Consider the following 72,089-nt stretch of genomic DNA (forward strand, 5'->3'; position numbering starts at 1 on the left):
TCTGGTGCGACAATTTGGGTGTGGTACAAGCAGCAGAGTTCTTCCTCTCTTTCCCGTGGTGCGCTTACTTGCGAGGCTTGTGTTACGGTGCCTGCAGCTAAATTTACAATTTGTGGCGAGGCACATTCCCGGAGTGGAGAATTCCCTGGCGGATACACTGTCCAGAGCAGATTGGGTGAAGTTCCGATCTTTAGCGCCTGAGGCCTCTCTAACTGGCGAGCGTTGTTCTCCTTATATTTGGCAGGTGATCTGGCTGGAATGGAGGGGCTAGCCATGCGGGCCGTCGCCCCCAGGACGCTCTGCTGCTATCAGGAGGGATGGCATGAGTGGGAACAGTTTCGGCTGTCTGCCCCTCAAACAGTTAAGACACCTGCTGAGGCCATGGTGGCTTTTGTATGGAGTTTGTACTCCTTGGGACGTTCGGTCGCCTCAGCGCGCAGGATTTTGTCAGGGGTGTCCTTTTTCTCCTCCCTGCATGGCAGGGTGGACCCGTCCCAGTCTTTTCTGGTGTCCAGGGCCTTGCGCAGTTGGCGACAAGCATCTCCGGCCCTCCCAGACTGCAGGCGTCCTATTGATTTGTCGTTGCTGCTAGCTTTGCTGGGTGCCCTGTGGGACATTTGCTGGCCTTATTATAAGGTGCTGCTGTTCCATACGGCGTATGCCATAGCTTATCATGGGGCCTTCAGGATAGGAGAGCTGGTAGCCCCTCACCGTTAGATGTGGATGACCTGGCAGTCCAGCCAGATGCGGTGCTTTGTCACCTGCGACGCTCCAAAACGGACCAGACAGGCAGTGGGCCGTGGCTGTCTTTGCTCCCATGCGTGGTAGGCGGGGTGTGCCCGGTGGAGTTGGCTACGGCCTTTGCACGGGTACACCCTGATCTACCAGGTGCGTGGTTGATGCATGAGGATGGGTCACCTCTCTCCAAATACCAGTTTTGTCACGTCTTGGGGCGGGAGCTGGAGGCCATAGGTCTCGATCCAAAGGAATTTGGGTCGCATTCCTTTAGGATTGGGGCTGCTACCTCGGCGGCTGCGGAGGGCAGCTCCGACACAGAGATATAGTCTATGGGTCGATGGCGCTCGGCAGCATTCCGCAGGTACATTCGGCCGTCTCTATCTTTCTCCTTTCACCATGATCGACTGGACGCATAAGCGCTCGCCAACTTCCAGTGGGGGCCTTGAGGTGTTTTTTCACATCCGGCTGGGGGCACAATTTGGCTTACAATTTAATTTGTGCCTCAAGAGCTGGTCGGCCAAGGTTTTTCCTTCTCCTTCTACTCCTAACCGTGCAGTGTGAAAGGGGGCGTGCAACGTGTCGACAAAAGTTATTAACCTCTCTGTAAATATTGCAGGTCGACAGGATGAAAAATCGGTGTGGTTGCTCGGGAACTCCTTTGTGTTTTGGGCCTCGCGAGCTAATATCGCACATGATGTATGCATGTTCCCTAGCGCTGGGGCGCTTAGGTGGTTAGGTGTGCGAGGCATGGGATGGATTGCAGGCCCAGATGTTTAGGGCCTTGCGTGATTACGGGGTCCCTGAAATGATCATTTTCCACCTGGGTGGCAACGATTTGGGCCAAGGGTCCGCTTTGGAGCTGCGCTCCGTGATAATCAGGAACCTCCACATTATCTCCCAAGCATTGCCTCGCTGCGGACTGGTTTGGTCCTCCATGATCTCAGAGTCTGGAGAGCGGCCAGGTCTTGCCCCCGCCTTGAGCATTCGTGTAAGAAGGTGAACGCAGCAGTAGAGAAGTACTTGCTGGCAAATGGCGGGGGTGTGGTTCACCATGACGCCATCACTTTTCAGCGTGAGGAGCTGTACAGGAGTGATGGCGTTCATTTGAGCCCAGAAGGTATGGCTCTGTTTTTGGGCGACATATTTGGATGGTTGAGTTCTCAGTGCTGAGCGTTTTAGCAGATTGGTGGCGGTGGCTGCGCCTTGGAGCCTGGCCTTTGGCGGTAAAGAACGGTCATCTCTAATAGATCTGTGTGTATGTAGATAGTGGGGTGCGCTCTCCCTTGGCAACGATTGTCATGGGCCATGCTTCTGCACGGGGGATGGCCGTTACCATCTGCCTGGGTGGTTGTGTAGGGAGAGTAATCCCAGCGATGGTATGCGTGAACATCTTTAAACCCCACTTTCCTATAATGACCGTTCTTTGGTGCCGCCACCATTTTATAGTTATACGTAGTTGCTTGTCAAAATAAATTTTGACAGTCTGTTTGAAACGCCAGCACTTGTGTCCGTGTATTCATTTTAGATAAGGTATAGATAAGTTAAGCTAAGTTATGGTTTTATGTGATGGTCTTGGGGTGTGGCCTGTGGGGATACCCGATAGTGAGTTTATGACCTAGTGCGGACCCTGGAGGGAACTTACCAACAGACTTGATAGCTGTATGTGACCCGGGATCCATACATGCAACACCTACGCCTGTTTGAACTGTTTTTTCCTGACAGTTCATTACCATCTGGTACTTACCCTTCTTGAGCTGCTGCACATTGTCACTTTATTGTGTGCCATTTGTAATCATTGTGTTGTTTTTAACTACATGATTGTTTTATCTAGTTTGGAAAATTAAATGCATTTTATGCGATGATATTTTATATGCTTATCTTGCATGTTTGGCTAAATCAATGTTGAGGAAAAGGATCTGAGAATTTGTGATCCTGTTAAGGAATCAGAAACCCTTTGGAGATCTTATTAAGGGAAGTAATCATTTCCTACACTACAAGTGCTGGTTGAAGGATCCATTACACATTTTAGCAAACTCCGTAATACCCATTACACATAAAGCCACACTGTCACACTAGCAGTGGCACCAGCTGGAGTGTAACGGAGGCTAGGTGCCTTGATGTAAGGTTTTTGCATAAACGACAGAAGGGAGTGATGCAATTGGATAAAAGAAAACCAGTTTTAATAAAGATACTGTTATACAGGAGATGAATAGTGGCACAAAGGTAATACTGAAGATATGCGATAACCAAAGTCAATGATATATAAAAGTTATTGTAAAGTTCGTAGTAGGTGGAGCACAAGGTTGATATCTGAAGATGGCTTGAAGTGTAGATTGGATAATAAATGTAAACTTGAATAATCAAACTGAAGAATATACTTGGAAAGATGATTGGATTGATGATTGAAGAATTGAATGAAAGATTGGACGATTGGATGGTTGGACGATTGGATGATTGGACGGTTGGATGATTGGACGATTGGACGGTTGGACGATTGGACGGTTGGATGATTGGAATCCGGAAGGAATAATAGCAGGCCTGAATGGCTGTGACCAGGAGGGTTGCAGGTGAAGTGACCGTCAGGTGAGGAAAAGGGTGATCCCCTTTGGGGGGCTAACCTTGTCTGGACCGTAGAGGCGGCAGCAGGGTCCTGCAGGTGGATGGTCGAGTACAGCAGGAAAGCAGAAGGATTCCTCTTGGAGATACCTGGCAGGCAGCAGCGCTGTCAGCAGGAGGGAGTCAGATGTCTAGGGAAGGACATCATTGTACTGACTGACTCCTAGACCTAGTCAGTCAGTATTTATCAGAAGGGGTTCCCTGCAATTGGTTAGAGCTGATTGGCAGTGCAGTCCCATTGGAGAAACCAGATGGCCGCCGCCTAGGGGCGGCGACAGTTCCCAGCCTGCAGGAAGCATGTGCAGCAAACTCCAGGCTGTGTGTCCAGCAAGGCCCAAACAGGTACAGAGCATCATGGGACCTCAGAGGTAACCATAGTATGGGAGGCATGGGTAGCAGCCATGGTGGTCGTGACAGCACCCCCTCCTTTACGAGTGGCCCCAAGACACTCCTTAGGCTTAGCTGGATATTTCCTGTGGAAATTTTTTACAAGTTTGGGTGCGTGTACCTCTGTGGCGTTGGTCCATGATCTCTCCTCCGGGCCATAGCCTTTCCAATCGATCAGGTACTGGAGTCTCTTGTACCTTATACGAGAGTCTAGGATGCGAGCCACTTCATATTCCACACCCCTGTGAGTAAAGACTTTAGGAGATTTGGGGAGACTTGCATGGTATTTGTTTAGAATCAATGGTTTGAGTAAAGAGACATGAAAAGAGTTGGGAACCCTTAAATAATGCGGTAATTTCAATTTGTAGGCAACCGGGTTGATGATCTGCAGAACTGGGAAAGGACAGATGACCCGCGGTGCAAACTTCATTGAAGGAACCCGAAGGCGAAGATTCCGTGTGGACAGCCATACTTTGGGCCTTATTCTGGTTCGTGCGGCTGGGCCGTACGCGTACGTTCCGGGGGTTTTATTGATCTGCGCATGCGTACCATCTCTAATGCGCAGGCGCGACCACTCCACAACGCTTACGTACGGGTCTCTCCATGCGAAAAAACCTGTACGCGAGAGTACGGACATTGGGGGCGGCATAGGGGCGTGTTGAGGGGAGCGGACGAAATAATGAGGGAAAATGGGCGTAAACATGGGCGTACACGGGGGTGTGCACAAAAAATGAACGGTGCTACTACCGCTCGATCGGCTAAAGCGTTCATTTCGGACACAAAACAGGCGGCCGCCAACCGCCACCTCAGACCACCCCTACAGATACCGCATGACAGCGAACGCCTGGGTTTGCTAATTTATGCTGATTACTACTCAAACACATACACCTGAATGTAATAAGCAATGCTGCAGCCTATTAAGTCCAAACCATTATTTCACTACCTGCAAGCCACACACAGCACTGAAACACCTTGGAAGCTTATCTTTCTATACTTCTCGACATTTAAAGATTTGTTTAATTTAAGGTAAGAATCTTTTTAAGACCTGCTTATATATGCTAAGGTAGGTATTTGTTAAACAGTTATACACATTCACTACGTGCTTTCATAGACTTTACACAGTAGCACACTCAATCTACACAAGTCGACATGTGTCAACGTGTTCACTCTAATACTAACATAGGTTTTGTATTTAGGATACAATAACATAAACCACATCTAACACCTACAAAGGATGTTTCAGCAATGTTTTAAGCCCATGACCACTATTTTGCACACAATCTTTGTATAGTACCCAAAATAATGACCTGTACCACTATCTCATCTGCTATGATTTGGATTTGACTACACTCTGGATGTAAGATGCCACCAATCACATTATTGCACTCTCATCTCTCTAACTAAGGATTCCTACATCTGCTTATGACACTGTAAAATCATATATATTTAAAAAGTTATGCATGTTTGTTCACAAGCTAATTTATCATGTTTGGCCCATTCACACATCTTTTTTTAGGGAGGACACATATGCATTCCTACACAAATGTACCTTTTCACCCTTGTTTGTCTGCCTCACCCACTCCATGAGGAAAGCATTGTTCTGGACCTGCTTTTACCTACTACTGTAGGAGCTACCTCACCTGCACTCAAACTGCTTTCTCACCTATTAAGTTGCTCTGCACATGTGCTGACACAAACTAATTAGCAGGGAAAAGTTGGATAGGAACATGGGAATGGCCATGGAGAGGGTTACACATGGGAAACTTCGACCACACTTCCACAAATGTTCAAAAATACCCTGGTCAGTAAGTACACATAAATCTAGTATTTGTTTCACACAAGAAATGACACATACCACAATTTTGATTTAATTTGTAAAATAAATTTATTTGCTGTTCAGCATCACAGCTTATTTGCCACTTTAATGTCATAAATAAAAATAAAATATAAAATATACACAAAAATAAAAATCAGCCAGAACAAGAGGTTGCATATCTCCAAACATGTGTTACCCTGCAAATGCAATGGTGAAAGAAATGTGGACACCAGAATACGTACTGCAACAACCAGGGTGAATACTAAGCATGATACACACCACCAAAAATTTATCCTGCATTTCTAGAGGTCAAAATAAGAACTTTAATGCCCATGGCACGAAAATGGATCGATGGCCAACTCAGGAAGTGGATGTCCAGTGCAATTTAAACATTTGGGGTCCAACCACAGAGGAAGTGAACCAGGTGTCATTATTTTGGCCCTTTTTCCCCCTTTTTAGATGGGGCATTGGGGACAGGGGCCTTTGGCTCTGATGGCTTGCGCGGCCTTCCCCTACTGGACACAGGAGGGTCAGCAGAGGTGGAAGGTTGGGGAGCAGCTTGGGGTGGGCCAGCAGATGGGGGATTGTCCCTTAGGGACCTGGCGGTGGTGAGCAGCTCCACCAGAATGTAATTCTGGCGGCTGAATTGCTGGACAATGCTTTGCATGCCAGCCGCCAGAGTGTCATTGATGCGGTTTAAGGCCTCACACTGCTGCCTCTTTGTGGGCTTCCAATCTGCCAGAAATTCCATAACCTTCTGCTGACAGACCGCAGACTCCTCCCCTCGCTGCTCCATCCTCTCCAGTATCACCATCCACCTGGCATCCCATGTGTCCTGTGGCTGGGGGTGTCGTGTTGGTGGAGGCTGGACCACTTGCTCCACCTGTGGCTCTGCAGAGGAAGATGCTGCCGGTTCATCCTGTGTTTTTGCTTCTTCTAGGATAATAATTGAAAAAAATGTCACCATCACATACGCACTAAAAAATATCTTTCCAAATACAATGCATTACTGTGACTTACCATCAAAAGCAGCAGCAAAGACCTCCAGCAGGAGCTCACTATCCATATTGGATATCCCCCTGACCTCGGCCACATCAATAACATCCAAGGCGTCCTGCTCCAGGGGGGTATATTCCAAATGATCTGGCATAGGCCCCCTCCCGGTGGACATGCTGTGGTTGTACCGGTCAGTCATCTTCCTCTTCAGTGTAGTTTTGAAGTCTGACCACCTACAAGTTAAAAAATACAAATATCACCATGAGATATGTGCACCACTGTGCTAGTGAACATCATGACTACGTTACATTTCCTAGTGTGGGTGGGATTCAGTATTTAATCCCGGCGGTCGGGATCCCGGCGTTCAGAATCCCGACGCCGGAATCCCGACAGCCGAAATGCCGACAAGGGGGGGACGTGGATCGCCCCCCCTTGCGGGCTCGCTGCGCTCGCCACGCAGCGGGCCCGGTGCCTCGCTACGCTCGGCACACTAATTTATTCTCCCTCCAGTGGTGTCTTGGACACCCCAGGAGGGAGAATGTGTCGGCATTTCGGCGGTCGGGATTCCGGCGTTGGGATTCTGAACGTCGGGATCCCGACCGCCGGGATTTTAACTGCATCCCCGTGGGTGATCTTATGTTTTTTAGCCATATGTTTCCCACACACACATTAATGTCTCCATTATGAGGCATTTCAGTGTCTCATCTCATTCATTAGGCCACTAAATGCACATACATAGATCACTATGCAGAAATGACATCATCCATGGCCAAATTATGCACCTCCACCTGGTGTGAAACTACACATTCCACCATAGCTTGACAGTGTTGTTATTATGGAGTAATTTAACTATGGGAAGGCATACTGGGATGTGTAGTTTCTCACCAGCTACATGTGCACAGTTTGGTCATTCTTGTTTCAGTAGCATCATATGGAACATGTTACAACAACTCTTTTTCAACAACACACTTTCTGTTGTCCCATCACATACTTCACATGAGCAGAACTGTGCCCATAACCTCACATCACACCAATGGTGCATGTTTCATATATAAATGTGGGTTATTAGACATGGTTGTGTTCACATGTGACATTGAAGTGTAGCACTATCTACAAACACACCTTTGTATTATTCTCAAAACATACATGTAACATATGTACACACATATGACATTATCAGGGGGAGAAACACACTTGCCTTTTCTTCACTGCTAGCCAATCTCTGACCACTGGTGACACCTGGTTCACTTCCTCTGTGATCTTGTCCCAAAGGTTTCTCTTTGCACTGGCACCCGGCTTCCTGGTTGGCAATTCGATCCATTCTTGTGCCCTGGGCACTAAAATTCTCAATTCTGCCTCTAGAAATGCAGGGTTTCTCTTTTTGGTGGTGGTATCCTGCTCAGTCCTCGCCCTAGATGTTGCAGCTCGTTTTCTGGTGGCCCCAGTTCTCTCACCATGCACCTGCTGGGTCACACCTGTTTGGAGAGATGCAACCTCTTGTTCTGGCTGGTTGCTTGGCCCTTGTGTAGCTGGTGGCATTGCAGTAGTGGCTGTTAGTGAGGGGCCACCCTTGCTCTTGGGTCCTCCTTGTCCTCTCCTGCTCCCTGTGCCTCAACCTTTCAAGCAAGGATTCTGCTCTTGCTCTCTGTAGAGCGTCCTCAGCTGCGGAATCATCTGAGCTAGACATGTTTGCAGCAATTCTGGCCTGCATCTGACTGAATATTTATATGGTAATCTCCCGCCATGAACAAGGGGGCGTATATTTTTCCCGCAATGTAGTAGCTAATTTACGCCGATATTTCCCGGCGATAATTCCCGCTTAAATTACGCAGGTCTCAACGCACCTGAACATTCACCTGTACATGCACATACACAGGTTGTGGACCATTGTGTGCTACATGGTGAAATGTGTGCACCTGTCATTCCAATGATGAGTGTTGTCAGGTGGTATCTGTTGGAGTTCGTGTATGCTTTCTGAATCACATTTAAAAACATCACGTTATAATGCTTTCCTTACATATGTAATGAGTATGAAATTGTCATACACCAACATGTTGTATTGTGCCTTTTTATCAGCGTATTTATTAGTAGACGGTTGCGTGTATTATTTTCAGCACACTGTATATACAGTACGTCTCTCCATGGAAATCGTTGTATTGTGCTTTTTTTATCAGCGTATTTATTAGTAGACGGTTGCGTGTATTATTTTCAGCACACTGTATATACAGTACGTCTCTCTATAAATTGAAAGCATACTGTTGGTTATGGTGTGTGTATATCAGAACGGTCCGCGTAAGTTTCTATTCGCATCCAGTTTGTTAATGTAAGAAGGATTAATAAAGTTAATACTAAACAAACAAGTTTTTAGACCAATCAGCAAGCACCAAAAGTTATATATGTACCTGCAATTAATAACTGCGCCATTGCCAATATGACTTCAACCAGGGCTAACGCCTTTTCTAACCAGGAGCTGGTGGCCTTGGTTGAGGTCATGGACCGGCGCCTAGGGCCCAGGGGCCCATATGTGTCCAACATGGACAAGCGGCGGGCATATAATGCTGCCCGCCGGCTAATATACGCCCGGACCGGCGTCCGCAGAAGCCTGGCCTAAGTGGAGCGGCGCTGGTCTGACCTGCGCCGGCGGCAGCCAGTGATGCTCTCTTCAATTCGCCGCCATATTGCCCGATGTAAGTTTTTATTTACTAGTATGTCTGCGTTTTTTTGCAATGATTTCTGTACTTTTTATAAATATGTTCATGAGTATGTGGGTGTATATGGGGTGTATATAGGGTGTATATGGGGTGTATATGGGGTGTATAAGGGGTGTATAGGGGGTGTATATGGGGTGTATAGGGGGGTATATGGGGTGTATAAGGGTGTATAAGGGGTGTATAGGGGTGTATAGGGGGGTATATGGGGTGTATATGGGGTGTATATGGGGTGTATAGGGGTGTATAAGGGGTGTATAGGGGTGTATAAGGGGTGTATAAGGGGTGTATAAGGGGTGTATAGGGGGTGTATAGGGGGTGTATAAGGGGTGTATAGGGGGTGTATAGGGGTGTATAAGGGGTGTATAGGGGTGTATAGGGGGGGTATGTGTAGTCGCTCTGTTTTTGGGTGTAGCATATCAATTAGTTAGCATGATAAATGTATGAAATATAACAGAAATGATAATTTGTAAGGTTATGAGCATGACTAATGTGAATTTTTCATTCCCCCATTTTTATGAAACCCAACCTTCGATTTCTATGCCATCAACATGAACATTTCAGCACGCGCAAGGGCACGCATGGAAGCCCGGGAGGAGGCAGCCCGGGAGGAGGCAGCCCGGGAGGAGGAAGCCCGGGAGGAGGAAGAGGAGGAGGAAGAGGAGGAGGAGGAAGAGGAGGAGATATTGGGACCTGCTGGTGACCACCCCATTTCTACATCCCCTTCCACCAGCCACTCCCCTACCCCCACCCACACCCCTACCCCCACCCACACCCCTACACCCACCCACACCCCTACCCCCACCCACACCCCTACACCCACCAACACCCCCTCCCCACCCAATTTCCAACCCCCCTACACCTCCCCACCACCCACCCCCAAACCTCTCCAATCCCCACTCCAACCCACTACCTGTATCCCAAGTCCAATCCCATCCCCCTTGCTCCTGACCCCCCCAACCACTGGACACCCAACCAGCGGCGAGCAGGATGGCTCAACTAGCCGTAAGTAAATAATGTGTCTAATGTTTACCTACACATTTCTACACATAAACAATCACAATAACCACATATTTGTATCCAACATCAACATTAGTTGCAACATATCACTGCTTGGCGACCATGAGGTGTGGCCTGTCCTTCTCCAGGAACAAGGGTCCCCTTGGTGGTTTTTTTGAGTGTGGCCATGCCTCACCCCTTGAATAATTGACATAACAGTACATCCAATGACATATCCGACATTAGTGGTGTTGTAGTTATGTGGGTCCAGGTGTTGTGTAACTCCACTTCACAGCATGATGTGCAACATTAATTTATAGATTGTTTTGTTAATAGTGTGTGAGGCCATGCGGATGCATGCTTTACAAACATAGCTTTAGGCCTATAATTTGTACAGCAATGTCCTAAATTTAAAATAGTAAGGAGTGCTTAAGCCGCAACAATGTCATAACCCTTAAATAGCACAGCCTAATTGTGAGGTTAGAGGTGAGTCCCCCAAAACAAAACTACCAATTGGGATACAGCATACATTCATCCAAGAAGGAGTAATTTAATTAATGTTATTTACTATGTACAGTATGTGTGTGTTAACATATTATTTTTTAGTACTGTGTTTACAGCAGACCCATCTTCAATGTAGTTTAAAAATGTATGTGGCCTTCACACATAACTCACAACTTTTTATTATGTACAAATACAACAAACATTTGTGTTTATTATGTATTAATGTTTTTTTTTCCCCTTCACTACAGACACTGAACAGCACCAGGAGGAGGTGGCAGTCATCATACAGGAGATATTCCTGACTCTCCTGTACCTCCACATCCTGTTTTGCCAACTCGAGGCCCGCTTATAATTTTATTTTAAAAGTTTTTCCGTTTATATTTAAATAATAAATATTTCTGTTCAGAGAGAAGTTGCCTGTGTTGTGATTCAAAAATATGTGTGCAGGTTTGTAAGGGCAGGTACATACAGATGTGTCATGTAAGTTATATTTGTATTTTGAGGTGAGGGGTAACGATTGCTGTGTGAATGTGTGTGTGTTTTTGAGTTAAATAACACATAGTGAAAATGCATGAATGTTTAATGTTGTTAGATTAAAACATCACACATAACATCAGGGTAGGTATACATAGTACAAATTCGGATCACACTAATTATGAACATAATTTAGTACATACACACAAACACCAACATAACTTTATTTAAAAGTAAATTGCAATGTGGGGACACATAGATAGTGTTAAAAATGCAACATTAGAACATAAAATATTTACATGTAAGGGGGTTAAAATGTATTATTTTTAGCCTGTTCATTAAGGTAGACAATTGAGGTAATAGAAAACAATAATTGATTAACAAATAGAATAATTCTTTTAATTGTCTTAATCATAGTTGAACGGGTAGATTATGAGGGTCATATATGTGAAGGGTATGCCAGCGTGCACGGACGTACGCTCACTCTCATGAGCGGTGACATACGCTGAGTTTTCCATTGAAAACAATAGAGACCCATCTGTGCACGGTGGCGTACGCTCAGATAGCCGCAAGAAGTCGGTGGTAAGACGGACGAGAGACGTCCGTAAACGGTGGCGTACGCTCTGTTGTACGCCAGTTGTCGGAGTCTAAGGGGTGATCCGTCCGTGTACGTTGGCGTACGCTCAATTGTACGCCACTCCCCTTCGACGTTGTTTCTGGCCGTACGTATGCGGCTGATTTGTGGGTGGACTTAACCTCAACGGCCGCATACGGAGAGCGTACGCTAATATGGAACGTACGCACGTTTGGCCGCACCAACCAGAATAACCCCCTTTATCACCTACTTTTAAATCTGGTACTGCACTTCTTCTTCTGTCTGCAAATTTTTTATACCTTTGAGAGGCGCTGACCAAGGATTTCCTGACCTTTCTCCAATGATGACGCAGTTGTTGGAGGGTCAAAGTTACCACTGGCACAGATGTTGCAGGGAGCCGCTGGAAATCAGGAACCTGGGGATGGAAGCCATAGTTAATAAAGAAGGGGGTAGAAGATGCAGACGAGTGATACTGATTATTGTGGCCAAACTCGGCCCAAGGCAACACCTCAACCCAATCATCTTGAGAAGAGGACACATGTAAACGCAGGAATGTTTCTACATCCTGATTGACTCTTTCCGTTTGGCCATTAGATTGTGGATGATAGGCTCTACTAAAGTTAAGTCGAATCTTGAGGACTTTACACAATGCTCTCCAGAATTTAGCCACAAACTGAACCCCTCGATCTGACACAATCTCTTCGGGTAGTCCATGGACTCTGAAGATCTCTTTAATAAACAAATCAGCAAGTTTGGGAGCTGAAGGTAACCCCTTCAGAGGTATGAAATGCGCCATTTTTGAGAAACGATCGATAACCACCCATATGGTACTATAACCATCTGAGGATGTCAGATCTGTAATAAAGTCCATCGACAAATGAGTTCACGGTCCCCGTGGGATCGAGAGTGGTCTCAATGAACCTATTGGCGCTAGATTAGACGACTTATGTTGGGCACAATGAGGACAGGATGCAATATACTCTTGCACATCCTTTTTTAGAGCAGGCCACCAATATTTTCGGGACAATAATTCATAAGTCTTTTGAACCCCTGGGTGCCCGGAGAGATTTTGAATCATGGGCCCACCGCAAGACTTGACTCCTTGAATTAGGTCTGACAAACGTTTTACCTGGAGGCACCGATCCTTGCACTGTGGTAGCAGCAAAGGCACTTGGATCCAGAATTGGACTCCCTTCAAAGGATCTGGACTCCTCCTCTGTTTCCCATGACCTAGAAAGCGCATCTGCTTTGCGGTTCTTTACTCCTGGAGAAAAAGACAACTTATAATTAAATCTGCCCAATGCCCATCTGGACTGCCGTGGATTAAGACATTGTGCATTTTTCAAATAAAGCAAATTTTTATGATCAGTGACAACTGTCACAATCCTGCCAGAACTCTGTGCATTTGTCCTGTCATGCCAGCCTGCTGCAGCAAGACTATCCTATAATCTGAACCTGTGCTAGTAATGAGCACCTGGGTGAGCCTGAATCAACCATTAACTCTATAATTACCTGCTAAATGGAATCATGCAAGTTCACTGTTTAGCTTCACCCAGAGACTGTTTCAGGTGTTGTCAATCTTACTCACCCGGCTGTCCAATCAGGGCTGCTCTGGGGGGATATCCTCTCAGCTCTGCATGAGCCCATTGCTTGTGCATCGTCGCTTCAAGCTCCATGCTAAAGGAGCTCTCCCTGAATGGGTTCCCTGGTTCTAACCACTCTGGCTGCAGCTCCTGTGACTCCTAGCGTCAGCTTCCAGCTATCCTGTACTGCTGGCATCCCCAGCTTTCAGCTATCCGGCACTGCTGGCCAGGGGCGGATCCAGGATAAAATGACAGGGGGGGCACCATGATAAAAAAGGGTTTGGGTGGGGGAGGGGCTGTGTTAGTGGTGCCAGTGTACATGCTAAGAGAGTGGCAGGAGAGAGTGGGAATGGACCTAAAAATAGGCCCTGGCATTTAAAGTACGCAGGCCCACCATGGCGACAAAAGTGAAGGATGTAGTTGTGCACACGCCATAGGCGCGCTCCGGAAAAGGGTGTGTGGCCACTCAACAGGGGGCGTGTCCTGGAGTGTAGTGTACAACACCATATACAACTTCTACACATTATGCAACAAAATACTAGACCCCATTATACTTGCCCCTTACACATGATGCCAAATGGAATGAGCCAAAATTGACATAATGCCACATGGATTGAGCCAAAATTCAAATAATGCCACATGGATTGTGTCAAAATTCACATAATGCCACATGGATTGAGCCAAAATTTACATAATAACACACACGGATTGAGCCAAAATTCACATAATGCCAAATGGATTGTGTCAAAATTCACATAATGCCACACGGATTGAGCCAAATGCATAAAATGCCATACGGATTGAGCCAAAATTCACATAATGCCACATGGATTGAGCCAAAATTCACATAATGCCACACGGATTGAGCCAAAATTCAGATAATGCCACATGGATTGAGCCAAAATTCACATAATGCCACACGAATTGAGCCAAAATTCAGATAATGCCACACGGATTGGGAAAAAATTCACATAATGCCACACGGATTGAGCCAAAATTCCCATAATGCCACATGGATTGAGCCAACATTCACATAATGCCACACGGATTGAGACAAAATTCACATAATGCCACATGGATTGAGCCAGAATTCACATAATGCCACACAGATTAAGCCAAAATTCACAATACACTTCATAAACAGGGACATTGTCCACCAAAGGCTCGCATTAAACATTTACACCATAATGTCCATTACACGTTAAGTTACATGCCATTATGTCCATTATGTGTTATGCCAAACACCATAATGCCTATTAAAAATTATGCTACATAAGTGCTGCTTCTCTATATGCTCATTGCCACGGGTTCCATGCTCTTTGCCAGAGGTTCCATGCTCGTTGCCATGTGGGATTACATGCTCATTGCCAAGGGGGAATACATGCTCTTGGTAAATGGGGGACAGCCGCTGGCAGGCAGAAGTGATAGCCACTGACAGTGGCAGAGCCTGGCTGTATTCAGAGCACTGCAGGTCCCGGCTATTTGAAATAATACCCCTTTCACACCAGAAAATGCATTCCCAGGTTGGCCCCTTTTACACCAGCCTAGTCCCTGCATTTTCTGGTGTGAGGGGGAGAGAAAACCACCCCTCCCCCTTTAACCAGTTATCTCATTTAACCGGCTATATCTTCGGAACCAACTGACCCATTTACATGAGACAAGTATTATATTGAAGAACTTTTGAGTGGGCTTTGAATGATTTTGGTCCAGTGAAACTGGAACGTTTGATTCCAGAGTAATCTGCCCTCAAAGAACATGAACAGCCATGAAATTACATTTCAAAAATAAAAAAATCGGTTTACACGCAATATCTCTGGAACCGATTGACCGATTTGGACCAGCCTGGTATCATATTGAAGGCCCAGCGATTTGGAATTGAATGAAATCAACCACAAGCTTTTGTGATGCCAGGGCGGGAACTGGCAGCCGTCGGAACCGGGTAGGGGTAGGAATTGACGGGTCCCATATTATCCTATGGGGAAAAAACGTTACAGGTTTGCCAGGCAAAATCTCCGGTTCCCGGGGGGCTAGAGACACGGGGCTGGGCTCGTTGGAAAGCCCTGGTCCTCAGCTACAAAATAAATGACAGGGGGGCACGTGCCCGGGTGCCACCCCCCCCTGAATCCGCCACTGCTGCTGGCATCCCCAGCTTTCAGCTATCCTGTACTGCTGGCATCCCCAGCTTCCAGCTATCCTGCACTGCTGGTATCCCCAGCTTCCAGCTATCCTGCACTGCTGGTATCCCCAGCTTCCAGCTATCCGGCACTGCTGGTATCCCCAGCTTCCAGCTATCCTGTACTGCTGGTATCCCCAGCTTCCAGCTATCCTGTACTGCTGGCATCCCCAGCTTCCAGCTATCCTGCACTGCTGGCATCCCCAGCTTCCAGCTATCCTGTATTCATTATCTTCTAATCAGCACCTGTTACCTGGATCCCTGCATTTGCATTCTGCCTCCAGTCCTTACAGTTCAACACCTGTTTCCTGGACATCGCATTTGCATCCTGCTTCCAGCTCTCTCAGGTTTGCTCCAGTCGTCTCCAGTTCTGCTGTCGACCAGCTGCACCTGCTGCCAGCCCTCTGTGCCTGTTGACACTTCTCCACTCCTGCTGTCGACCAGCTGCACCTGCTGTCAGCCCTCCATGCCTGTTGACACTTCTCCACTCCTGTTGTCGACCAGCTGCACCTGCTGCCAGCCCTCCGTGCCTGTTGACAATTCTCCACTCCTGCTGTCGACCAGCTGCACCTGCTACCAGCCCTCCGTGCCTGTTGACACTTCTCCACTCCTGCTGCCGACCAGCTGCACCTGCTGCCAGCCCTCCGTGCCTGTTGACACTTCTCCACTCCTGCTGTCAACCAGCTGCAGCCTGCACCTGTGATCCATCTGCAGCCTGCACCTGTAGTCCGTCTGCAGCCTGCACCTGTACTCCGTCTGCATCCTGCACTTGTACTCCGTCTGCAGCCTGCACCTGTGCTCCGCTTGCATCCAGCACCTGTGCTCCGCTTGCATCCAGCACCTGTGCTCCGTCTGCCTCCAGCACCTGTGCTCCGTCTGCCTCCAGCACCTGTGCTCCGTCTGCCTCCAGCACCTGTGCTCCATCTGCCTCCAGCACCTGTTCCCCGTCTGCCTCCAGCACCTGTTCCCCGTCTGCCTCCAGCACCTGTGCCCCGTCTGCCTCCAGCACCTGTGCCCCGTCTGCCTCCAGCACCTGTGCCCCGCCTGCCTCCGGCACCTGTGCCCCGTCTGCCTCCGAAACCTGTGATCCGCCTGCATCCGGCACCTGTGATCCGCCTGCATCCGGCACCTGTGATCCGCCTGCATCCGGCACCTGTGATCCGCCTGCATCCGGCACCTGTGATCCTTCTGCAGCCTGCACCTGTGCTCCGCTTGCATCCAGCACCTGTGCTCCGCTTGCATCCAGCACCTGTGCTCCGTCTGCCTCCAGCACCTGTGCTCCGTCTGCCTCCAGCACCTGTGCTCCGTCTGTCTCCAGCACCTGTGCTCCATCTGCCTCCAGCACCTGTTCCCCGTCTGCCTCCAGCACCTGTTCCCCGTCTGCCTCCAGCACCTGTGCCCCGTCTGCCTCCAGCACCTGTGCCCCGTCTGCCTCCAGCACCTGTGCCCCGCCTGCCTCCGGCACCTGTGCCCCGTCTGCCTCCGAAACCTGTGATCCGCCTGCATCCGGCACCTGTGATCCGCCTGCATCCGGCACCTGTGATCCGCCTGCATCCGGCACCTGTGATCCGCCTGCATCCGGCACCTGTGATCCGCCTGCATCCGGCACCTGTGATCCGCCTGCATCCTGCACCTGTGATCCTTCTGCAGCCTGCACCTGTGCCCCGTCTGCAGCCTGCACCTGTGCCCCGTCTGCAGCCTGCACCTGTGCCCCGTCTGCAGCCTGCACCTGTGCCCCGTCTGCATCCTGCTACTCTGTTGTTGTTTTGCTCAGCCGATGAGAATCTTTTACAGAAAAACCCACAAGGATGTAACTGTCCGTCACTTTTTGCCTGAGAGAGCACAGCTCCTAAACCGATGGAAAAGGCGTCAACCTCCAATGTAAAAGGTAATGTGACATCTGGTTGGACCAGCACTGGTGCTGTGATGAATTTTCTTTTGAGAGGGATAAAGGCTTTGGAAGCTTCAGGATTCCAGTTAGAGCGTTTGGCACCTTTACGAGTGAGCGCAGTGATGGGTGCAACAATTGTAGAAAATCCCTTAATAAATTTTCTGTAGTAGGATCCGAGAAACCTTTGGACCCCTTGGAGAGTATGAGGTTGAGGCCATGACTGGATTGCTTGTACTTTGGCTGGGTCCATTTCTAGACCAGAACCTGACACGATATATCCCAGGAAGGGTATGGAAGGCACCTCGAAAATACATTTCTCCAATTTGCAGAAGAGAAGATTTTTTTCTAAGGCTTGACAGTACCTCTCTGACGAGTTCTTGATGCTCTTGACGACTGCTGGAAAATATAAGAATATCGTCAAGATAAACCACAACATGTTTGTACAGAAGATCTCTGAATAACTCATTCATATAGGATTGAAAAACTGCGGGAGCATTACTCAACCCAAAAGGCATGACGAGATACTCATAATGTCCATCTCTAGTATTAAAGGCAGTTTTCCATTCATCTCCATCTCGGATGCAAATAAGATTATAAGCTCCGCGTAGATCTAGCTTGGTAAATATACTGGCTCACTTAATACGATCGAACAACTCTGTGATAAGTGGCAGTGGGTAACGATTTTTGATGGTGATTTCATTCAGGTCACGATAATCGATACAAGGCCGTAACCCTCCATCCTTTTTCTTAACGAAGAAAAACCCAGCCCCAGCAGGAGAGGATGAAGGACGAATGAACCCTTTGGCAAGATTTTCTTTTATGTACTCTGACATTGCCTGAGTCTCTGGCAAGGACAAGGGGTACATACGGCCCCGTGGAGGATTTTTACCTGGTAGTAGGTCGATGGGACAATCCCATGAACGATGAGGAGGTAATTGGTCCGTAGCCTTTTTGCAGATTATGTCAGCGAAGTCTCTATATGAGGTAGGTAACCCTTCTGGGATTTGGAGGGTAACTTGTCGTGATGGTGTCACTGTTTTGAGGCAAGACTTGGTGCAGGCAGCACCCCACGCCAAGATCTGGGATGAGGCCCAGTCGATACGAGGGTTATGGGCACGTAACCAGGGGAGGCCCATAACAATTGGGTATGTTGACTTGGGAATGACGAGAAACTGTATTTTTTCTACATGCAACAGACCGATCTGTAGAATCAAAGGCCGGGTTTGTAAAGTGACAGTCTCACCTAATATACGACTCCCATCCACAGCTGTTAGGTATACTGGACGCTGAAGGGGAACAGTTTGTAATTGCCAACGTTTGACGACATCAGCTGTGATGAAACTTTCCGCCGCTCCTGAGTCCAGGAGTGCTGGTAAATGTCGGAGCTGTTGTTTGATTTGTAGGGATACTTGAAAAATACAGTCTTTAGTATTTGGAGAGGTGGTAACAACCCCTAACCTGCCCTCTCTCTTACAGGTTAGGTTCTGGCGTTTCCTGGTCTCTTGGGACAAGAATCCAAGGAATGCTGTGGATCAGCACAATAGAGACATAGGTGTTCATCATGCCGACGTCTTCGTTCGGCTAAGGACAATTTGAAACGGTTAACCTGCATAGGTTCTTCCATCGGCAATGGCGGAGTTTTGGGTATAGGCATATGCAGACTGGAAGATGCTCGGCTTCTCTCTTGATATCTCTCTCTGAGCCTTAGGTCGATCTTAGTGCACAAGGAGATTAGATCCTCCAACTTGGCGGGCAGGTCTCTAGCCGCTAGTTCGTCTTTAATTTTGTCGGCAAGGCCGTTCAGGAAGGCTGCGAGGAAAGCCTCCTTGTTCCATGCCAACTCAGCTGCCAGGATTTTAAACTGGATAAGGTATTGACCCACTGTCCTGGAACCTTGACGTAGGCGCAATATCTCAGTGGCAGCAGAGCTAATTTGACCTGGCTCATCGAAGATAATTTTGAAAGTACTGATGAATCAAGCATTGTCTGACAGCAAGGGGTCTGCTTTTTCCCATTCCCAGTTGAGGGCTGAGCCGGTAAGTAGCGATATTAGGCAACTTTGGTCCGGTCTGTAGGGAAATACGAAGACTGGAGTTCAAAATGAATTTCGCATTGATTTATAAAACCCCTACAGTTCTTGGGGTTGCCATCGAATTTGGTTGGGGTAGGTAACTGGAGATGAGCTGTGACTCCTGTCGTCGAAACTGTGGGTCTAGGCGATGGCGCCGATGTAGGAGTTGACCCTTGATTCCAAGTGGTTGAACAGAAGCAGTTCCTTTCTCCTGACCTGATGCTGGATCCATGGGGTCAGTACAAACTGTGACGCTAGCAGTGGCACCAGCGAGAGTGTAACGGAGGCTAGGTGCCTTGATGTAAGGTTTTTGCATAAACAACAGAAGGGAGTGATGCAATTGGATAAAAGAAAACCAGTTTTAATAAAGATACTGTAATACAGGAGATGAATAGTGGCACAAAGGTAATACTGAAGATATGCGATAACCAAAGTCAATGATATATAAAAGTTATTGTACAGTTCGTAGTGGGTGGAGCACGAGGTTGATATCTGAAGATGGCTTGAAGTGTAGATTGGATAATAAACGTAAACTTGAATAATCGAACTGAAGAATATACTTGGAAAGATGATTGGATTGATGATTGAAGAATTGAATGAAAGATTGGATGATTGGATGGTTGGATGATTGGAATCCGGAAGGAATAATAGCAGGCCTGAATGGCTGTGACCAGGAGGGTTGCAGGTGAAGTGACCGTCAGGTGAGAAAAAGGGTGATCCCCTTTGGGTGGATGGTCGAGTACAGCAGGCAAGCAGAAGGATTCTTCTTGGAGATACCTGGCAGGCAGCAGCACTGTCAGCAGGAGGGAGTCCGATGTCTAGGGAAGGACATCATTGGGTACTTGTGAGTTATCCGGGCTGCCGATTTCTAAATCGGGTCGGATCGGGCACATCGCATTGCATCGCATGCGACCATCGGATGCGATGCGATGCGATGCGATGACCCGATTTTTCCATAGGAATCAATGTTAAAATGGACTGAGTCCATTTTAACATGGAATTCAATGGGAAAAAGGGGTCCTTTTCATACCCCTACTATCCAAGTGGGCATGGAGTTGGATATAAACCTGTGGCGAGCGTAGCGAGCCACCGAGCCCGAAGCGTGGCGAGCGTAGCGAGCCCCGCGAGGGGACACAGAATACCGTCCCCTCGCGGGGCTCGCTTCGCTCGCCACGCTTCGGGCTCGGTGGCTCGCTACGCTCGCCACAGGTTTATATCCAACTACATGCCCACTTGGATAGTAGGGGTATGAAAAGGACCCCTTTTTCCCATTGAATTCCATGTTAAAATGGACTCAGTCCATTTTAACATTGATTCCTATGGAAAAATCGGTTCATCGCATCCGATGATCGCATGCGATGCGATGCGATGCGATATCGCATCGCATCGCATCTGATTGTATGCCTTAACTTAAGGCATACAATCAAAAAATCGGCAGCCCAGATAACTCACAAGTACCCATCATTGTACTGACTGACTCCTAGACCTAGTCAGTCAGTATTTATCAGGAGGGCTGCACTGCAATTGGTTAGAGCTGATTGGCAGTGCAGTCCCATTGGAGAAACCAGATGGCCACCGCCTAGGGGCGGCGACAGTTCCCAGCCTGCAGGAAGCATGTGCAGCAAACTCCAGGTTGTGTGTCCAGCAAGGCCCAAACAGGCACAGAGCATCATGGAGCCTCAGAGGTAACCATAGTATGGGAGGCATGGGTAGCACCATGGTGGTCGTGACACACACGCCCTAATGCCCATTACACATAAAGCCACATGCCGTAATGCCAATTACACATAAGGCCACGCACCATAATGCCCATTACATTTTATATAACAAACTGTAATGCCCATTACATATTTGACACATAAGTGCCGCTTACCTATGTACTCATTGCTAGGGGGTTCTTGCTCAATGCCAGGGGCTTCATGCTCGATGCCAAGGGGGCTTCATGCTCGTTGCCAAGGGGGAATACATGCTTGTTGCCAAGAGGGAGTTAAATGCTCATTGCAAAGGGGGGGGGGGGAGTGAAATTGCTCCTTGCCAAGGGGGGAGGGGAGATTGCTCGTTGCCAAGTTTGTCACATAGGGGTATATGGTACTAATCCTTGGAGATACAGTTGGGAGAGATAGTATCAGTACCAGCCATTCAGCTCCAAAGTGTCATTTTTCAAACATAGGGGCAGATTTATTAAGCTTGGAGAAGAGATAAACTGGAGATAAAGCGGAGAAAATGTAAAAGGAGATAAAGCACCAGCCAATCAGCTGTGTTTGAAAAAGACAGTTGGGAGTTGATTGGCTGATGCTTTATCTCCTTTTACCTTTTCTCCGCTTTATCTCCAGTTTATCTCTTCTCCAAGCTTAACATGGCAGTTAGTAGCTGGTTGTATAAAATAAAATTGTATTTGTTATCCACTGAACATGTGTGTTTATGTAGAACATCCTGTGTGCACTTGTCCACATGTCCGTGGTTAAGTGGACAGTGGGTACAACTGCATTTTTCAGGACACTAAGGACACTTTTCAGATATCTCTGTACATCCTGGGTGTCGCCTGCCTAGTGAAGTGGAATCTAGATGGGATTTGGTACCAGAGACACAATACCTCCATCAACCGTCTAAATCCAACTCCACTGATGGCGGACACCGGACGCACATCTAACAGCAACATATCTGTCAAGGCCGCAGTTATCCGCTTTGCCATAGGATGACTGCCGTCATACTTCGTCCTCATCGCAAATGATTGTTGGATGGTCAATTTCTTAGCGAAAGATGTAGCAGCCTTCCGACTTCCCCTCTAGGATAATGAATGACTCCCAGCAGCGACAGCAGCAGTAGTTGTGTCAATGTAAGATCCTCTGGAGGAATCCCTGATAGAAGAGGAGTCAGTCATGCCGGTGACATGGCCTGCAGGGCTATCTCCGATCCGGATCAAGGAGGAAATTGGCAAGGAGTGACTTGCTGGTGTTGTTTTCAGGCGCTTGGATACAATAGGACCAAAGGATTTATGTGTCCCTGGACTGCTTATGGTCATATCCACAGTTTCTGAACTAAACAGGGTACTTGTTTCCTAGAACGGTGCCCACGATTTTGATCTTAGGCATCACAGGGAAAAAAATCGCGTCGGTCGCATCGCATGCAGCCCAAAAATCGCATGCGATGCGACCGACGCGATTACCGCAATTTTACATAGGGAACAATGTTAAATGGCCCAATTGACCCAATTTCACATAGGGAACAATGTTAAATGGCCCACAGACCCCAAATACCCACCCTGAAGTGTGAAATGGCCCCCCAATTGTTAACGCCGCCTCACCATCAACGTCAACCCGAAGCGTGTCGAGCGCAGAGAGCCCGCGAGGGGCGGCGGTACGCGTCCTCCGACCTTTTCATACCCCCACTATCCACGTCGGCGTGGAGTTGAGAATAGAAAGTGTGGCAAGCGCAGTGAGCCACCGAGCCCGAAGCGCGGCGAGCGCAGCGAGTCCCGTGAGGGGACGCGGATACCTTCACAGCTATACGCGTCCCCTTGCGGGCTTCACAGGTATCTGCGCTCGCCACACTTTCTATTTTCAACTCCACGCCGACGTGGATAGTGGGGGTATGAAAAGGTCGGAGGACGCGTACCGCCACCCCTCGCGGGCTCGCTGCGCTCACCACGCTTCGGGTTGACGTTGATGGTGGGGTGGCGTTAACAATTGGGGTGGGCCATTTCACACTTCAGGGTGGCTATTTGGGGTCTGTGGGCCATTTAACATTGTTGTTTTGGGCCAAAAACAGGCGGACGCCAAAGATAGCTCCAGACCACCCCTAGAGATACCGCATGAGAGCGGACGCCTGGGTCTGCTAATTAACGCTGATTACTACACCTGAATGTAATAAGCAATGCTGCAGCCTATTAAGTGAAAACCATGATTTCACTACCTGCAAGCCACACACAGCCCTCAAACACATTGGAAGCATATCTTTATACACTTCTCTACATGTAAAGGTTGTTTTAATTTAAGGTAACATTCATTCTAAGACCTGCTTATATATGTGAAGGTAGTTATTTTATAACCATATACACACATTCAGTAAGTGTTTTTGTATACTTTAAAAAGCAGGACACTCAATTCACAGAAGTCGACATGTGTCAACTTTTTCACTGTAACACCAACATAACTTTAGTTGAAAGGCAAGATTTGCAGTGCCATATATGTGAAGGGTATGCCACCGTGCACGGACGTACGCTCACTCTCACGGTCGGTGACACACGCTGAGTTTTCCATTGAAAAAAGGCGAGACCCGTCCATGCACTGTGGCGTACGCTCCGATATACGGAAGATGTCGGTGTGAAAACGGACGAGACTCGTCCATATACGGTGGCGTACGCTCAAGTGTACGCCACTCCACATTGTCGGTGTTTGTGCCCGTATAAATACAAGGTTAGTAAAATCAGAAGTGAAATGGCTAATTTGAATTGAAATGGTTTTTAAATTAATTTGAACTAATTTGAACTAATTTTATGTAAATGTCCTTATGTATATTGCTGTCTGTATGAAACCGTGTTTTCTATTGGCATTTCTTTTCTTTGAGGTATTTTGTGTACATAGAGTGGTGTAACTACAGAGGGTGCATGGGGTATGGCTGCTATGGGGCCTGGACTGCCTCAGGAGGCCCCACAGGAATTCTGTGGCCCCTGACTCATTTCCAGTCTGTGCCCCGGGCCCCCCTCCTCATTTGAATTACCGTAACCCGGATCCTGCTCCCCCATGTCCTTTTCCACTGAGCTGCAGCCCGGAGGTCCCAAAGTGCAGGCTTCTGCAACTCAGGATGCTGGCTGCCAATTAAAATGCAGCATTGGCTGGTGAGCCAATCAGAGCCGTACCAGCAGCCGCTCTGATTAGCTGCCGCTACGCAAGCTCTGATTGGCTCAGTGCAGAATTTTAATTGTCCACTGGCGTCCTGGGTTGTATAAGCATGCACTCCGGGGAGATATAAGGGGAAAAAGGGGAAAAAAAAAAGGGGGGGGGGGGGGGGGGGGTTTTCTCCAAAATGTTAAATTATAGCTAAGAGATCAGAGTTTGCGATCTCTTTAACCCTTCAGAAGTGGAAATGTAATGTACAGGGGTAGATGTTGTATAGTCTTTTGTTCTTATGTTTTTTCTTTTGTGTTTTTTTTTTTTTTTTTTGGATGAAAGATAAAAGTAAGATGGGATCCAGGTATGCCCCATGTCTTAGAGGTTATACAGGGTGGGGGAGGGGGAGGGGAGTATTGTTATGTAATGTATTGTGTAAGAGAGAACATGATCATCAAGAACTAATGTTAAGTATAGAAGAGCAAGGTTTAGGACCCCAATATAAAATCATATGTCTAAGCAGTTAAAGGGAATATGTGCCTTAAGCTGGAATGTGAGAGGACTCAATAATAAAATAAAACGATCTCTCGTCATGTCCCAGATTAAGAAACTCGGTGCAGATATAATTTGTTTATCAGAAACCCATTTGAACAAAGAAAGAAGTAAGGCATTAAAGAAACCTTGGGTAGGGCATGCATTCCTCTCAATATTTACACAACATGCCAGAGGGGTGACTGTTATAATCAAAAAATCAGTAAAATTTCAATTAGAAGCAAGTAAAATAGACCCATACGGCCGATATGTTTTTTTAAAAGCGACTGTTAATTATAAATCAATATATATAATGGCAATATATATTCCTCCTCCATATAGCAGTGATGTCCTTCGGCAAGCCGCTGCCTTTATGGCTGCTGAACCGGATATCCCTGCTATATGTACAGTATGGGAGATTTCAATAATGTGATGAACAAGGAATTAGACAGGTGGAAGGAAGGAAGTAGACAGGTAGAAGGGCAAGAAAGTAACAAATCCACCATGTTTTCCAGGATAATAGACGAGATGGATCTAATGGATATATGGAGAATAAGGAATCCAGATATTCTACAATTCTCATGTCAGTCTAATACATATAACACGTTATCAAGAATAGATTTGATATTAATATCCCCAATATTGGCTCCGGCAATAAAAGAAATCAGATATCTTTCAAGAGGCATATCCGATCACTCCCCGATAATCATGTGTATAGACCTTAATCAAGAACGCGGAGAGGTTACATGGAAATTAAATCCCTTTTGGCTAGAGATTATAGGAGAGGGTGAAGAAATGCCACCTGTATGGGAAGATTACAGATTAAATAATAAGTCATATGTGAATCTAGCAATAAAACATGATGCTCTGAAAGCAATAATAAGAGGCACATTTATAAAGAAGATCTCAGAAATTAAAAAAGATGATAAGACTAGAGAGAAGGAACTGAATAATAAATGCCAGCAAATAGAGCAGGAATATGTGGTATCTGGATCACTACTGGACAGAAAGAAGATGTTGGATGCACAAGGGGAGTGGACGGAATACCTCTATAATAAATCACGTAGGAGAATACAGTTCTCCAAACATAAACAATACTACCAAGCAGATGTAGGGGGAAGACAACTTGCTTTTATTGCCAAGGATAAAGATAGTAATAACCTCATATCAAGTATCTAAGATTCCCAAGGGAAACCATGCTATTCGGGGAGGGAAATAACAGATGTATTTTTCAAGTACTATGCAGCTCTGTACAATTCTGGAGAGACAGATACTAGTGCAGAGATAAAAGACTATCTTAGTCAGATATCTGTCAGCTCTATCAGTAGAAGAGGCGCAAAAGATGGAATCCCCATTCTCAATGGAAGAGGTGAGAGAGGCTGTCCTCTCTTTACCAACTTCTAAAGCCCCTGGAAGGGACAAAATACCAAATGAAGTATACAAGAAGTTTGGGGACTTCTTTATTCCATATTTAACGAAATTTTTCAACTTACTATTGGAATGGGGTACTCTCCCCTCTTCTATGGCAGAAGCCTTAATCATTGTTATATATAAAAAGGGCAAGGATCCTCTTTCCCCAGAATCGTACAGACCAATCTCTTTGTTAAATTCAGACGTTAAGATATTGGCCAGAATAATAGCTACAAGATTAAATTCAATAATAACATCATTAATCCATACAGATCAATCCGGATTTATGCCGGGAAGATCTACAAACCAAAATCTGCTCCGTCTATTTTATCATCTGCAAAGAGAACAAAATACAAGTGTGGAGGCCTTGGTCGTGTCTCTGGATGCGGCCAAGGCCTTAGACACGGTAGAATGGAGGTACTTATGGGCGGTTCTGGATAAATATGCATTTGGACCACGTTTTATAGGATGGATACAGCTGTTGTACTCCGCCCCTGAAGCGAGAGTTATGATAAATGGATATGTGTCCAACAAATTTAAACTGCACAGGGGAACAAGGCAGGGCTGCCCACTCTCCCCAGCCCTTTTCTCACTTGCTATAGAACCATTAGCCTGCTCTATTCGAGCAGACCCTGAAATAAAGGGAATAAAAATAGGGGGAATAGAGGAAGTGATAGCGTTATACGCTGATGACATGCTGCTGTTCTTGGAAGATGCGGGGAATTCCCTGAGGGCAATGCTGAACGCAATAACTAGATTTGGGACCTTCTCGGGATTGAGGGTTAACTGGGACAAATCCAGTGTACTCCCAATCTCGGGAATTATACCGGAAAAAAAACAGGTTGAGTGTCCTCTTAAATGGACTCTCCAACTTAAATACCTGGGAATCTGGGTAACACCCAACGCCAGAGATTACATGAAGTTGAATATAGACCCAATAACAGAAAATTTAAAAAAAAGAATACGTGTATGTAAAAAACTTCCAATAACTACCATGGGAAGGATCAACATATTTAAAATGATAATACAACCTAAGTATCTATATATTTTGCAAAATTCTCCGATTTACATCCCCAAAAAAACCTTTATGATCATAGAAAGAATTATATCATCCTTTATATGGAAAGACAAGCAGGCACGGGTGTCAATGAAAACCTTATATAAAAAAAAAGAGATGGGGGGCCTGGCCCTTCCCAACTTAAGAAATTACTATATTGCATCACAATTGCCAAATATACGTGGCTGGCTGATTAATGATATAGATGTAACGTTAAAAGCTTTCCTGAAAGAACAGGTGAATACCAATGATTCCCCAATATCCATTCTTATGTCTGGAACAACTGTAAACGACAAAGCCCCCATACTACGGCAGGCTATCATGATATGGAGAAATGTGCATATACTAGAAAAATGGGAGGGCCTGGAAAATGAGTCCCCCCTATGGCTTAATCAGTGGCGGAACTGCGGGAGGCAATGGAGTCACTTGCCGCCGGGCTTTTTGTCTTAAGGGGGCGCTTCTCCATTGCCTCCCACTGGCCGCCGATCCATCCCCGCAGTTGAAAATATTTATATGTCATCAGACGGAGGAGCTGTGTCACGCCAGCTGCCTCCTTGTATTCATTTTCACACAGACAGTGTGAGTCGGCAGCTGGCTGACACCAGGGGGAGCTCCTCCAAGGCTAAGAGCTGTCCCGGACTGTGGAGACGACTTTTGCTCCATTATGGGGAGATAGCTGCAGCCTGCAGGTAGGCACTGCAGCGCTGTTGCTGCACTGTGTGTGTGGCACATGTGGGGTGGGGGTATTTAATGTTGGCAGCAATAGGATGTTTAAGCATTTTTGTGTGGAGTGTTTGTGTGTATTTTTTTTTTGAGAATGTTGTTTTTGTTTAATTAATATAGGTGTGTGTTTGTGTGTATTTTTAAGTAAAAGTTGTGTGTATGTGTGTGCATCTGAGTGAAAAAGGCATGTGTGTGTGAGCATCTGTGTGAATAAGGCATGTGTGTGTGAGCATCTGTGTGAATAAGGCATGTGTGTGTGAGCATCTGTGTGAATAAGGTGTTTGTGTGTGCATTTAATTATGGTTGTATGCACGCATCTGTATGAGAGGTGTTTATGTGTATGCATGCATGAGTGAGAGGTGTGTATGTGGGCGTCTGAGTGAGAGGTGTGAATGTGCGTGCGCACGTCTTAGTGAGTGGTGTGTATCTGGGCATCAGAGTGAGAGGTGTGTATGTGGCCAGAGTGACACAAGATGCTTCCCTACTAACTAGGCTACTGAGAAGCCACCGGGACCCTGCAGCGTCTGGCAGTGCTGGACATTGCGAAAGCCACTTGGAGGTCCCGCAAGTCATAAAACAACATTGACTGTAGCAGTTGTGCCAGTGGGATTGTTTTTGAAACCATGTGGTAATTATGTCCACAGCTGACAGATGATTTGGTATGGGTGCTATGCTATACCCCTATTTTTTATGAATGATCATTACTATTTTTAAAGAATAAAAATGGTAATATGAAGTGCCCCCTCTGTTATATATATATATATATATATATATATATATATATATATATATATATATAGGTGGGGGGGGTGGGGGGGGGGGGGGCGCCAGCATTTATCATGCCTCCGGGCGACTGGGGCAAACTTACGCCACTGGGCTTAATAGAAAATATTCAGAACTAAAAAAGATATCAAAGGATAATATATGGTCCCAAAAAGGCATTATGGTATTAGAACAGTTATATATTAATGGACAATTTAAAACGTTCGCACAACTACAAAGGGAATTTAATATATCTAAATAATTTTTCTTTAGGTATCTGCAGCTGAGGCACGCAATCCAAGCCCAGTTTGGAGCCCTTACGATCGTACTTGAGCCTTCACCTATAAAACTTTTCCTACAAAAACTTGGAACTAAGGGAAAGATCTCTCGTATATACGATAATATAAATACGAATCAGAATCCCAAAATCTTAGATAACCTAAAACTAAAATGGGAGGCCGACCTAGGAAAAATCACAATAGAAAACTGGAAAAATATTTTAGGATCTATTAGATATGCCACATCTTGCGCTAGATACCAGCAAGTACATTTTTTTATTTTACACAGAGTATATCGAACTCCAGTAATGCTGCATCGAGCAGGTTTAAGAAAAGATACAAAATGTCCAAGATGCGGAGAAAGCGAAGCAGGATTTTGGCATCTATTATGGGAATGCCCAAAGGTTTATATATTCTGGAAAAGAGTTTGGAGAGATATTCAATCCACTGTCCATTCTATTACACAATTCGGTCCCAGAACATGCCTATATGGACTAGAACAAGGGAGGGACTGTTCAGTAATAATAAACCAATACACTATGTGCTTAACTACTTTGGCTAAAGTAGTGATTGCTAGGTGTTGGTTCTCAACTGATCAACCAGAAATTAATAAATGGAGAGCATTGGTAAATGAAGTAGCCAGTCATGAAAAATATATGTGCCATTCTAGAGGGGCATCAGCGAAATTCCATAGTAAGTGGGATAGATGGTGCAACTCTAGTCTGGCAAATGGAGAAATTGATATACTCAGGGAATAAAACATGTAGAAAAAAATTAACCAAATCACTTATGCTAAAAAAATGCACAAGATATTAAGTATACAATCACAGGATTGTTGGGTAAAGAACTAAATTAGCACATAAGACCTCGCAATTGATTATGGAAAGGGAGAAGCAAATGGAGGAAGGAAACACAAAGCCTAGAAATGCACGAAGATGTATATAAAGGGGAAGGGGAGGGGGAGGGGGAGGGGGAGGGGGGGAAGAATGAGTATATAGTTCTATTAAAGGAAAAAGAACTAAATAAGTAAAAAAAAAAATAGAATATTCACACGCACAATAGTACTTAAGGTGCCCACAGACGCTACAATTATCGAATGCGTTTTGTACTTTTTAAGCACAAATTGCATCTTATGTACAATTATTGGATGGTGATTATGGGCTTGTGCGATGCTGTATGTCTAAAATTGTATGTCTAAAAAAGTACGTGCTGCACGTACTTTTTAGACTACATCTGAAATTTAACATTACAAACATGGGTTCATCACATCGCATCGCATGCAACCAAGTGCACATCTCATAGCAAGCTGGAAGAAAAATTGTATAGAACCATTGTACAGACAAAAACGCATAGCACAGTACAATTGTAGCGTCTGTGGGCACCTTTATTCATTTATTTATTTATCTATTTATTTATTTTGTGTACACTTAAATAAATTCACTAGGATTGACATATCCTCACAATATAGGATTGGAAAAGATAAAAGAGAGGGAAAAAAAAAAAATTGGTTATAAACGTCTACTTAATGTGTATTTCAAATAACTAAAGACTGAGACATTGATATATATATATATATATATATATATATATATATATATATATATATATATAAGTTCATGACTGGCGGAGCTGTGTGTGTTATAAATCTAAGGGACAAGATCGGTAAAGGATATACAAATTACAGTAAGTACCATAAATTGAGCCAAACCTGCTCTAATTGAAAGATTAAAGGATATCATAATATACGAAGAACAAAAAGAAATAAAGCGATCTCTGGCAGCTAATTATGGGGAATGGAAATAAAACTGCTGAATAATGAAAGGGGAGAGATAAAATTAGATCAATGGAAACATTTGATATTGGGAACTGATGATGTGTTCTATATGTATGGGATGAAAGTGAAAATGATGTATGTTTAATGTCGTTAGTGTTGATGTGTTATGTGATGTAATATGGCACAAGCATATTATATGTTATTTGTATAAAATGAATAAAGAAGGATGAATTAAAAAAAAAAAAAAAAGCATGCACTCCGGGACCTGCTTTCTGCAATGCGTCTCAGCGCTAGGGGGAGTGAGCAGTTCAGTGGGGGTTTGCTCCAGGACAGCTGCTCCCTTTGACTGCCCCCTGTTGCCAAGCATGGGTGGGACAGAGAGACAGTGTCCAATTAGCAGTACTGTCCAGCTGTAGTTGGGACAGTTGGGAGGTATGTAGCTGGGGTTCCACTACTGAACTGGATTGTTTGATAAGCAAAGGACTTTGCATGGCGCGTGGTATTTTTACCATATAGGCAATTGGCTTGCATAGAAATAGAGATATTGCTTTATACCATCATTAATGTAATGTGGTTCTAACCATAATGTATATTATGAATGTATATAAAAGTAGGAAAAAAGCTTAATAATTGGAATATCAGAGTTTAATGTTTAGACATTGTAGTGTAGCTTGTGTTTTAAAATAATAGAACAATAGACAAAAGGGTATTTAAACAGATACTATTTATCAAAGACTGTATATGTTTAGCAAATGCAAATGAGCTATTGTCCAGCTATACTGCAGGACAGGATACAAATGTTTATGGTAATATAGACCAAGTGTACTTCAAAGGGAATAAACAAAGGAAGGCCAGATTTCAAGACACCTTGACCCCTGGGAACCAATATTTTCCATGGAAACTAATGCGCCCTACACACACACAGCGAGATTTAGCCACTTTCTGAGCGATTTCAATAAATCGCTCAGAAAATGGGTGTATATCGCTGTGTGTGTATGTGTGTGTAGACCACACAGCGACTGAAAAGCACGTCCCTGCGGGTCTGTATCTGCCCGCAATTCAGATCCACCGGGTCGGATAATTTCAGTGCAGTTGCTCAGAAAGTCCTGCACATCTCCTGCATGTGTGGTGCATGTGAATGTGCAGGGCCTTCTGAGGGATTAGTAGCCGCCGGAGATGGAGCCGCTGGGGATGCCCACCTGAAGCTGCTGGAGATCTTTCCCCCTTGAAGCCGCCAGAGAGAGGTGCCTCTGAGCCGCCGGAAAGCTGCCCCCCTGAAGCCATCGTCGAGAGGTCCCCGTGAAGCCGCCTGCCGTGCACTGATACCCAGGAGGCAGCAGTGCCCCATATCCTATGCAGCCGGGGACTGGCTGACAGAGCAGGTGAGTGGCGGCCTGGCGCTGCATGTGCTGCCCGGTGTGCAGTCTGTGTCGCTGAACAGGCAGCCCATGGCCCTCGTCCTGGCCGGCATTGGGGAGCAGGTGACCGGCAATATTACTGGTTTGTGGCACCCAGCAGCGCAGCTCCCCGCAACCCTGTGAGCGGGGTCTGTCACACCAGGTGCAACAATGGACTCCCGCATAGGTGCCAGCTTACCATGTCACCGCTGGGGTGCAGAATACAGCGCAGGTGTGCGCGAAATGGGGGCCGCACTAATCACACTGATGCCTGATGGTGCTCGCACCGAGTATTAGTGTAAACATGAATACAACAGGGTGAGTCCTGTTGGAATGTACGCTGATTGTACCTCTCATTTTGCCTTCTTATTATGAGGACCATTATTAAAATTGCATCTGCATAACCCATCTACAGGTGTAAAGGGGTCCTGCTCGTCTGACAAGTGATTTGGAAGGTGGTCTTATGGCTGCTTGTGGCAACCCCTCAACCTTGGTGACAATGCTCTTTCTGCCGACACAATCAGCCACAATACACATAAATATGTCATGCCTATGTGATAGGTGGCAATGATGTGGTATCTGCAATACAATATCTTCCCTTGAAGTCACCTAAACACTTTCTGTGGGAGATGTCAAATCCTTAATGCTGAATCTCCCATTTTGAATCTCTGACACAAATCTCTCTGTATGTGGCTCATTATCTGAGAGAGTGAAATCTCTTGTGCTGAATTTCCCGTTATGAATCTCTGGCACACATCTCTGCGTATGTAGGGCCCTTAGGCATACCTGCCTACTTTTGAAAACTCCTCTCAGGGAGAAGCCCAGAGAGGAGTGAAAGGGGGACTGGATGAGGCTCCGTTTTGGGGGTGTGGCCAGGCTGAAGTCACAAAGGCTAAGCCCTTCCCCCACGACCGGCAGCCGCATTAATTTGCGGGTCCGTGGAAGGAAGGAGGGGATAAATGACGCGAAATTAAGCGATTTGCATCATTTCGCCCTGCCCCCTCCACGCGTTCTGCCTACGGGTAGCGTGAGGCACGATCCGCCATGATGGTGTCCGCATCATTCTAGGCCTCAGGCTGGGAAGCGCCGGCCGCAGTGCCTCCGCGTAGTATTCTCCGCCGGCTGGTTTCTGTCACCACAACGGGCGCCAGCCATCTTGTAGGTATCCACGACCTATGCTGCGTGGCTCCAGCCATGCCGCATTCAGCTCAGCACCTAAATACTGACTAGCCGGGCCAGATCGGCAGTCAGTACAATGTTGTCCACCAGATAGCATCTCTGTGAATCACTGGCAATTCCTGCCGTACCCGCTGCAGGCTGACTCCTCTAAACTACTGGGTGAAGTCTTTTGTTATCCTTCCTGCTAGTCGTCCACTGCTCCAACCATATCCTACCACGGAACCCTCTGCCGCCTTTAAGGACAAGGTTAAACACCCCAAAGGTGTCATCTTCCTCCTGCAGATCCTGACGGTTAATATCCGTGGCCAGTATCCCTGGTATCCTGGCAGCCACGACCTCATTCAGCAAGAAACTACTATTTGTCATGTTTCGTGAAGCACCAGCTGGAGTGTAACGGAGGCTGGGTGCTTTAATGTAGGGCTGTTGCATGAATGACAGATTGGAGTGAAGCAATTGGATAAAATTAAACCTTTTTTAATAAAGATACTGCGGAACAAAAAATGAATGATGGCATAAAGAATAACTAGATATTGATAAACTGAAAGTAGACAATAATAAACAATACTTATTGGAGAACTTGAAGATGATTGGGAAGTTGAATAATTGAATGATTGCAGGATTGGATGATTGAAAGAAAGATTGGATGATTGGATGAAGAATTGGATGGTTGAATGATTGGATGAAGGATTGGATGAAAGAGAAGAAGATGAAGTCCAGTTGAATCTGTGCTGAGTGAGATCGTAGCTGCAGGACCAGGGATGTGACCAGGGATAATAACCGTCAGGAATAAAGGAAGAGATGACACCCTTTGGGGGGTTAACCTTGTCTTATCATAATAGGCGGCAGAGGGTTCCGTGATGATCAGCGAAGACTTTCACCAGGATGCGAAGGAAAGCTGTAGTGGATACTACAGGGATAGCCAGGAGGGATCATTGATGTTAGCAGGTAGACATCATTGTACTGACTTCCGGTCTGGCCCGGCTAGTCAGACTTTAAGGGTAGAGCTGAGCGGTGATTGGCTGCACGTGTGACCTCACCCTTTGGAGCCGCGCAGCATAGGCAACCAAAAAGATGGCGACAGAAACCAGCCGGCAAAGAATACACGCAGAGGCGCTACAGCCAGCACTTCCCAGCCAGAGGCCTAACATGACATGGACACCATCATGGCGGCTCATGCCTCACACCACTCAGAGCCCGCACAGCAGGAGACTGCACACCACAGCTGTCACCCGGTGGTGACAGAGTGTCGGAACGCAGACAGCCAGCATGGGCATCAGCAGCGGAGGTGAGCGCCAAGACAGAGGGTAGCATGTCAGAGGTCTGTAGGACCGGGACAGCACAGGGACCCAGGGTAGCTGAGATGGTGGTTGTGGCACTATTGGACTTCATCTCCATTCCTTCTTTATCATCTTTCAACCATCCAATCATCCAACCATCCAATCTTTCAATCTTCCAATCATCCAACCATCCAATCATCCAAACATCTTCAAGCTTCTTCAATAAGTATTATTATTATTGTCTTCTTTATCAATCAATCAACATCTACAGTTATTTCATTATGCCATCATCCTTATCTTTGTACCACAGTATCTTCATTAAAAAAAGTTTAATTTTATTCAATTGCTTCACTCCATTCTGTCGTTCATGCAACAGCCCTACATTAAAGCACGCAGCCTCCGTTACACTCCGGCTGGTGCTTCAGCCAGCTCACGAAACGTGACAGTTTGTACTGACCGCATTGATCCAGCATCGGGACAGAAGAGAGGGGCTGCTTTAGTTCAACAACTAGCGGCCCGCCTAGATCAACAGGAAGTCGCACAGGAGCAAGTCATTCATGCCCTCCAAGGACTGTCAAAGCGACTGGATACGATTCAAGTAACACTTCAGAAGGGCCAAGGGTCAGCAGTCACACCAGCGCAACCGCCTAGACCTGTGTCTCCAACGACAGGTAACACAGCTCATCTCCAACTTCCTACTCCAACTAAATTTGTCAATCCCAAAAACTGTAGAGGCTTCATTAATCAATGTGAAATTCACTTCGGACTTCAATCCTCATATTTCCCTACTGATCGCACCAAGTTGGCATATGTAATATCCCTCCTTTCTGGTTCTGCTCTAAATTGGGCATCTCCATTACGGGAAAAAGCGGACCCACTTCTAGCTGATTATCCTCGTTTTATTTCCACCTTCAAAATTATCTTCGGTGAGCCAGGCTGACTTAGCTCAGCTGCAACTGAAATCCTTCGCCTATGTCAAGGTACTCGAACAGTAGGACAGTATCTAATACAATTCAAGATTCTGGCAGCTGAACTGGCCTGGAATGAGGAAGCCTTTCTTGCGGCCTTTATGAATGGCCTCTCCAATAAAATCAAGGATGAGCTTGCAGCAAGAGCTTTACCTCCTAGACTCAAAGATTTGATATCCCTTTGCACAAAAATAGATTTAAGGCTCAGAGAGAGGGCTCAAGAGAAAAGTCAAGCTAATACTAGTTCATCCTTTAATATTCCTAAACCTCCACCACCACCAGCGGAGGAACCTATGCAGGTTAACCGTTTATATTTGACTCCTGATGAACACAAGCGTCTGTCTCTACTGTGCCGATCCTCATCACGCTGTTGATTCTTGTCCCAAGAAACCGGGAAACGCCAGAACCTAACCTGTAAGAGAGAGGGCAGGTTAGGGGTTGTTGTTACCTCTCCAAACAATAAAGACTGTATTCTTCACGTGTCTTGAAACGCATTCACTTCCTGATGCTGCAGGCTCTCATTCCTTTTCTATTCCATAGAAAAGGAATGAGAGCCCGCAGCATCAGGAAGTGAATGCGTTTCACTTCAGCGCTGTGCATGTCACACAGCGGATATACAGGCTACTTCCGGCTAATACGCTAGCAACATCAAATGAGCCGGAGGATGCGGCTCAGGAGACACTTCCGGATTTGCGTTCCACTTACAGGAAGTCACATCGCGCAACAGCGCGTGGACACAGAGCGGGACTTTTGAATCGGGCTGTGATGAAAATAGGTCACGGATGCCCCTGGACACTGACGTTCAATCCCCCATTGGCCCTGTTCATTTTGTATATGTAATGTATTATGAATTGGCGTTTATTTGAAGAATATTTATTAGTGAAAGTTTAAGATTGGTTTTATTTATATTGATGTATTTTTATATTGGATTGCTTACCGGGTTTTGCATGTGCCCAGAGGAGGGGAGGATAGAGACCTTCCCTAGACATTTACCCTGGGGGTATATAAACCCCAAGGAGTATGGTTTTATTCACATCCTGAGGAAGGACGGCATTGTCAGAAACGCGTTGGTGTTTGAGGACGCTGGACCCAGGAGAGACCACTATCCACCCCTTCCATCTGGGTACATCATTCGGCTCCTACTCATTCCGGGTGAGAGGGATGAAGAATGTTGTTTATTGGTTTCACCTTCTAAAGCTCCTGTTTTAATACTTTTTATCATGCTTTGGATTTTAAATGTGTTTACGGAATAAATTCTACCTTTGAGACTACTGGCACACCTTGTATTCTGAATTGGGGATCACCATATGACTAAAGAAACCACTACGTGAACATAGGGACTGTTACACAGGTCAGTCCATTTTTTATCTGAGTTTGCTGGTGTGTTGTATGAAGATCTGATTGCCCCAAAGATACCTTTACATGAAAATAGGGATCTTTCCCAAGGTCAGTACTATTGACCTATTGGTGTAAAGTGTGTGACCATTGGTTTGAGGAGTCAAAGAACAAAGAAAACGCTACGTGAATATAGGGATCCACACTCAGGTCAGTGTGGTCCCATATACTCCTGGGCATTCAGCGAAGAATACCTGGTAGAAGATAGAGAGGACGTCCCTATCAATATTTACTATAGATCAGCACCTTTTTACTGTCCTAACCACATATTTTCTGTAAACTAGAAACATTTATTTTTGAGGTCTCATCCATACCCTTTCTGGGGTATATCGTATCAGGTTCCGGTCTGGAGATGGATCCAGCTAAAGTTAAAGCAATCCAGACATGGCCTCGTCATCACACCCTCCGAGGGGTTCAAAGATTCCTTGGATTCGCAAACTATTATAGAAAGTTCATTAAAGGCTTTTCTACTTTTGTAGCTCCAATAACTGCCCTCACTTGTACGGGTGCCAAACCTTCCAACCGGCTCCCAGATGCCTCCAAAGCTTTTTCTCTTCTCAAAGAAAAGTTCATCTCAGCGCCAGTCCTGGCCCAACCAGACGTCAGTTTACCCTTCACTCTGGAAGTTGACACCACTGCTACAGGCATAGGGGCTGTTCTCTCCCAGACAAGTTCTGACAGACATTCACATCCGTGTGGCTTCTTTTCCAAAAAGTTTTCTCTAGATGAACAAAACGATGCCATTGGGGATCAAGAACTACTAGCGATCAAGATGGCTTTAGAAGAGTGGCGATATCTACTCGAGGCGGCAGCCCACATCATAAACATCATCACGGATCACAAGAACTTGCTATATTTAAAAAATGCTCAGTGTCTAAATCCTCGACAAGCCAGATGGGCGTTATTCTTTTCTAGATTCAACTTTAAATTGTCCTTCTGTCCTGGAGTAAAGAATCACAAAGCAGATGCTCTGTCTAGATCATGGGTCCTCAAACTGCAGCCCTCCAGATGTTGTGAAACTACAAATCCCAGCATGCCTTGCCACAGTTTTAACACTCCCTTATAGCAAAACTGTGGCAAGGCATGCTGGGATTTGTAGTTTCACAACATCTGGAGGGCCGCAGTTTGAGGACCCATGTTCTAGATCATGGGAGACTGAAGAGGAATCCAAGTCTTATTATTAATCCTCTTGCTTTTTCTGCAACAACTATACAGGCGTCAATTCCTCCAGGTAAAACCTTTGTCAAGCCAAGTTCAAGGAAAGAAATATTACGTTGGGCTCATGATTCTAAATTCTCCGGTCATTCAGAAGACCTACGAATTTCTGTCCCGAAGGTACTGGTGGCCTGCCTTGAAAAAAGATGTCAAAGAGTATATTGCTTCCTGTCCTCATTGTGCTCAACAAAAGTCCTCCCATTCAGCTCCAGTTTGTCCATTGATGCCACTCTCCATCCCTCAGGGTCCTTGGACTCATATATCAATGAACTTCATCACCGACCTCCCATCATCAGATGGTCATACCACCATTTGGGTGGTCATAGATCGATTCTCTAAAATGGCTCATTTCATACCACTCCGTGGGTTACCATCAGCTCCTAAACTAGCAAATCTTTTCATCAAAGAGATCTTCAGAGTCCACGGTTTTCCTAAAGAAATAGTTTCAGATCGTGGGGTACAGTTCTTCGCAAAATTCTGGTGAGCCCTATGTAAAGTTCTCAAAATCCAACTCAATTTCAGCACATCCTACCATCCTCAATCTAACGGGCAAACAGAGAGAGTTAATCAAGATGTAGAGACTTTCTTGCGTTTGCATGTCTCATCCTCTCAGGATGATTGGGTCAAGGTGTTACCATGGGCCGAGTTTGGTCACAACAATCACTACCATTCATCTTTCTCTTCTACGCCATTTTTTATTAATTATGGCTTCCATCCTAGAGTTCCTGACTTCCAACATCTACCTTCGACATGTGTTCCAGCGGTAGCTTTGACTCTTCGCCAACTTCATCAGCATTGGAAGAAGGTCAGGATTTCATTATTGAAAGCTTCACAGAAATACAAGAAATTTTCTGATAGAAGAAGAAGATCTATTCCCACATTGAGGGTGGGTGATAAGGTATGGCTGTCCACTCGCAATATTCGTCTTCGTGTACCATCAATGAAGTTTGCTCCTCGTTTTATCGTCCCCTTTCCGATAATATAGATCATCAATCCAGTTGCCTATAAATTAAAATTACCTCATTACTTAAGAATTCCAAATTATTTTCACATTTCCTTACTTAAACCTTTAGTTCTGAACAAATTTCTTGCTGCGCTTCCCAAATATCCCAAAGTCTTCACGCATAGGGGAATTGAATATGAGGTGGCCCGAATTCTGGACTCTCGCATTAGGTACAAGCGTCTACAGTATTTGAATGATTGGAAAGGCTATGGGCCTGAAGAAAGATCTTGGACCAATGCTTTTGAAGTACAAGCCCTCAGAATGATTCGGGACTTTCACAAAAAAATTCCAGCTAAACCCAAAGAGTGTCCTGGGGCCACTCGTAAAGGAGGGGGTGCTGTCACAACCACCATTGCAGCTACCCTTGCTCCCTGTGCTGTTTCAGCCCTGCAGACCTCTGACGCTATGCCCTCTGCCCTGGCACTCACCTCCGCTGCTGATGCCAACGCCGACCTGCTACATTGTGTCGCTCTGTCACCCAGGCTCTATGTCCATTTGCCGGGTGTCAGTTCTGGTGTGCAGTGTCTTGGCATGCTGGCTCCGGGTAGCGTGAGGCACGATCCCCCATGATGGTGTCCGCGTCATTCTAGGCCTCAGGCTGGGAAGCACCGGCCACAGCGCCTCCGCGTACTATTTTCCACCGGATGGTTTCTGTCGCCACAACGGGCGGCGGCCATCTTGTTGGTATCCACAACCTATGCTGCGCGGCTCCAGCCGTGATGTCATTCTTGCGGCCAATCCCCATTCAGCTCAGCACTTAAATACTGACTAGCCGGGACAGACCGGCAGTCAGTACAATGTTGTCCAGCAGATAGCATCTCTATGCATCACTGGCAATTCCTGCAGTACCCACGGCAGGCTGACTCCTCTAAACTCCTGGATGAAGTCTTTTGTTATCCTTCCTGCTGGTCGTCCACTGCTCCAACATATCCTACCACGGAACCCTCTGCCGCCTTTAAGGACAAGGACAAGGTTAAACACCCCAAAGTTGTCATCTTCCTCCTGCAGATACTGACGGTTAATATCCGTGGCCAGTATCCCTGGTATCCTGGCAGCCACGACCTCATTCAGCAAGAAACTACTATTGGACTTCATCTTATCTCCATTCCTTCTTTATCATCTTTCAATCATCCAACCATCCAACCATCCAATCTTTTAATCTTCCAATCATCCAACCATCCAATCCTCCAATCATCTTCAAGCTTCTTCAATAAGTATTATTATTATTATTGTCTTCTTTATCATTCAATCAATATCTAGTTATTTCATTGTACTATCATCCTTATCTTTGTACCGTAGTATCTTCATTAAAAAAAGGTTTAGGTACTTATGTAGTATCTGGGCGTCCGATTTTGTGATTGTATGCCTTACCTTAAGGCATACAATCAGATGCGATGCGATGCGATTCGATGCGATTTTGCATAGGATTCAATGTTAAGAAGGTCCTGTTCATTTCCCCACTATCCAAGTGGGCATAGAGTTGATTTTATATAGCGTGGCGAGCGCAGCGAGCCACCGAGCCCGAAGCGTGGCAAGCGAAGCGAGCCCCGCGAGGGGACGCATATTTCTCAAAAAGTATTCTGTGTCCCCTCGCGGGGCTCGCTACGCTCGCCACGCTTCGGGCTCGGTGGCTCGCTACGCTCGCCACAGGTTTATATCCTACTCCATGCCCACTTGGATAGTGGGGAAAGGAAAAGGACCCCTTTTTCCCATTGAATTCTATGTTAAAATGGACTCAGACCATTTTAACATTGAATCCTATGGAAAAATCTTGACCATCGCATACGATTTGGTCGCATGCGATGCGATGCGATGCGATCCGATCCGATTTCTAAATCGGACGCCCAAATACTACATTAGTACCAAGGTTTAATTTTATTCAATTGCTTCACTCCATTTTGTCGTTCATGCAACAGCCCTACATTAAAGCACCCAGCCTCCGTTACACTCCAGCTGGTGCTTCAGCCAGCTCATGAAACATGACATATACAGTATATATATATATATCTATATATATATATATATATAGTGAGCACGGGACCGGCACTTGGAACAGTTGGATGCAGCTGCAGAGGTGCCTTCCACAATAATGGTATGCAAACGAATCTCCAGGTAGTTTTTAAGGCTAAGTAAAGACAGGAGGCGGCACTCTCCAATAATATGTGAATAAGCTGTATTTCAAATTTTCAAACAAGCATGTCAGCAAAAAGAGATGTCGACTAGTTTCAAGGCATAAAGCCCCTTCATCAGGACAACTGACGTGAAGGCAATACAAATAGTAATGTGCAGAATTCTGCACATTACTATTTGTATTACTATTTGTATTGCCTTCACGTCAGTTGTCCTGATGAAGGGGGCTTTATGCCTTGAAACTAGTCGACATCTCTTTTTGCTGACATGCTTGTTTGAAAATTTGAAATACAGCTTATTCACATATTATTGGAGAGTGCCGCCTCCTGTCTTCACTTAGCCTTAACCCCTTCCCGACATTTGACGTATATATACGTCATGGCCGGGAAGTACTTCCCGACACATGACGTATATATACGTCATGACTTCAAACTGTCACTGCGTCTAGAGACGCAGTGACAGAGGGACGATGTCTGCTGTCCCTGACAGCAGACATGTCCCTGCATGCCCAGGGGGGGCTGCGATGCCGCCCCCCCGTCGGCGATCGCTGTGATTGGCTGTTCAGTGTGAACAGCCATTCACAGCGTTTTCTGTGTCACCGGCGAATAACGTTCGCCGGTGACACGGGATCGGAGGTGATTGGTGCTGTAAAGTACAGCACCAATCACCGCGGGGTGTAAGGGTGACACTGGTGTCACCCCACCTCACCCCGCCCGCCCCCAAAGGCCGTGATTGGTTCGTCGGACCGACGGACCAATCACAGCCATGGAGGGGGGTTTAAACTAACGGTGACTGCACTGCAGACGCCATTCCGGTCTGGAATTGCGTGCAGTGCGGTCACCGTGCCCAGCTGCCGCCATATACTGACCAGAACCTTGCTAAATACTTACCTGATCACTGCCTGGATCTTGCTTCTTCTTGTGACATCCTGTGCTGTGTTGTGCTGTGTTGTGCTGCTGCGAGTTATTAGATAGAGAGATAGAGAGAGAGAGATAGAGAGAGATAGAGAGGCCTAGTGACAGAGAGTGCTATATTTTGTGCTGCTGCAGTGTAATAGAGTTATAGATAGAGAGATAGAGAGAGATAGAGAGAGAGAGATAGAGAGAGATAGAGAGATAGTGACAGATTGTGCTATATATTTTTTATATAACTGACTGCTGCCCCCCCTTTTGTGCTGATCAGTATAAATTAACTGATCAGCAACTTTTTGGGGGCGCAGGGTTTTTTATATATATATATATATATACCTGTCAGTGCTGCTGCTGCAGTGTCATAGAGTGATAGATAGTGAGAGATAGAGAGATAGAGAGATAGAGAGAGATAGTGACAGAGAGTGATAGAGACTGCTATATTTTGTGTCTGCTGCCCCCCTTTTGTGCACCCCCAGCAACTTTTTGGGGGTGCAGGGGTTATTTTTCATATATATAACTGTCAGTGCTGCTGCTGCAGTGTCATAGAGTGATAGATAGTGAGAGATAGAGAGATAGAGAGAGATAGTGACAGAGAGTGATAGAGAGTGCTAAATTTTGTGTCTGCTGCCCCCGCCTTTTGTGCTGATCACTATATCTGAGGTGATCAGCAACTTTTTGGGGGTGCAGAGGTTTTTTTTTTTATATATACCTGTCAGTTGCTGCCAGTTGCACTGTCAGTTGCACCAAAGGTTGTGCACCTGCTGCCCCTCACTGGTAATCAGTGTCGCATCACTGATCACCTTTTTTTTTTTGTGGGTGCTGTGGGGTCTTTTTTTAATTTTTTTTTTACACACACTGTGATTTTGTGGGTGTCCTGTGGCCACTGTGCGCTGATCAGTGACGTACATCACTGATCAGCTTTTTCGGCACAGGGTTGATCTATTTTTTTTTTTTGATCAAATTCCTGTTGCCTTTGAGCGCTGTTCAGTGACGGACATTACTGACCAACATCTGTGCTCAATTTTTGGCGCAGGACCTTTTTTTTTTTTTTTTTTAACCCCTTCAATTTTTTTTTTAACCCCTTCAATTTTTTTTTTTTTTTAACCCCTTCAATTTTTTTTTTTTTGTATAAAGTATTTTTTTTTTTCTGCACTACATACACACTACACACTACATACCCCCCGGGTTGAAATAAAGTTTGTACCCCCCCCCCTCTACACTATACACGTGTTGAAACATTTCACTACCAGTAACACAAAAATAAAAATGGCATCCCAAATGTCATCCCAAATGTCATCCCAGTCATCCAGAAGAATGTATTCAGCGGAGGAGGCATATGCCATGCTTGCCTCTGACTCTGACACAGCCAGTGATGCAAGCGGGGAATTTGAAGGATTCGCCTTAAGCTCCTCTTCCTCCTCTGGTGATGAGGGACCCCCTCAAAGACGCCCCCGTAGAGCAGCTGAGACCCCCCCCCAATAATTGATCTCGTATGGACCCCACCACCAGACAATTTTGAGCCCCAGGTTCCTGAGTTTTTGGCCATGCCAGGAATCCAATTTGATTCCACAGGTCTCAGAGAAATTGACTTTTTCAAATTATTTTTCTCTGATGATTTTATAAATTTAATGGTGGACCAAACTAATTTATATGCCCAGCAGTTTATTGCTCAAAACCCCACGTCATCATTTGCTAGGTGGACCCCTGTAGATGCAGTAGAGATGATGACGTTTTGGGGTCTGGTGTTTCATATGGGCATAGTAAAAAAGCCAGAAATTAGGCAATATTGGAGTACAGATGTTCTGTACAGCACCCCATTTTACCGTATGGCCATGCCCCGGGCTCGATTTGAGACGATCCTTAAATTTTTGCATTACAACGATAATGCACAGTGCCCACCCAGAGATGATCCCACCTTTGACCGGCTATTCAAAGTCAGGCCGGTCATTGATCATTTCAGTGCCAAATTTGAAGAGATGTACATCCCAGATAAATTCATTTGCATAGACGAGTCCCTTATACATTTTAAAGGAAGGGTTAAATTCCGCCAGTACCTTCCCAGTAAGAGGGCAAGGTATGGCATAAAAATGTATAAGCTGTGTGAAAGCACCTCAGGGTACACTCACAGGTTTAGGGTATATGAAGGGAAGGATTCAAGAATTGAACCGCCAGAATGCCCCCCCTCCCTCGTAGGTGTTAGTGGAAAAATTGTCTGGGATTTAGTGCACCCCTTCCTGGATAAAGGTTATCACCTCTATGTGGATAACTTTTACACTAGCATCCCCCTGTTTAAGGCCCTTGGTTCAAGAGGTACAGCAGCTTGCGGTACTGTGCGCAAGAACCAAAGAGGCCTCCCAAAAACGCACATTGCTCAAGTAATGAGAAGGGGTGAAAGCAGGGGAATATGCACCGAAAATATGTTGTTGGTCAAATATAAGGACAAGAGGGATGTCCTTATACTGACAACAATTCACGGAGACAGTACCACCTCCGTCCCTGTACGAGGTACCAGTACCCACACCTCAAAACCTAATTGTATCCTGGATTACAGTAGGTACATGGGCGGAGTGGATCTTTCAGATCAGGTACTGAAGCCGTACAGTGCCCTGCGGAAAACAAAAATCTGGTACAAGAAGCTGGCCGTGTATATCATCCAGATGGCACTGTATAACGCTTACGTGCTATTCCGTTCTACCGGCCAGAGGGGGACATTTATGCACTTTCAAGAGGAAGTCATAAAGGGCCTAATATTTGGGAACCAGCAGGCAGAGGGCCCCAGTACTTCTAGTACTGGCCCCCGTATTGTACCAGGGCAGCATTTTCCGAACTAAATCCCCTCCACTGCAAGAAAGGGCAGGACACAAAAAAGGTGCAAAGTTTGCTATAAAAAGGGAATAAGAAAGGAAACTATTTTCCACTGTGAAACTTGCCCCGACAAACCCGGCCTATGTATAAAGGAGTGTTTTAAAATATACCACACATCTATGGATTATTAGGTTCATCATTTCACCGTGCTTCGGGGGTCTTGCTAATGCCACATAGCACCCACCAACATTCCACCAGAATCTGAGCTGCAAAATCCAAAAATCACTCCTTCCCTTCTGAGTCCTGCCATGCACCCAACTGGTATTTTTTGGTCACATATGAGGCATTGCCATACTCGGGAGAAATTGGGGCACAGATTTTGGGGTGCTTTTTCTCCTTCATACCTTCTGAAAATGAAAAATTTTGAGCCAGAACTGCATTTTTGTGTAAAAAAATGTAATTTTTCATTTTCACTGCCCAGTTGTACCACAATTGGTGAAACCCCTGGGGGTTTGAAATGTACACTATACCCCTAGATGAATTCCCTGAGGGGTGTAGTTTGCAAAATGGGGTCACTTGTGGGGTGGTTCCACTGTATTGGTGCTTTGGGGGTCTTGCTAATGCGACATAGCACCCACCAACATTCCACCAGAATTTGTGCTGCAAAATCCAAATATCACTCCTTCCCTTCTGAGTCCTGCCACTTTTTGGTCACACATGAGGCATTGCCGTACTCGGGAGAAATTGGGGCACAGATTTTGGGGTGCTTTTTCTCCTTCATACCTTCTGAAAATGAAAAATTTTGAGCCAGAACTGCATTTTTGTGTAAAAAAATGTAATTTTTCATTTTCACTGCCCAGTTGTATCAAAATTGGTGAAACCCCTGGGGGTTTGATATGTACACTATACCCCTAGATGAATTCCCTGAGGGGTGTAGTTTGCAAAATGGGGTCACTTGTGGGGGGGTTCCACTGTATTGGTGCTTGGGGGGTCTTGCTAATGCGACATAGCACCCACCAAAATTCCACCAGAATCTGAGCTGCAAAATCCAAAAATCACTCCTTCCCTTCTGAGTCCTGCCATGCACCCAAATGGTATTTTTTGGTCACATGTGAGGCATTGCCGTACTCGGGAGAAATTGGGGCACAGATTTTGGGGTGCTTTTTCTCCTTCATACCTTCTGAAAATGAAAAATTTTGAGCCAGAACTGCATTTTTGTGTAAAAAAATGTAATTTTTCATTTTCACTGCCCAGTTGTATCAAAATTGGTGAAACCCCTGGGGGTTTGAAATGTACACTATACCCCTAGATGAATTCCCTGAGGGGTGTAGTTTGCAAAATGGGGTCACTTGTGGGGGGGTTCCACTGTATTGGTGCTTGGGGGGTCTTGCTAATGCGACATAGCACCCACCAAAATTCCACCAGAATCTGAGCTGCAAAATCCAAAAATCACTCCTTCCCTTCTGAGTTCTGCCATGCACCCAAATGGTATTTTTTGGTCACATGTGAGGCATTGCCGTACTCGGGAGAAATTGGGGCACAGATTTTGGGGTGCTTTTTCTCCTTCATACCTTCTGAAAATGAAAAATTTTGAGCCAGAACTGCATTTTTGTGTAAAAAAATGTAATTTTTCATTTTCACTGCCCAGTTGTATCAAAATTGGTGAAACCCCTGGGGGTTTGAAATGTACACTATACCCCTAGATGAATTCCCTGAGGGGTGTAGTTTGCAAAATGGGGTCACTTGTGGGGGGGTTCCACTGTATTGGTGCTTGGGGGGTCTTGCTAATGCGACATAGCACCCACCAAAATTCCACCAGAATCTGAGCTGCAAAATCCAAAAATCACTCCTTCCCTTCTGAGTTCTGCCATGCACCCAAATGGTATTTTTTGGTCACATGTGAGGCATTGCCGTACTCGGGAGAAATTGGGGCACAGATTTTGGGGTGCTTTTTCTCCTTCATACCTTCTGAAAATGAAAAATTTTGAGCCAGAACTGCATTTTTGTGTAAAAAAATGTAATTTTTCATTTTCACTGCCCAGTTGTATCAAAATTGGTGAAACCCCTGGGGGTTTGAAAAGTACACTATACCCCTAGATGAATTCCCTGAGGGGTGTAGGTTGCAAAATGGGGTCACTTGTGGGGGGGTTCCTAACTTTTAGCATCTTATGGTGCCTAGAAACCTACATGGTGCCTAAAAAATAATCTCATAAAAAGGAGGCTCCAAAATCAAGTAGGTGCTCCTTCTATTATGAAGCCTGTGGTTTGGTCAACGTGCACACTAGGGCCACATATAGGATATTTATGAAAACAAAAGAATTGGGGGAATCAATTTTTAGTCACATTTCTCTAGTAAAATGTACTGTGTTCCTTAGAAAAATGTATTAAAATTGCAAATCTGCAAAAAAAATGAAATTTTGAAATTTCACCTACACTTTGTTTTAATTCCTGTGAAACACCTAAAGGGTTAACAAACTTCCAAAATGCTGTTTTGAATACTGTGAGGGGTGCAGTTTTTGAAATGGTATCATTTATGGGGGTGTCTCACATACAAGTCCCTCAAAGTCACATCAGAACTGAACTGGTCCCTAAAAAAATCAGTGTTTGAAATTTTCTTGAAAATTTGAGAATTTGCTATTCATATTGTAAGCCTCCTAGTGTCCAAAAAAATTAAAAGGAAGTTGAAATAATGATGGAAACATAAAGTAGACATATGGTCTATGTTAGTTATTAACTATTTTGAGTGGTATGATTATTTGTCTCACAAGCAGAAAATTTAACATTTTGCAAATTGCTAAATTTTCCATTTTTTTACGACATTTTGGTATTTTTCACAAAAAAACACAGACTGTATCGACCCAAATTTACCACTAATTTGAAGTACAATGTGTCACGAAAAAACAATCTCAAAATCACTGGGATAAGTAAAAGCAAAAAAAAAGTTATCCCCACTTAAGTGATACATGTCAGATTTGAAAAAAAGGGCTCTGTCAGGAACGCAAAAACTGGCTCTGTCAGGAAGGGGTTAAAAACTACCTGGAGATTCGTTTGTATACCATTATTGTGGAAGGCACCTCTGCAGCTGCATCCAACTGTTCCAAGTGCCGGTCCCGTGCTCACTATACACTGTGTCCATGTCGACTGTGTTGACATTCAGGTAAAAAAACAGTGAAAAACCCCATGTCGACCTTGTGAATGTCGACATAGACAATGTCGAACTAATGACCTTGTCGAACTAATGACCTGTCGAACTAACGACCTTTCGACCTAGAATCATGTCGACCTTTTCCCATGTCGACCTAGAGTCATGTCGACCTTTTAGCATGTCGACCTAATGGATTCGACCTAATGACTTTCGACCATAATGCAATAGACCAAATGATCCCAACCCATACCAGCATTATACACATGGGCAGCAGTGTGTACTGCTGGAGATTCACTGAGTTTTGATAAGCGATGTGCAGAAAAGGTAGCCAGGTGAGGCACTGCCTCACCTGCCATAGACTTTTTATTTCAGCGTTTTGACTATGAAAATGATTAGAATAATAAAAATAAGATTTTTTTTTATAAATGATTTGTATTTTTGACATACTTTATCAATTCAAAACGCCAGCATATGCGCTAGTATGACAGGAAAGGCTGTGCCTCACCTGCCTCACCCCACCGCACGCAACGCATATGCAGCTAACACAGTTACTTTACATTAAAGAAAAGAACTTGAATTGTTCATAATTGGACCATAGAGAAGAGTTGTACAGTATACTTCTCAGGGTGTGATTCAGCACAAGTATAGTTTGGATGTCATTGTTGCAAAGGACACGAACCTGAGATACACTTCATTACTGGAGGTCAAAATACGTAAAAGGAGAACATAGCGGAATTTAATGCTCTACTAGCATACAGAGACTTTATCCAGTAAGTGGCTATACCGGATCTTATATGGGCCCCAACTGCGCACAACTGGGATTGACATATTAGTAATAATAATATTTTACATTTTTTATTTATACCCGGGTATATATATATATTTAAATCTAACAAATTGGTTTTCTAAAGTTTTTGTATTGCATGCAAGTAGTCTGTTGTACAGGTATAGGTATATGTATGTATATATATATATATATATATATATATATTTGTTTTTATTTCCACATTAATATTTGATAATTGTTATTATACTAATGTATACTAATATAGCCTAAGTGTTGTTAATTTATCATAAAAAATATAAAGACGTTTTTACTTTATAATTGTATTGAATAACTAATCTGTATATTAGAATTAGAGGTTATCCTTAGCTAACCTATTTTAATTACCCATAGGGTCATTATAACAAAAGCTTGGGTGGAGGCACAAAATATTAGCTAAGCAAGTGAACTAAGCATTACAAATAATAATAATAATAATAATAATAATAATATACTGTAGGCATAGCCAAGAGCATTACTACTTACAAATAAACTTAAACCGTTTTACTCACTCATTATCTTATCCCCCAACAGTAGTGAAATATTTCCGTTACCATGGAAGTGGCTGGGCTGCATGGCATTTGGCACTGGAAGCGATAAACATGGAGAAAGATATTTATGTCTCCTATAAGAGACATGGGTTCCCACTAGAACATCCCCCCTTCTACTACTTCAAGGAGGACATGTACACAAGTCGCCAGGTTGACCGGATCGCTGGGGGGAAGGACACTATCATCGCTATTACAATGGGACAGCACTTCAGACAGTTCCCCCTGAATATTTTTATTAGGCGGGCTCTCAACATCCGTATAGCTATAGAACGACTGTTTCTCAGGAGCCCCGACACCAAAGTCATCATCAAGTCAGAGAACACCAGGGAACTCTTCTCTCCGGTTGAAATGCAGGGAGACTTCCACGGTTACACTCAGTATGTCATATTGAGAGAGGTCTTCCAGGGGATTAACGTTGGCTTTGTGGATGCTTGGGATATGACGGTGGCTTCGGGCAATCAAGTTGTTCATCCCCCTGGCTATATATTTAGAAGCATAATGAGCCTGACATTCAGTTTCACTTGTCCAGGAATATAGTGAAGGAAGAGTTGTCATGAGGGGTATTTTGTTGCAGTCCCTCATAGACGGACTGAAGCTGGGAAGATGTACAGTAGATGAGGGTTTAGAAAGACACATTAAGAGATTTGTTTCTGATCACCGTAAAAGAACGTGCTTGGCTTTTTCCTTTTCTTCAACCAGTGTCACTGAACACTTGAACGGTATTTATTAAAAAAAATATAATAATTGAAGTGTTTGTGTGAGTGATCCTTAATTGAAATGAGAGGGTAACAGGCGGCTTGGAATGTAACACAAAGCTAGCAGTTCCGGGTATGGGAAAAAACTGGACAAGACCCCAGAGTGCTGGACCGGACATCAAACTCTGCATTCCGGAGCTTGTAGTGTCTGGTCCGGGGGATGTCCTGTCCAGGGGGCTGTGATGGCTGTTACCAGGTAGAGGAAGAAAGAGAGAATAAACCCTCCCTGTATGGTCCAGGCATGTAGCAAAAACTGGAATTTTCCGGACCACACAGGGAGGCTGTAATCTCTCCTTCCCCATGTCCGTGCTGAAATATATATATTCTCCAAGTGGCTGGCACTCTCATTTTCAATAGAGTTGTAGCTGGGGTGCCATTCCTTAGAGGGCCAAGGGGTGGTCCAATTTGAATATACAAAAAGTGAAATAGGAGTCACTTACCAGTCTTGCAGATAAAACATATATTTTAATCAGGCAGCATGGCAAACAATAAGTAGTTCGAAGTTTCGGTCCACCTCTGGGACCTGTGTCAAGGCTAATGAGACATACTGTACCAGTACATTGATATTTATGCTCCCCGGGACCCGGAAGTGACTCCCACTAATTAACATGATATCAGTAAATAAGCAGATATATACACTAATGCCATTAAGAGACAAATATACCAATGTTATATAGAATATATAAATCAAATAGCAACAAGAAGACAAGCAATAATTACCTGTATTAGTGAAAGCGCTTATTCTATCGGTCACCATAAATGGGTGACCCGCATATTGGAACTGATGTGGACCAGGCGGCGTGTAACAAAGAGCTATGTAGTAAGGAAACCACATGATAGAGTGCCGATGTATTGGCCGGAAGTACACATACATAAGTTCGCACCCGGAAGTGTATACTAGGGCTATGGAGCGCAATTTGGAACGCAATAAGCGTTAATAGAATTCAACAAGCTATATTCTTATAGGTATAAGGCATTGTAGAAATCGCTCAATATAGTATAGGGTCATGTTATATGTGTACTATTAATCTTAATATAGGGAAGCTCACCGGGTCGCGGGATGCATGTTAACCTTTATAGAGCCTGATAAAGTACATTTAAAGAAATGTGAAGAAAAATGTGTATTACATTTTAGAAATAATAAAACGGCCTATGGGATTGCCCTGTAGTCTAGCAATTTTGGGGAGATCTGCAGAATTTTATTAACAATCAACTCGGGTTACAGTTCAAGGTTTCTAAGGACTGGGTGTTCTGGAACATATATCATAGAGAAGACAAACTAGTGCTGTCCAAGAACACGCGTCTCTTGTTTAATAAATTAGCAGCGGCGGGGAAGAAAACCATTCTTTCTCAGTGGGTTGACAAGACTCCAATTCTTCTTACATTGTTATATCCTAGGCTTCAGTACCTATTCCAAATGGACTGGATGGAAACTGTAACGAATAAAGAAAAATTGGTTGGCAAATTTGTAGACACATGGATGCCTTATATAAAAACGCTACCCCAATCCACCAAAGACGCATTAAGGAATAGTTTTAAATCGACATCTTGGTATGATCTAGAAACCATAGCAAACGGCGTACCACCTTTCTGAGAATGGACACATCTATGTAGGATTTCGTTGATGTCTATTGTTAGATCTAATGATACATATGTAACGAAAGGTAACAATTATTGGATGTTACTTAACCATGTTATAACTGTGTAATGATTTGTCTTCATTTCGTACTGACATAATTGTAAACCTTCTACTGTTTGTTATTGGATATGCGTCGCAACCAATAAAACTGTTAAAAAAAATAATAATAATAAAACGGTGAATACAAAAGAAGAAGGTGAAAAAAGAAACTTAATAATCACAACTATACACGTTAAAAGTAAGGTAAAAATATAGCAGAATAGCTAATAATTATACTTATGGCTATGCTAGTTATGATTTAAAGGCTGCATAGCATTATTCATACATATATGGGTTAAAGATAGCCATAGGTTAATCCGCAAAAATGTATCTAAGCAGTTTGTGGATGGGGGTCATAGAGGTCATTGTAAGATATAAGTGTCCGGTTAATCATCCAGAAAGATATTGTAGTGGATAGAGTCATTAAGACCACAGGGCCAGATTGTGTCCAGTTTATAGATCCACATCGCTTCTCGTCTCAAAAGTATTTTTGCCCTGTTGCCACCTCGGGGCAGAGGCTGGACCACATCATCCCTGCAAACCCGTGACACTCTATTTTCACTCAAATAATAACACCAGCTAACGGGACCCAGCACATGATTGACAGCCACACGGACTAATGGACGCCCCCCCTTTAAGGGGCGTGCCCCGTGGACACCCTTTATAGAGCGACGCATCTATCCAGATCAGATATCCTTGAAAAAGACCCCAGCGGGTTGAAACGCGTTGGACCTCACAACAGACACCATATCAACATCAAAGTCTCCTCTCCCCGGCGGCGGAGAGTCGAGCGCACACAGCTCCAGCTGCCTGTGACCTCCGGGCGACGCGTCACATCGCTAACCCGGAAGTGCACTGTGCGGCTGTTACAGCAGTGTGGGGACCCGGCCGGCGTTCTGCAGAACTCAGACGCGGCTTTCATGTGACCGGCGACGTGGGACCAGGAAGAGTCACTGCTACTGTGGAACAGATGGTAAGGGTATTGTGCACCACCAGGGGTATTGGGACGCCAGCCCCTGGTGCCATAAACGCCTTATACTACCGCACGATACAGCACCCTAACCCAGCCCACCATCCCTGGCCACAGACACACCATTGACTAACACACACTGACACCTATTAAGGTGTCACCTTGTGTTACACCCAGGGACCTTACAGTCAGCAGCAGACACAGATTGGGACTGTGAGAGCTGCTTGTAGTGGGACAGATCTTCTGACAATTGTATCAGAAGCTATACTGCTTTTCATACGTACCTTCTTCTTTTTTCCTTAATGCAGTCACCATGCATACCTTGAATATCAAGTATGTGTAACATCCTGCACTTTTGTTTATAATAAATCACTTGATATAATCCATATAAGCATCAATCATTTGTACTGTGCTTGATAGGGACATTACATGGTATACACCCAGAAGGTGAGTGCAGGGCCAACCCACCTATTTTCTACTCCTTATAACAAGTTACAGCCTGAGCACTAGTCACCTCCCCATTTTGAAGTTTACCCCAGGTTTGGACAAACCAGACTAAGCAGCCGGCAACCCAGGTAGAGCGCCCATCTCCCTCTCTCTCTTTCCTGACTACCCACTGTCCAAGGAGTGTGGCAGCTAGCCTATATAGGTCCCACTAACAGAGACACCTTATGGGGATCACAGACTTTAGATTGGATAGGGACAAAAGAGCAGATGCTGAAATCCAGAACATCTTGACATCACAAAACACTATTCACCCAGCAGAATTCTACACACAATTCAGACAGTTAGAAGCCCTACTACAGAAGGAAACCAAAATATGGTGGAACAAAAGGATTTTGGGGTGGTATTTAGAGAATAACATAATTCCCAAGGGTCTCAGACTTAAAAAGACGCCAGCTCACCACCTAGACGACCAACAGTTCATGACAGACTGGAGGAACATTTTACATAACTGCTCAAAAGAACTTATAAAACTAGTCATCCAGAAACATGACTCAGAACTACTGAGCATTAACAAAGACATAGAAACAAAAAAAAACAGTTACTCTTACCACTAACATCAGAAAAGGGTTTCACACAAATTGAGACGATTACCAAAAATAGACTCAGCAGGACAGAAGACGAACTCATCAAAAACAAATTCAAGAAAATCCTCAGAGACATCAAACCCAATACAAGCAGAACCCCCCGACCAAAGGCACCCAAAAAACCATTGGGCCTACTCAAAACACCAACTAAAGCCAAGATCAGAGCAACAGACCCGAGACAGAAAGACCGAACCAGTTACAAAACCAAGGGCCTGACCTACCAACAATACCAGACAAACATACACAAAATAAATACAATTGTTAATACACAAAAAAAAAACTCATCTAGACAGAGACCTGAATGACAGTGATCTATCACAAGATTCCAACGACAGCCTCTCCAGTACATCATCTCTTATATATTTGGCTACATCTGTCACTCAAAGTGTGCCTGAAGCTGTAACGCTGGGTGGAGCCTCTGACTCACATGACTGACTCACACGACAGAGAACCAGCCCAGTGAGCACACAGTGCCAGACTGCCAGGGTCTTCCTCTCCATGTTACACAGCAAAGACACAGCTACTCACCAGACACACCAGGTGAGCGCCCCACACCTCCATACCTCCCAACATGACCCTCTCCAGGAGGGACAGAATGCTCTGTTTGTGGACTTCCATCTTAATTTATGATTGTCATCACCTGTTTTAAACAGGGTAATTGATAAGAAAGGTGTTTAAGCACAGGTGATGGTAATCCATAAATTAAGAAGAAAGTCCAGAAACAGAGCAATGTGTCCCTCCCCCTCTCCCCCCCCCCATTCACGGCAACCCCACGATTAAATGGCACATGCAAAACACTGACATGGCTATGGTCGACAATGAAAAAGGTTGACATGAGTTTTTGAAGATTTATTTTTCACTTTTTCAATGTTTTCATATTCATTCTCATGTGTCGACATGGACACCAATGAAGTGCCACACTTATGTCAACATTTACATGTGTTGACCTTTCTGTGTTGATTTTTTCTTGTGGCGATTTGCGGCCCCACCCCGTGACACACCCCCTCCTGCGATTCGTGGCACCCCGCGACCCCCCCTCCCACGATTTGTGCCAACCCCCTAGGCCCCCCCTTCCTCGCGGTACCCCCCACCCCCCGCGACCCCCCCTACCGCGATTCCCCCCCTGTCATTGCGGCAACCCCCCGCCCCTGCGACCCACCCTCCCACGATTCACTGCAACCCCCCGTGTCCCCCCCTCCCATGATTCGCGGCACCCACACCCCCCCGCGACCCCCCCTCCTGCAATTCACGGCATCCACCCACGACCCCTCCTCCCGTGATTCGCGGACACACCTCACCTCCTCCCCCCCCACCCCCGCTCGCGATTCACGGCAACCCCAGGATTAAATGGCACATGCAAAACACTGACACGGCTATGGTCGACAATGAAAAAGGTTGACATGAGTTTTTGAAGATTTATTTTTCTTTTTTGAATGTTTTCATATTCATTCTCATGTGTCGACATGGACACCAATGAAGTGCCACACTTATGTCAACATTTACATGTGTTGACCTTTCTGTGTTGATTTTTTCTTGTAGCAATTTTTTTACAGTGACAACTATGTGCACGTCAACCTACACATCATCAACCAATTCTTTGTATAATATATAACACCTGTTCTGTTTTACTGTAGGTGTTTTAAGTCAGATCTTTTACTGCTACTATTACTGTTTATGTAAATGCATTCTGAATGACAGAAACATCCTACCATCCTTCTACATGAATATATAACCAACTAGGTGATTTATCGCGCCCCGTGCCCCCCCCTCCCGCAATTCACGGACCCCCTGCGCACCCCCCCAACGATTCACGCCCCCTCCCACGATTCACGTCACCCCCCGCACACACCCCCCTCCCGCAATTCGCAACCCCCCCTCCCGCAATTCACGCCCCCTCCCACACTTTGCGGACCCCCGCCCTCTCCCGCGATCCGCGGACACCTGCGCCCCCTCCCTCCCTTGATTCACGGCACCCACCACGCCACTCCCACAATGCACGGCACCCCTAAGCCCCTCTTTAGTCCCCCGTATACTCACACACCCCTATCACTACCCAGCTTCCTGCTCTCCTGAACCGTAACTTCCACCACTGGGGAGTCGCTGACTTTGTTTTGCCTACATGCCCCTATCATGCCTCATAGCCCAGCCTCCTGCTCTCATGTACCTTAACTCCCACCTAGTAGGAGGAGACACTGACTCAGGGCCATCATCCTGTACTCCTGTACTGCCACACTGGACCCTCACCCACTGGCAGAAGCTGCACAGTATCTCCCACCCTCCTCTTTAGTCCCCCTTATGTCCACACACCCCTATCACTACCCAGCCTCATGTTTTCCTGTGTCGTGACCTCTGCCAGTGGGGAACCGCTGACTCAAAAACACCCTACTATACTATTGCACACACACACCTAAACAACATGCACACACAGCCCCCCCCACACCCACAAATGTCACTGTACCATCCACACTATCAATGTACATCTTACTCTGTAACCGCTTTTTAATTAAACAAAACAATACACACCCCCTTCCAAATCATATGCTCTCTATTTAACAAATTTCACCTATGCAATACAGGCCATCTTTCATACAATTCTAACCATCTTTCTCATATACAAATGTTCACAAATTAAGGGGGCGCAGCCCCTTACGACGGTGTGAAGAGCGCCCGTAGGGCGCGATGAATCACCTAGTTTTCAATACATGAAATAGAAGATGACAGAGAATACGATAATCTAGCCAAACTCTCCTTTGATGAAGGTTGGGTGACCACACTCAGAGAATACCAGGTTAACAACAAAGACCCCACCACTACACACATAACCAGCACAGACTCAGGAGGTACCACAAACCCCCCCCCCCTGAGGCATCATGGGGGGATCATTTTTTAGAGACAGAGGCAGGCAGACTGGCCTGCCAGATAGACAGTCACAAAACACCCAAAACCAACACCAAAAAAAGACAGATAGAACAAGACGAGGTTGTAGAGGAGGTACTAAGGACAACAAAAAAACAGAAACAACAGAGAAACACACAATCAGTACCACCAGCATCACCCCAATCTACAACCTCAGTAACACTACATTGACCCCAGACCAGGAAATTGTACTCACCAAAGGACTTAAATTCGCACCCAGTAACAAACCAAATAAATTTGACGTCTTCTGTGACTTACACACCTTCACTAGAAAATTATGTCTTAAGAAATACTTTAACTCAAACCCCATTATCAGGAACCATCAAGACACCACTGAGAAATATTAACACACAAACCTACGACCCAAATCTAACTTTAACCCCACATACTGTACCTCAAAAGTCATCACATCAAAACCTTTGAATCGTTGGTAGCCAGGGACCTGGAAAGCATTGACCAAAGGAAATGACACATCATAACACCCAACCTCACCAAAAAAGAAACCCAGGCCATTAGAGAACTTGAGAAAAACAAAAACATCACCATAAAACCAGCTGATAAGGGGGGGTATCGTCATTTTGAACACCACCGACTACATACAGGAATCACACAATATTCTAGGAGATACCGGGACTTACCAACAACTGAAACAAGACCCCACATCCACATACAAAAAGGAACTGGACACCCTCCTAGCAGAGGGAAGACGCACTGGCATTCTCAACAAATCAAAGTACACATTTATCAAGACAGAACACCCCATCATACCAGTATTTTACTATTTACCCAAACTACACAAAAATCCCGAAAAATCACCCGGCAGACCCATCATCTCAGGGATCAATTCACTATCCGCCAATCTTGCTCAGTATACAGACAATTTCCTACAAGGAATATTGAAAAACTTACCATCATACATCCGAGACACAACAGACATACTCAATGCACTACAACACATAGACTGGAAGGAGGATTATTGGATAGCCACTAGCGACGTCACTTCCATTTACACCATTATCAAGGACTCGATAGCACCAAGCACTTTCTGGATACAGTCTCCACACTACCACCAGAACACACAGAATTCATAATAAAATCACTTGACTACATACTGCTACACAATTATTTTTGGTTCAACAATACTTTTTACTTACAGACCACCGGGACCGCCATGGGATCAAAAGTGGCGCCCAGCTATGCAAACCTATTTATGGGGAAATGGGAGGAGGACCATATCTGGGGTGAGCATAGCTGGAGCGAAAATTTGATCTTATGGCGGAGATATATTGATGATATAGTATTCATCTGGAGAGGTCCAGAGGATTCTATACAACACTTCATACAAAAACTCAACACAAACAATAATAACCTAAAATTTACCACCAACTACAGTAAACAGTCAGTACAATTCTTGGACCTGGAAATATACATTGACCAGAATACAATCCAAACAAAAACATACAAAAAGGCTGTTGATGTGAACATTTATATACTGTATAACAGCGGACACCACAGACCATGGTTGGATAACATTCCGAAAGGACAGTTCCGCAGATTAAGACGAAACTGTTCCAAGACTACAGACTACACCATACAATCCAATGAGCTCAAACAACAATTTTTAGAAAAAAAAATACAACCCCACACTAGTTGAAACTGCACAACAAGAGATACTCAACACAGACCGGATAGACACACTGACCATAAAAGACAAGACTGAGAGCATGGACAGCAGCAATACCCTATTCATCACCCAATACAACCAGTTAGCACACACCCTCAAAAAGATCTTAAAAAAACATTGGCACATCTTGCAAGAAGATACAGATCTATAAACACTCATTCAAGACCAACCGAAAATAGTATATAGAAAAGCCCCTGACCTAAAACAAAAACTGACAAAAATCACATCAAACCATCAACATCTATCCAGAGTACCCTAACCAACAGCATAGGTTTCTTCCATTGTGGCAGATGTGCAGGGTGCAAGAATTTGCACGACATCAGCACAAAGGCGAAAACCACATGGCACTCAACCACCGTGAACAGAACATTCAAGTTCAAGGACCACTTAACATGCAACTCCACGGGGGTCATATACCTCATCAAATGCCCATGCAATATAGAATATGTAGGTAGAACCACAAGAGCCTTAAGCACCAGAATGTACGAGCATGTGAGGAACATAAAAAGAGGATACGAGCAACACAGTGTATCCTCACATTTTAAAGACAGACACAATTGTGACCCCAAAGGAATACAGTTTACAGCTATTGAGGCCCCAAAAAGAAATTGGAGGGGGGGGGGGGGGTGACTTTGCAGCCACTCTGGACAAAAGAGAGATGTTCTGGATTTACCAGCTAAAAACACTCAAGCCCAAAGGTCTCAATATAGAATTTAATCTAGGGGCAGTATCCAAATAAACCCTATAACTGACTAAGCCAGCAACACCACTAGGTGCACCCAAATAACCTCCTGCTAATAGTAGGACTCAAGGTCATTAATACTTTTTTTTTTTTTTAAATATATACATCTCCCCACTATATCATGCTTTAATATCCCCCGGGGCTATATACCACCCTCATCCCACATCCCCATATGACCAATTAGTAAAACTCATCTGGCAGGCTGACCGTTATGGAGAGACAGTCGACACAACTCATGTCAACCACTCATGGCATGTAAGATATATATGGAGATATCAACATGCACCATTTCACGCAGCCAACCTACCATGATGTGAGATATTACCACATCATCCCTGCAAACCCGTGACACTCTATTTTCACTCAAATATTAACACATCGCTAACCCGAAAGTGCACTGTGTGTTGCACGCCGTCCGGGTATCCCTGCAAATACAGCGTCATCTGACGCTGCGGACGCAGCGTCATCTGACGCGGCGGGGGACGTTGCCGGGCAGCGTCCCAAGCCTCACTCTGAGGCTAAGTGTCGGGGCGTTGCTAGGCAACGTCCCCGAGCTTCCGCCCGGCGGCCAGCAACGCGCGCGCCTGACGTTAGTCAGGCAGCGCGAAATTTGAATAAATAGCTGGCGTCTGCTGGGCACAGACGCCGGTTATAGCTTTTGCTTTCTAAAGCATTGTGCTCTGCTCCCCGGTCCCCTGGGTCCTTGGTCCCAGTATCCTTTGCTGTTTATTCCTTGCTGCAGTCCTCCTGGTCTCCCAGCCTGTCAGCTGGTGTCTGCCCTTGGATTCCAAGTGTTCCTGCATTTCCCTGGACTCCTCTGCTGTATTCCATCCTCAGCCTGTGAGCCTGCAGTGGACCCACAGCCTCCATCTTCCGTGGGTCACGTAAGTGCTCCAGTGGAGCCCAGGTCTTTTCCTTCTTTGGTTCCCTGGCCCTCCATGGCCTAGCCCCTCCGTGGGATTATCCCTTGTTATCCTCTTTTGTCTCTTTGTCCCTGTCTTTTGGTAGTTGTTCCCTTGCCCCCGGCTGTCATTAGTGTTCTGGTTAGGCAGGAGTGTCACCGTTCATCCTCATCCCTGCTTTGGGAGTCACGGTCCCTTTGGAGTGTTTTTGGGGACTCTATCCCTTCTATCCACTGGTGTCTGCAACTTGGTCGCACTCCCCGTCTTGGCTAGGTGCCGGCAGTTAGGGGCCTGTTTCCAGTTAAGTCCGTTAGTCAGCTTATCCTCTTGAGTTTTCCCCGTGGTGATCGCTTACCCCTTGTCACCACATAAGACCTGGCTGCATCGGGGTCGGAGCGGGCCTAACTCGCTCCTTCGAACGCGGGGGCCACAGGTGAAGCCTAGCTCCGCAGGGGTTTGCCATTTGCCTCTGGGACTCAACAGAGAGAGTGTAGGATCCGCTGTGGCCGTCCTAACCGGCGGTCCCGGCTGTGGGCTCACGCCTTGTTATCTCTCCGTCTGGAACCCGTATTGTCCCTGGTGCTCAGGCCAAGGCATCGTAACATTGTGCGGCTGTTACAGCAGTGTGGGGACCCGGCCGGCGTTCTGCAAAACTCAGACACGGCTTTCATGTGACCGGCGACGTGGGACCAGGAAGAGTCACTGCTACTGTGGAACGGAAGGTAAGGGTATTGTGCACCACCAGGGGTATTGGGACGCCAGCCCCTGGTGCCATATACGCCTTACACTACCACACGATACAGCACCCTAACCCAGCCCACCATCCCTGGCCACAGACACACACTGACACCTATTAAGGTGTCACCTTGTGTTACACCCAGGGACCTTACAGTCAGCAGCAGACACAGATTGGGACTGTGAGAGCTGCTTGTACTGGGACAGATCTTCTGACAATTGTATCAGAAGCTATACTGCTTTTCACACGTACCTTCTTCTTTTTTCCTTTTTCCTTAATGCAGTCACCATGCATACCTTGAATATCAAGTATGTGTAACATCCTGCACTTTTGTTTATAATAAATCACTTGATATAATCCATATAAGCATCAATCATTTGTACTGTGCTTGATAGGGACATTACATGGTATACACCCAGAAGGTGAGTGCAGGGCCAACCCACCAATTTTCTACTCCTTATAACAAGTTACAGCCTGAGCGCTATTCACCTACCCATTTTGAAATTCATCCAGGTAGTCAGTAAGAAATCACTGAATTTCCGAGAATTGTAAAGATATGCAGGGAAACGCCATTGTCTAGCACACCTATAATTATTTGGGAGAGTCAGAGAAACCTTGATCGGGGCATGATCTAAAACTAGAATAGGATGTATATCATTTTTTTTTTTTTTTAAAGATTCAATTTTTATTTGAGTTTTCGGTACTTGTTTCCTAGCACGGCAACAGCGATTTCCACCGGGGTGGTCGTGTCGGAAAAATCGCGTCGATCGCATCGCATGCGATTTGGTCGCATGCGATGCGATCGACGCGACCGACCCGATTTTTTAATTGAATCAAATGTGAATAGGGTCCCTGGGACCCGATTTTACATTGGATTCAATGTAAAATATTCCCTAGACCCCCAAATTTTACAACGTAAACCCCACCCCACGATAGACGCCAACCCGAAGCGTGGAGAGAGCAGCGAGGGGCGGCGGTGCGCATCCTCCGACCTTTTCATTTCCCTACTATCCACGTCGGCGTGGAGTTGAGAATATATAGTGTGGCGAGCGCAGCGAGCCACCGAGCCCGAAGCGTTGGCGAGCAGACGCGTATAACTTCCCAGGTATACGCGTCCCCTCGCGGGGCTCGCTGCGCTCGCCACACTATATATTCTCAACTCCACGCCGACGTGGATAGTAGGGGAATGAAAAGGTCGGAGGACGCGCACCGCCGCCCCTCGCGGGCTCGCTGCGCTCGCCACGCTTCGGGTTGGCATCTATCGTGGGGTGACGACGGGGCCATATATAATGTGAAGTGGGTCATATTGGCCCATTTCACATTTTTCACATTTTTTTCTATGTGAGATGGACTTATCTTGTGCCATTATAATGGCACAAGACTGATGCGATGCTCCCGATTTCAATGTTAAAAAATATTTTAACATTGAAGCCTATGGCAAAATCGGGGGCATCGCGTCGGTCGCGTCGGGACCAATGTTAATGGTCCCGACCGACGCGATGCCCCCGATTTTTCCTTTGCCGGCAAAATGGACCTGATTTCAAAGGAAATCAGGTCCATCGCGGGGATCGTGTACCTTAACTTAAAGGTACACGATCTCAAAGATTGTGGCCGTGCTAGGAAACAAGTACCGAGTTTTCAAATATAAAAGGGGAGGGGGTACAGAATAAGAAAAAGGGAGGGGGGGGGGGAGAGGGGAAACACTTATAAATTTAGTCTTGCAACAAAACAAATCACATGGAGGTCACATCATACACTTGATGTGTATGAATATTGGTATAATTCCAACATCTATCGGTTCTATGTAAAGGTACAGCTGTCAGGGCGCGCGTCCCCTTACGGTGGGGGATGGCGAATCTTCCGCCATCCCCTGCAAGAGCGAGGCCCGCTCCATCTGTAGTCTTCCATTCCTCATCAGTCATAGGGTTTGCTAAGTCACGTTCCCATTTGAGTTGAGAGCTAAATTTATCAGGATTCTGCGGATCTGTGAGTAAGTTGTACCACCATGATATGGAGCCTTTAGAGTTTATTCTAGTGAATCTATGGCATATATATATATATATATATATATATATATATATTTTGGTATTGGTACTATCTTGTGGGAGGTAGGGCCTATACTCTGTACCCAATGCGTAATTGGAGACATTTGTAGAAGTCCTTGGAGGGGATTGAGAAAGTAGATTGAATGTCACTGAATGTGGTTAGGGAGCCTTCTGCGAGAATAGTTCCTAGTGATGAGATGCCATGGGAGGACCAAGAGTCTAGTGATAAATTCGGAATTAAGTGAGCTATTCCCGACAGGGAAAGGTCAGGAGAGGGGAGTGACATTTCTGGCGTCGCTGACACCAGCAATAACCACGAGCATCTGGAAGACAGTAGAATGGATTAGTGTTCAGTGACTTTTGCGGATTCTGAGGGAGGTAGCCATAGAATATCGGTTAGTGGTATCGGGAATTAGAAGCCTCTCTCCAGCAGTACCCAGGGTTTAATGTCATCTTTCATGAACCATGCGTATCTTTCGCATTCCAGTTGGCGAGTTAGTATCTAGGTCCAGTGAGAAGGAATTGTCTATCAGGGATCTAGCATCCAGGTCAGATAGGAGATACTCACCAAGTGGCCACGGTCTGGGTGGCATTCTAGCCGAGTTCAGGTCCCATTTAAGTAATAAGGCCGAATGGTTTGACCATGGGATCGCGATAATATGGGCCACCCTGATCTGTTGGAGGGTTCTCCCATTCAACAGAGACAGATCAATTCTAGAGAATGTTATATGGACCAGGGAGTAAAAGGTGTAGTCCTTACAGTTAGGGTTTCTTGCCCTCCAAACATCGTATAAGCCAAACTCATAGAGTGTGTGTTGGAAAGCTTGGGACTGGTTCTTCGGTGATGGTGCTGTAATGAAAGGTCGTGGTCTGGATTTGTCCATATTGGGATCAAGGACTAAATTGAAATCTCCTAAAACTAACAGTGAACCTCTGTGGCATGGTTGAAGGGTCAAGCAGAATTTCCTTATTAATGGGACTTGCCTTGTATTGGGAGCATATACGTTGGCTATTGTGATTGGGTTGTCATCTAATTGACCTATAACGATTATGTAATGGACTTCTGGGTCTGAAATTTGTTTTTCCAGTGTGAAGTTGCATAGCTGGGAGAAGAGAATGGCTACCCCTGCTTTCTTTTTTGGGCCGCTAGCTGTGAGGCAAGTTGGGAATTTGTTATTGAAGAATTGTGGAGGAGCAGAGGCTAGGAAATGCATCTCCTGCACTGCAACTATGTGAGCCTTAAGTTTAGCAAAGTGGGACAGTGCTAATTTCTGTTTGTTGGGGGAATTAAGGCCTTTGACATTCAGGGATACAATTTTAAGCATTTTTAAGGCCATATATATGGGTAGGAGGTAAGTCGCTTATTCCAATATGAGAAGTTAGTATGAGTATTCTGGGGCATATAAGTTCCAAAAAGTGAGATCATAGAGCGGTGCTGAGATATGTCTGTTCTCGGGTGTCGGGAGTTTAAGGGAACCTGAAGGAGGTATTTAGTGGGTTTCATGGCTTAATTCAAGTGTAGTGTGACCATAGGGAGCATAAGTGTTATTAATGGGGGAGCGAGGTGTTGTCTTAATCAAATTATAAGGAGTGTAGATTTAGTACATAACTCTTGTACTTATGGAATAAACCACATCTTTTTTCTTCACCACTCGTGTGCCGGTTTGGACTCCTTCCGCAGTGGGGGGGGGGGGGGGGGGGGTAAGTGTACTGTATTACTATTATGGACCAGGCACCGAATTCTACTGTTTAAATGATTGGAGTGCCGCCGCCCTGTTACCCAATCCCTTGAAATAGAGATTTAGAGATGCACACCATATACTGTAGGTGTTGAAGAAGGCTGCCAAACTTGGTGGCACATTGAGGTACGGGGCCTCAGCTAGGGTCAAGACCGGGGGCCCCCATTGACTAATTGTAGGGAACCATACCTAGTGTTGTCCCAGGAATAACAATTATACAGCGTAACAAAAGTTCAACATAAGATCATACATAGATACAAAATCGTTAGTGAGGTTATATCTAAAATCAAAACACTATCAAAATGAGAGTATCAGACCTCATTCGTTTCCAAAATGGAGACACGATCTAAACAAAGTGAAACCGACGGGTGAAATCACCCTCGCTTATAGATCGTTTGTACAAGTGAGGGGTGCGCGAGATTACGTCAAGAACCAATCGGACAGTTAAGTCTGGGCAGTACCAGTGACGCACACCCCCTCAGCCGGAGCACAAAAAAAAATAACAGGCAAAATTGCATAACCTCTTAAGTAAGATTCTTAAATTTATCAAAAATTATAATACTGAACATTAATGTGCAAGATACGTTACGTTCACAATGTGTGGGTAGTCGTGGACCACTCCTGTGCAACTTTGTTGATAGAGGCCAGAAGCGTGATATGTTCCAGTTCACTAATATTTTTACTCCAGCCTCCGGGGAGGCGATGATGGTAGTGGTCTCATTTCGTTTGGCGATCAGTTTGGTTGGGAAGCCCCAGCGGTATGGAATGTCCGCATTTCTGAGTGATATGGTGATATGGAGCAAAAGCTCTTCTTAGGGCCACAGTGGAAGCGGAGAGGTCCCCGAAAATCTGTAGCTGCATGTAGTGATGCTCTGCTATAAGTTATATCTTATAGCAGAACATCACTGCAAAAGCATTCAGGCCCTTATTCTGATCTGTGCGGAAATTCCCGCATTCTTACGGAGCGGTCCGCACGCCACGGCGTTTTGCCGCATGCGGCCATCGTCCGTCGAAACGCCCACGTGTCCTCCGCATTCGGACGGACTCACTCTTTAAGAACAGGGCGTGTTTACGGACGACATACAAAGCATGCGTGTGCGGGAGAAACACTCCGATTCGGCACGGTATTACAGAGTATTACAGAGTATGCTCGGGAATACCGCATCCGAACGGGAGCCAAGCGGTGCTACCGCACGTAAGCGGAGTATTTACGCCAAACAACCCACTATGAAGTATCTTCTGCAATACATCACATGACCCACTTATTCAATTACCTATCCTCATAAAAAACTGCTTATTTGGAATTGGAATCAATTAGATTCCAATATATCCTTACAAGCATGCCTAACACATGCATTGCACACATTAACCCTTACAGCAATGTAAGTGCATGAATATAAATAAATGTGTTTACTTTACCCAAAATGTGTGGTTTCATGAGTACATGTCAAATACACATGTGTATTGCTAGTATTAATATTCTGTCATGTCCATTGTTAGCAGTTTGAAAGTGTCTGACAAGTACAGCATATGTGGGTGTTTAGTACGGGTTCCTTGAAGCAGCAATGGTTTCAATTAAAGCACTGACAAGCGTCCTATTAGTGAGTAATGAGTAAAGGAGTAGATTCTATTGGGTTCAGGTGTTAATGGTTGTAGTCATTAGGCGTACGTTCGCCTACCGCATGAACGAGTGGTGTCCGCAAAGCAATAGTACACTTGTGGACACCGCACATTTCTGCCCTTTTTGATCGCGTGCATTCGGAGTGGTTTCCGAATGTACGCCCCCCAACATAAGTGTACTCCCCCGTGTCCGCCCATGTTTCCGCCCCGTTTTGCCCACTTTGAAACTACGCCCATGTGTCATTCCGCATGACGCCCATAATACGCCCCTATTTCCCGACTGATAGCGGTGAACAGTTTTGGACGGGATTTGCCCGAACTGGTACCGAGTCAAGGCGTGGCACATGCGCGTAGCGTTCTCCACGCATGCGCAGACGCCATAAAGACGCGATCCGTAAGTACGCGGTAAAGTCCGCGTCAATCAGAATAAGGGCCTCAGAGCTATGGCATCCAATTGTTTTACTGGAGACAATTATAAAATAACTTTTCCCAGTTTTTTAATTAATTACCAAAAACAGCAACAACATCATAATTAAGCACGTCTAACCAATGTCAGGCTGCAGGAATTACTGTCATTACGCATGTAACTGGGCTAGGAGCTGCCAAAGTTTTAAATTAGGTCATACATTATGTGCACCACCTCTGTTGCAACATCAGATAACATTGTAAAGAGCTTAATAGTAATTGAAGCATATAAAGCAGTATAAAAATAATTTATATTGTTTTCACAAGTTGGATGTACATAGTTAATAGTAATGTACATAGTTATTAGTAATTGTAGCGTATAAAGCAGTATAAAAATAATTTATATTGTTTTCACAAGTTGGATGTACATAGTTATTAGTAATTGTAGCGTATAAAGCCGTATAAAAATAATTTATATTGTTTTCACAAGTTGGATGTACATACTGTAGTTATTGTTACTTATTTGGATGAATTTATATTTGCTCTTTAGTAAAGTGCTCTTATTTAATATCAAAATAACTCCCAATTACAGGTACTCATGTGTTCACATAGAATGGGGCAACTATTATAGCAAATGGAAGCTAAAACGGGAAAATATAATGGAGTTCAGTATTCTGTCATAATATGGAATGGTTCTGTAACTCCCTCCTGCTTACCTGATTGGCTGGCACTTTATGGGTGGGATGTACTAACGGGAAAATGCGGTAAAACCCTCGGTTTACCGCATTTTCCTATGTATTAAAACCCCGCCGCCACATCACGCATTGTAGGGTATTGCCACCTTTGGGTGGCGATACCCTATAGAAGCCTATGGGCTTCTTTTTGCCAGCCGACGCCTCCGCCGCAAACCCGCCGACCCCCCCCCTCCCCCTCCCTCTGGCTTACCTGGTCCAGACCCGTCCGTATACAGTGGCGTACGCTCTGTTGTACGCCAGTTAACGGTGTCTAAGAGGAGACCCGTCCGTATACGGTAGCGTACGCTCAAGTGTACGCCACTCCCCATTGTCAGTGTTTGTGACCGTCCGTATGCGGATGTTTTGTGGGCGGACTTACCCTCACCGTCCGCGTACGGGAAACATACGGTGAAACGGACCGTATGTACGTTGCACAGACCAAACCAGAATAAGGCCCATGATGTATCACATGCAATCCTGCCACCTGAGAAGCTACGGGGGAGTACAAGGTGAATAACCACCAATCTGCATGGTTTTGTTGGAAACGCGGCCAAATCCTGCAGGTTTTGGCCCTGTTTCTGGCAATCTCAATCCGACTTTAAATAGAGTCGGATTAAAGGCAGGGAGGATGGTGTCGGGTGACCAGCAGCAGCTCATCCCACCCTGACCACCCATCTGCTGTCCTCCTGTTCGCTTCCCACGGCTCCCGTGTTGCTCACTTGTCCTGTCGCCGGGCGAGCAGCAGCAGTCTCTCACCTGACGAAGAGGGCGCTGTCCTGCCTCCCACCGCCTCCGTCGCTCACCCGGTCCCAGCACCGGTGGGTGAGCAGCAGCAGCCAAATTCCAAAGTCGAATTTGACTGCATTGAATACGGCATTTTGGATCTTCAGGCCCGGGCTTCAGCCATGAAGGGGGGGGGGCTTTATTGGGGGGTCCCCACTCCCCCAGGGACCTGGACCGGACTGAGCAGCCACAGAGGTAATGCTTTGGCAGTGGGGCCTTATATAATTAGTTTCCCCTAGCTGTGACATTACCCAGTGCTCCTTTCTGAAATACAGGGTACCCCTACTCCTTTTGTCCCCCGTATTTTGGAAACCAAGACCAGGCTAAGACCCCATGCTGTTTATAGAAATACAGCAGGAAGGGCTTTTTTATTTTATTACACAGGGAAGCCTGCAGATATAATGGTGGGGCGGCCTTTATCTGCTCGCTGGGCTCCGACAACTCGAAGCCCAGCAAGAAATTCTGAATCAGACCCTATGGGTGACATTTATTAGAGATCGATGTTGGGTTTTTGGCGATTTATATCGCAAAAACTGCCGCTTTTTCATTTTTTTCCCAAATCGACTATTTACTGGGTGGCGATTTGCGGCATAAATCGCACTTTTTGCCGCGAAATCGCGCTTTTTGCCGCGAAATCGCACTTTCTGAAAGTGTGATTTTTTTTTACTCCGGAATTCGCATCCAGATGTTTTCCCCATTGAAAAAGATACAATTCACATTTTTAATGAGATGCGAATTTGGAAATCGCCAAAAAAATGGTCTAAAGTTCCAAAAAAAAATAGACCTGATCCTGACTGGCGATTTGGTCAGAAACATGGCGATTTTGTCAGAACCATGCACAGATCATTGTGATCTGTGTATGGTTCTTTGTTAAAATATGTGTAAAAGTAAAAAAAAAAAATGGCGTGAGGTCCCCCCTTCTGTACATAACCAGCCCTGGGCTCATTGAGCCGGACCTGGTTCCAAAAATACGGGGGACAAAAAGCGTAGGGGTCCCCCGTATTTCTGAAACCAGCCCCGGACTCTTGGACTGGTCCTGGTTCCAAAAATACGGGGGATAAAAAATCTGGGGTCCCCCGTATTTTGAAACCAGCACCGGGCTCCAACAGCCCCCAGTGTCATGCCACAGCCGGGGGACACTTTTTACACAAGGTCCCCCGGCCGCACCATGAGCACCGTGGCTGGTCAGCCTTGGACGGGGTACCTGGAGGAGTGGGGACCCCCCCAATAAAAGGGGTCCCCCCCCAGGCTTCACCCGTCCAGGGCTGAAGCCCGGGGCTGTCACTGGCGTCCCTGGCCATTGGACGCCGGCCTGATATGGTTAAATTCTCATTCCTAACATTGCTTAATACAGGAGAACTAAAAGTGCCAGCAGACCTCCCCCGCAGGCTGGGACTTGGAGAACCACAAGTCCCAACATGCGGGGCATTAATGGGCCCGCTGGGACTAGTAGTCCACCTGTAAAAAGAGTGTTAAAAGAAAACACACACACAGAAAAGTACAACCTGATTACACACACACACACAAACACCTCACTTTTACACCGCTATACCTACCGATCCAGGATCCAGCACTGGTCTCTCTGCAGCAGAGCCGGACAGCCCGCACTGACAGCGGGCTGAACCGGCTTCCTCCGATGCAGCTAACAGCTTCTGTCGCGCTGTCCCAGCGTGACACAGGCTGAGAGCGTGATTGGGCGATGCGTCTCCATGGAGACGCATAGCTCAGCCCTGATTGGCTGAGCTATGCGTCTCCATGGAGACACATAAGTCGGAGACGCTCTCAGCCTCTGTTGCGCTGGGACAGCGCGACTGAAGCTGTTAGCTGCATCGGAGGAAGCCGGTTCAGCCCGCTGACAGTGCGGGCTGTCCGGCTCTGCTGCAGAGAGACCAGCGCTGGATCCTGGATCGGTATGTATAGCGGTGTAAAAGTGAGGTGTTTGTGTGTGTGTTTGTGTGTAATAAAGTTGTACTTTTCTGTGTGTGTGTTTTCTTTTAACATTCTTTTTACAGGTGGACTACTAGTCCCAGCGGGCCCATTAATGCCCCGCATGCTTAGACTTGTGGTTCTCCAAGTCCCAACCTGCGGGGGAGGTCTGCTGGCACTTGTAGTTCTCCTGTATTAAGCAATGTTAGGAATGAGAATTTAACCATATCAGGCCGGCGTCCAATGGCCAGGGACGCCGGTGACAGCCCTGGGCTTCAGCCCTGGACGGGTGAAGCCTGGGGGGAACCCCTTTATTGGGGGGGTCCCCACTCCTCCAGGTACCCCGTCCAAGGCTGACCAGCCACGGTGCTCATGGTGCGGCCGGGGGACCTTGTGTAAAAAGTGTCCCCCGGCTGTGGCATGACACTGGGGGCTGTTGGAGCCCGGTGCTGGTTTCAAAATACGGGGGACCCCCAGATTTTTTTTCCCCCGTATTTTTGGAACCAGGACTGGTCCAAGTGTCCGGGGCTGGTTTCAGAAATACGGGGGACCCCTACGCTTTTTGTCCCCCGTATTTTTGGAACCAGGTCTGGCTCAATGAGCCCGGGGCTGGTTATGTACAGAAGGGGGGACCTCACGCCAATTTTTTTTTTTTTTTTCATCACAAAATCGCACATTTTTAAAAAATCGCACCTTTTCATGACTAAAAAAATCACACTTTTCATCCCGAAAATCGCCCTACATCGCACTTTCTCGCACTTTTTATGCCGGAATACACACCTCATTAAATATTCGATTTCTGGAAAAAAATTCGATTTTAAAAAACGGCGATGCAGGGCGATTTGAGCAAAAATCGCATTTTCGGAAAAACGGTAAACACAATAAATCTCGCCCTATGTGTTCTTTTATATTATACCTCGGAGCTGTGAATATAAAGCAGATATTCCTGCTGCTGGGAGAACCCAGATATCACATAAGCCTTATAAATTATTGGAACACGCTCACTTCTCTTTTTTAGCACTGTCGATGATTAACACTTGTTTATACACTAGGTGGCGCCCTTGTCTTTTCTATCATTCGGGAATTGAGAGTTTTGGTCTGAATTCTGGACCACTGGCTTTGGCCAAACCGTATATTCCTGCAATGTCAATTGCCATATTCTTCAGTTGCGTTGGTACAGGAAGTTTTTCAGGTAAGACATTATACTTACAGGTTTTCACTTTCCACGCTGGTTGGTCAGACGCGTCTCAGTCAAAGTGCCTTGGCGTGTCACGAGCGACACGCGTGTCATAGGTTAGCCATCATGGTATTAGGTCAGCAGTGACAAGGTTGACAGTCAAACAGTCAACACAGGGAAAAGGTTGACATGCATTAGGTTGACAAGGTCAAAAGGTTGACACATGATAAAAGGCCAACATCAGTTTTTTTACTTTTTTGGTGTCTATGTCGACATATTTTGCTGCTGCTGGGGATGCCTTGAGGAAGCGATAGTGAAGCGATCGTAGGCAGTTAGAGAGGATGTAATGTATGTGTATAGTTACAGTAGCTTAGCAAACGTTACAGGGATTTAGTATTTGCAAACTACCATTTAGATGCAGTATAATATAACATTGATTCTTATGTGTTAAATGTGGTAACTTGTGGTTGCA

This window comes from Crinia signifera, chromosome 7 (genome assembly GCF_055691185.1).
Source record: "Crinia signifera chromosome 7, ASM5569118v1, whole genome shotgun sequence".
Lineage (NCBI taxonomy): Eukaryota > Metazoa > Chordata > Amphibia > Anura > Myobatrachidae > Crinia > Crinia signifera.